The sequence below is a fragment of the Archocentrus centrarchus genome, unplaced genomic scaffold, assembly GCF_007364275.1.
Source record: "Archocentrus centrarchus isolate MPI-CPG fArcCen1 unplaced genomic scaffold, fArcCen1 scaffold_53_ctg1, whole genome shotgun sequence".
In the NCBI taxonomy this organism is placed as follows: Eukaryota; Metazoa; Chordata; class Actinopteri; order Cichliformes; family Cichlidae; genus Archocentrus; species Archocentrus centrarchus.
The window spans coordinates 839,473-900,106 of NW_022060275.1; the positions used below are offsets into that span (position 1 = coordinate 839,473).

General features: G+C 43.6%; 1 protein-coding gene, 2 long non-coding RNA genes and 1 pseudogene across 4 annotated transcripts; 1 reads left to right on the forward strand and 3 right to left on the reverse strand.

The window, feature by feature from the left end:
- Positions 1-3: 3 nt before the first annotated feature.
- LOC115777436 (Fc receptor-like protein 5) lies at positions 4-2,013 on the reverse strand (annotated as a pseudogene).
- A 10,058-nt stretch (positions 2,014-12,071) lies between these two features.
- On the reverse strand, positions 12,072-19,149 carry LOC115777455 (uncharacterized). 2 transcript variants are annotated; one of them, XR_004019628.1, is made up of 3 exons: positions 18,910-19,149; positions 12,725-13,060; positions 12,072-12,487 (listed from the first exon to the last, which is right to left on the reverse strand). It is a non-coding gene; the product is annotated as an uncharacterized LOC115777455 (long non-coding RNA). The 2 variants fall into 2 exon arrangements; XR_004019629.1 differs by lacking the exon at positions 18,910-19,149 and adding an exon at positions 15,589-15,811.
- Positions 19,150-22,059: 2,910 nt separating this feature from the next.
- Positions 22,060-27,984, reverse strand: LOC115777454 (uncharacterized). Its single transcript, XR_004019627.1, has 4 exons — positions 27,841-27,984; positions 27,615-27,683; positions 24,796-24,867; positions 22,060-22,171 (listed from the first exon to the last, which is right to left on the reverse strand). It is a non-coding gene; the product is annotated as an uncharacterized LOC115777454 (long non-coding RNA).
- An 11,807-nt stretch (positions 27,985-39,791) lies between these two features.
- On the forward strand, positions 39,792-42,547 carry LOC115777453 (hepatitis A virus cellular receptor 2-like). Its single transcript, XM_030725361.1, has 3 exons — positions 39,792-40,023; positions 40,758-41,111; positions 41,349-42,547. Exons 1-3 carry the CDS (start codon positions 39,963-39,965, stop codon positions 41,519-41,521), a joined length of 588 nt encoding a protein of 195 aa, XP_030581221.1. The 5' UTR covers positions 39,792-39,962; the 3' UTR covers positions 41,522-42,547.
- Positions 42,548-60,634: the final 18,087 nt, after the last annotated feature.

The following is a 60,634-nucleotide window of genomic DNA, read 5'->3' on the forward strand; positions in this document are numbered from 1 at the left end:
ACGTGATCTTAATCCATATTTCTGCACTCATCCTTTATTAGCGTCCATTCATGGACTACAAGTGTGGCTCCAAACTCATTGTGAGGTGATGCTCTTGCAGGACAATAAGAGACTCAAACACAACCTTGAATGTCTGCAAGACACTTTTTTTCCCCAGTTCTCTATAGAAATCTTTCAAACAAATGTGCGGAAAACAAAATGCATCAGTATAACCTTAGATATTTGACTGAAGAGTAGAAATCACCTAAATCACCAGAGACACCATTGCTGACAGAACAAACACATATAACAATTGAAAGTAGATTTCTTTCATAGGTCAGTCACCCTGACAGGACTCTGTGCGTCTCAGAAGTGATGCTCAGTGGTCACCGCTATAATGTTGGCAAAGTCTTCAGCCAATCTCTGCTCAGCTTGGGCGGGTGGGGATGCTGCCACAGAGAGGAGGTCAGATGATGTAATCAGACATTTGGAATGGAAACAAAAGTAACCAGTAAATAATAGAGAAGAGTGTTACCTGTGGCTCTGTGTCGATATAAAGACACCATGATGAGAGTGCAGATGAAGTACGGACAGAACACCACCAGGTGATACACAACTCTGAACACAAAGTGGAGCGAGGTGGGGTCAGGAGGTGAGGCTGAGGACGGGGGTGGGGTTGTGGTTACAGGTCTGCCTGCAGAGAGAATCCCACCTGTTCAGGTGAATTTGTAGATGAAGTAAGAGGTGAAATCAGAGTGAAGCTCCTCACCTGTGACAGTGATCCAGCTGGATGGAGACTCTCCATGACCGCTGATGTCACACTTGTAGAGGCCTTCATCAGACCTGGAAACATGCTGGATGGTCATGTGACCTGTAGGCTGCTTCCTGATGAGGGAGCCATCTTTATAGAAAGCAGCTGGGAGGTTGGAGGGAGTGGTCTCTGTTTGACAGAGCAGAGTGACGTCATCTCCCTCCATCACAGGGAGGACAGGACTCTGCAGGATCACTGATCCACCTCAACACAGAGACAAACTACAGCATTTCATCCATTTACACACAGCTTCATCAACACTAACTCCACACACTCAGCTTACCAGAGACTGTGAGGTTAACCATGTTACTGATGGCACCCTCTCTGGACTCACACCAGTAAACTCCACTGTCCCATTGGAGGACACTGTTGATGTTACAGGAAGAACCAGCTGCTCCTCCCCACTCCTCACACTCAGCTCTGGTTTCTGTGCTTGTGTTTCTCCTCAGAGTCCATCCAGCAGAGCTGTCGTCCTCCTCACAGCTCAGAGTCACAGAGTCTCCATCAAACAGCTGAGAGCTGCTGGGACTCACAGTCAGACGAGCTGTGAGGTGGAGCCATATTAAGTACATCTATATTAGACTTTCCTTTCATATTCTGCAAAACCAGACATCACAACCACTCAGGAGTGAAGCAACATCTCTGTTGATCTTCCTTATCTGTGTCAAAACAGTTTCTTTACGATGGTACTTTTTGGGATAAAACACTCGGGTCATATTTGTGAGGGTCGTTCAACCGAAACAAAAAGGTGAAATTAATTTCAGGTTGAAGCTGTGGCAGAAGAAGGTTACTGACCTCGGTTTGAAGTGCAGCTCAGCAGTGAAATCAGAACTAAAGAGAAATGACAGGTTAGTTTATAGATTTTACATTCACTGAGAGGAAACAAAACTGATCATTTCCACAGAAGTCGTTGGTTTTGTTGAGCTGCAAACGGATGCAGAATGAGCAGAGAACACAGGAAGTGGTTTTTCTTATTTGTCTTCTACACAAACTGGACATTTGACCCAGGAAACAACAGAAACAGCATCTTTAGGTCTTTTTGAAGACCCAAAATTTACTTTATGTACTTACAGACCATCCACAGAAGAAATGTTTTTTCCATTGTGCCTTTTGCTGTTATTAAACCAACTCTTCTTGTAGCAGTTCAGACACATCGAGTACGACCCTCCTCCTCCTTCCTCTGTTACAGGGTGTTTCTTCTGTGGTTTTCCCCCCGTCCTCATTGTGAGAAAGGTTTCTGTAGTCAGCAAACACAACTTTAAAATAAGGCAGAAAATCTAAAGATGAAGCGACATAAACAAAATGTAGAAATGAACACAAAAAAGCAAATAAAAAGCCTTTGAAGAAGCCCTATACTGCTAACGCTGAAACCAGACACTTACATACAACGAACATTAGCAGTAACGATGGTTTACGGCAACACTCAGGATGCTGGGCTAACACAGAATCACCAGTTAACCTAACCCCAGTAACGGCATCTCTTTGGACTGTGGGAGGAAACCCACACATAATGTATTTTAATATATAATAATTACAATAATACATGACACAGGTTTTAAAATCAAGGTATACCAAGATGTAGATGCCACTACAAACATATTATTTTACAGAATATGATGGATTACTGCAGATTGAACACAATATGACGTATTTAAAATGACCACCTTAACCATGTACAGCATAAAGTTTAAAGAGTCTCCCCAGAGTGGAGAGAGTGGTGACTGGAGCTGACTTCAATGGACATGTAGGTGAAGGGAACAGAGGTGATGAGGAGGTGTTGGTAGGTATGCCTTTAGAGGAGGACGGATGGTGGTGGGGTTTGCCAAAAATGATGGAAATGGCTGTGGTGAACATGTCCTTCAAAATGTAGGAGGAATGTGTGTGTGTGTGTGTGTGTGTTTGGGGGAGGGCTATAAGACTGGATAAAGGTGTACAGGTGGACTACATCCTATGCAGAAGGTGCAATCTGAAAAGCTGCAAGGTGGCATTAAGGAAGAATGTAGCTAGGCAGCATCAGATGGTAGTTTGTAGGATGACTCTGGACATCAAGAAGAGTCTCTGGAGCTTGAAAAAAAACACCTTCTGGTTTGAGAGGTTAAACATTTTAATGACTTAAAGAAGTTCAGTCACATTTTTTTCAAGCTCCAGAAACCACCATGACCTGGATAACAGACATACCGACATGAAGAAGAGGAACTGAGTGATGGCAGAGATCAGGATTAAATGGTGGAAGTTGAAGAAGGAAGCGTGCTGCACAGAGTTTAGGAAGGATTTCAGACAGGCTCTGGGTTGTAGGGGAGATGACTGGCAAGGTGCAGCTTTAGTGTTGAGAGGAACTCCCAAGATGATGTTTGGTGTATTGTTTGGACAGAGGAAAGGAGACGAGGAGACTTGGTGATGGAATGAAGAAGTGCAGGAAAAGGATTCAAAGGAAGAGGTTAGTAAATAAAAAGTTGGTTAGCCAGGGAGCTGTAGAAAACAGACAGAGGTACTGGGAGGCTAGGAGCAGAGCAAAGACAGAGGTTGCAAAGGAAAAGGTGTATGTGAGGCTGGTCACTAAGGAAGGAGAACTGTGCTTGTATCGATTGGCTAGGCAGAGATCCAGCTGGAAAGGATGTGCAGCAGGTTACGTGTTAAGAACAGAGCTGGAAATAAGTGAAGAGAGTGTATTGAGACTGACAGATGGAGACAAGCTGTTGAATCAGGATGTGCAGAGGATCAGTAAGGAGGAAGTGAGGGAAGCTATAACAAAGAGTGGAAAGGAAAATTGGTCCAGATGACATACCTGCTGAGGTTTGGAGGTGTCTATGAGAGAGGGCAGTGGACTGTTTATCCAGATTGTTTAGCACAATGTTGGAGAGCCTGAGGAATGGGGAGGAAATGCACTGGTACCAGTTTAGAAGAACAAGGGTGATGTGCAGAGCTTTAGTAACTACAGAGGGACAAAAGTGATGAAGCTAAAAGAAAGAAATGTGGAAGCCGGGTTAAGAAAGTGATGATCAGTGAGCAGCAGTATGGCTCCATGCCGAGAAAGATAGCACCACAAATGTAATGTTTGCTGTGAGAGTGTTGGTGGAGAAGTACAGAGAAGGTCAGAAGGACCTGCACTGTGTCTTTGTGCATCGAGAGAAAGTAGATGACAGGGTTTCCAAGAGAGGAACGGTGGTCCTGCGTGAGGAACCAGGACTGGAAGAGAAGTATGTGAGGGTGGTGCGAGTGGGTGGAAGTCAGTAGAAGCAAGACAGAATGCATGTGTGTATATAAGAGTGAGACAAGTGTGAGAGTGAAAGGGCAGGGGTAGTGAAGGCAGATGAGTTTAATTACCTGCGATCAACCATCCAAAGCAAGCAGCAGAATCAGCTGGAAGAGCAGATGTCCACCAGATGTGATCAGCACTATTTTATGCAGTCTGAAGTTGTGATTTAACCTGATGTATTGGGGTTAAGTCTTTATTTGCAAGTACATCATAATATTGCACCACACCACAACCAGAACTTCTTATCGAAGCACAATCAGGAGTCCTAACATTCATTAGCGTTTCTGCAGGAAAAAAGGATGTTTGCAGTAGCTTTTAGATTAGATAGATTAGATAGTGTTTATTTGTCACATGCACAGTTATACACAGTACAATGCACAGTGAAATGTATTTTGTACCTGCAACCATATATACACACACATATAAATAAGAAGAATAAAAATAAAAAAAAGTAATTCACACTATACACTATACTCTATATACTATACACTATACACACTTTTATAAATTATAATATTTACATTGTGCAATAATAGTCCAGTTAGGGCTCAGAGTTGAGCAGACGGATGGCTTGTGGGTAAAAACTCTTCTTCAACCTTTCAGTCTTAGTCCTCAGGCAGCGGTAACGCCGGCCTGATGGGAGCAGGGAGAAGAGAGAGTGTCCGGGTGGCTGGGCTGTTTTAGGATCTTCATGGCCCTCAGCCTGCACTGCTTGGTGTAAATGTCCTGCAGGTTGGGGAGGGTGGTTCTTTTTTTTTTTTTTTTTTTTTTAAGCCTGTCATGTCTGGTAGATCTTGCAAGCAGAACTGTGATCTGAATGCGTTGTTGTGCCAAACATATTTGCTATTTCAAGATGAGCTCTATAGGTTCTCAATAGGCTCTTCTTGTTGATGTTTTAACCCTTTATTTTATTTATCTGAGTTATTTTTCCACATACTATGTAACAGCCAGAGCTGACAGGCTGAAGAAAAGGAAAATAAAGAGAAGAAAAAGGGAGAGAGAAAGGGAGCAAAAAAAAAGGGGAAAGAGCACAAGTCTATTAATCAGATACTTCATCACTTTAACATATAAAAAAATACTATCAATACTTGCAAAAATAAATTTGTGTGTGAAAAACAAAACTAACAAAGCATGTTACGCACACCTACAATTTTGTTGAGTTGTGATTGAGTGGGCGTTTGTGTCTGTGTCATGTTTGTGTCTGTGTCATGGAACGTACTTACCAATGAGGGCAAAACGCTGCAGCTCCACCCATCAGAAGCCAGAGGCAGGTATGGAAAGCCCCCGGAAACCCAGGCCACCAGCAGCCCACCAAGAGCCAGGAAGACCCCCGGCCACTCAGTCCAAAGACAACCACACACCTACCCCAGCAGACGGGAGAGGGTGGCCTCAGACGGAGCCCCCCCAGTCGAGGAGCAAGGGCTCCAGGGAACCCAAGGCGATGAGAAGCCAGCCCCCCCCCAGCGGCCAGCCCCCTGCACTGGCCGGCGGCAGGGCCCCCGGGCCCACGGCACCCAAGGACCGCCCGACCCTCCACAGAGCCCCCCCCCACGCCGAAGAAGCCAATGCAGCCCCGCACCGCACCCCCAAGGGGGGCAGGCCAGCACCCACGCCAGAACATCCAGCCCCACCCAGGAACCCCGAGGCACCCCCATCCCAGGGGGGTAGGGGGGAGGAGGCAACCAGCAAGGAGCGGCCAGGAGGCAAGGCACAAGGCCCAGACCCAGGTCCAGCCATACATACAAACACACCCAGACACCCGTGTACACATTTATACACAGATACTCATACATGCCCATACATACTTACCCACACACAGATATGCCATACATACACATTCACTCACCCACCCATACTCACGGAGACGGTGACAAATACACAAAGACACACATTCATCCATAGCTACCCACCCTCTGAAGGCGGGGCAAGTGGAAACCACCCCAGGGCCAACAGCGACCCCAGGACGCCACCAGCCCGGTCCCCAAGGAACCACCCGACCCCTACCCCGGGCGAGACGCAAGAAATCGGGGTGTAAGATGACCCATCCCCCCCTCCTCCTCCCCAACTTGTAGGTCTATGTGTTAATGTTTGTGAGTGAATGAGGTGTATAGGGTGCAGTTAAAATTGAGGGGACAGTTATGCCACAAGCGCCAACTGTTGGTCGTCAGTGCTTGCCCACACTGCCCCCCCAAAACCCTCCATGTCTAAAGTGCAAATAAAATTTGGGGACAGACAGTGACGAGGATCCGAGTGGGGCCACCTCAGCGGCCCCACCTCATCAACCTCTGAGTAACATGCCTGCCCCAAAGGTCCTATGTGTATCAGGTTGTAAGTGTGTATGTGTTGTGAGTTATAATGACTAAAGTGCAATTAAAACGGAGAGGCAAGTGGTGGTGCAGCTCTCCACGTGGCCTCTCCATCCTACATCTGTGAGTGATGTGTATTGTGTGTGTGTGTGTGTGTGTGTTTGTGTATGGGGAGAGGGAAGGGGGGGGGGCAGATGACCAGGAAGAATCCTGGAAGAAGAGAGCCAGCTGTCCGCTGGCTCAATAGGCACCCCGACCTCCCACACCCCAGCACAGGGCAGGGGGAGGTGAGCCCGGGGCCGCGGTGACAGCATCCCGGAGCACTGCAGCACCCGAGGTTGGCGCCCTCGCCCCCACTGCAGAGGGCGGCCCGCTCCCCCTAGATGCCCATTCACAGGCGACAGGACATACTGGCCTGGGCATGGAAATGCAGTGCCCAGTCCCCCCCAACCACCCCACCGCGGCCCCATCCCCCACCCCACCCCCCTGCAATGCAGGCACCCCAGGGCCCCAAAAGCGTAGACCGGACATCCCGACGTCAGGCCAACCCACCCCACCCGGCGGAGCGGCCGGGACAGCAGAGGCCCCTCCGGCGCCAGGGGGGACCCACCGGGAGCCGGCGCGGCCCCAGTGTCGGGGCCCCAGACCCCAGCCCCCAAGCCATACAGGGAAGACCAGCCAACCGACCGAGGGCCGGCACCACCCCCCCAAGCACCCCGCCCACACCCCAGGACCGAAGGCAGCACCATCCAGGCCCCCACCACCATCAACCAGGACAGGCACACAGACATCACCAGAAGGTCGCCCCAGGACTCCAGTCTCAGGAGGCTACCAGCTACCTAGGCATCCGGAGTCCTCACCCCCCCCCCCCACAAAGCACATCAGGAGCAGAGCCCGCAGCCCACCACCCCCACTAAGTAATGGAGCTGAGCAGTGGGAACCAAAGAGAGTCAAATTCCTCCAATTTGTTTTTAGAAGAAGCAGACATTCTCTCTAAACTAACATGATCTACTAATAAATTTCTGTACTGAGTAATACATAGTTTATTTTTTGTCTTCCAGTTCATGAGGATCATCTTCTTAGCGATGCACAAGGCAGTAAGAACTATGTGTGATATATTTAACTCCATAATTAATTCACTGACATCACCTAAGATGCATAGTCTGGGGGAAGTTGGGATACGACAGCTAAACCATGTGGATAGATCTTCACAAATCCTCTGCCAAAATCTCTGAACTGGTACACAAGACCACAGAGCGTGTAGATGATTATCCTCTGAATTGCTTGTACAGTGGGTGCATATGTTTGAGTGTGTAAGGCCCATTTGGAACATCCTTTGTCCAGTGTAGTATGTTCTATGGAGAATCTTATATTGTACAAGTTGTATTTGGGGTCTTTTAGTCATTTTGAAGATATTTAAACATATTTCTGTCCATAAATTTTGATCCAGGTTGACAGAAAGATCACGCTCCCATTTTGCAATTGGGAGGGAAACTGAATCATCAGTTTTTATTAATAATTTATATAATTTTGATAACAATTTTGGGGTACAGAGGTTAAGAAATTCTGTTACCCAAGTAGGCATTTCTAGATTCAATTGATTAAGGTTAAATCTTCCCTGTAGGACGGACTTAACTTGTTGATATTCCAGAAATCTACCGTTGCCAATTCTATATTTTGATATAAGTTCTTGGAACGTGATAAAATTTCCATCTTGGATAATATGTTCTAAGTTATTTATACCGTCACGCCGCCATTAACGATACTGCCGAGATTCACAAAGTCTCGCGTGACTACAGCATAGTCACGCGAGGGTGGTTCTGATGGTCTGTTCAGCTGAACGAACCACCCTTTTTAGGGCCATGAAGTCCTGCTTGGTGCAGTTTCCCATCCAGGTGGTGATGCTCCCACGCATGATGCTCTCGATGGTGCAGGTGTAAAAGTTCCTGAGCACCTTGAGTGGGAGCTTGAAGTCTCTCAGCCGCCTGAGGAGGTAGAGACGCTGTCTGGCCTTCTTCACAGTGATGTTTATGTGATGAGTCCAGGACAGGTCCTGTGAGATGGTCACTCCCAGGTATTTGAAAGTGTCCACTCTTTCCACCTCAGCACCACTGATGACAAGTGGATGGTAGTCCCTCTGCTGCTTCCTGCTGAAGTCCACAATCAGTTCCTTCGTTTTGCTGACGTTGAGCAGGAGGTGGTTCTCCTGGCACCAGTTCTCCAGGCGGGAGACCTCTCTCCTGTAGGCTGTCTCCTCATTGTGAGAGATTAGTCCCACAACAGCAGTGTCGTCAGCAAACTTGATGATGACGTTGGACTCTGACGTGGCCTCGCAGTCATGGGTGTACAGTGAGTACAGCAGAGGGCTGAGCACACAGCCTTGGGGGGATCCAGTGTTGAGGGTGAGGGAGGATGAGGTGAGGTGACCCACTCGTACCACCTGTGGTCTGCTGGTCAGGAAGCTGTGAACCCACCTGCACAGGGATGGGCCCAGGCCCAGGTCCAGCAGCTTAGAGACCAGCCTGGAGGGAACTATGGTGTTGAATGCTGAGCTGTAATCTACAAACAGCACTCTCACATAGTTCCCCTTACCAGTGTCTATGTGTGAAAGGGTCTTGTGGAGGAGGAAGGATATGGCGTCATCTGTGGATCTGTCTGGCCGGTATGCAAACTGTAGTGGGTCGAGGGTGGTGGGCAGTGAGGAGGTGATGAATGTCTTGATGAGTCTCTCAAAACACTTCATCACCACAGAGGTGAGTGCTATGGGCCTGAAGTCATTGGGGCTGCTGGGGTGTGGTTTCTTTGGGACAGGGACTATGATGGACTTTTTAAAGCAGGTGGGAATCACACACAGTTTCAGTGAGAGGTTGAATATATAGGTAATGCTATATATGCTATATATAGCATTAGCTATATATAGCATATATAGCTAATGCTATATATGCTATAGCTAAAAGGTGTTTTAAATAATTCTTACTCAGCGTTTTACTTTAGAGACAGTGATAAATATGGGGGTTTCTTTCAAATTAGAACCTGTTCCTTTACTGCAACCTGCTTTTTTATTTAAGTGAAAGCACCGGCTGAGTTTCACTTGTTGTGCATTGTGTGTAACTTAAATCTGTTGAATCAATCTGACTTATAAAGTTAATAAAAAAAAAAAAAAAAAAGGGCACATATCATGCTTTTAAATCCTTCCTTTCCATATGTAAATCATTCACTTCTGGTCTATATAAAGTAGAACTGCAATGCTTTGGTCTGAATTCCTCCTTATTGTAGCTCAACAGGCCCCTCGTTTACCCCTGTTCTGAGGCGCGTCTTAAAGCAGCTCGTTTTCGTGCAGTGAATGAGACATTTCACGCCCCGCCTGCCTCCAGGTCGGCCATTTTTGTAGTTTGATAGCAGTGATACGATTATCTACTGGTAGAGAAACTTTTTTTATTCCCAAACTTATTCAAGATGTCAACAATGGAAGATTTGTTCGTCCAGCCTTACATGAGTCAGAGTCTGACCCAGAGCAGAAGAATGAAGACAGCAAACCTGCAGAACACGCCTTCAAAATGGCAGTTTCACGAAATCTGTAAGCCAGAAGTAAATACATATAAAAAAGAACAAAACAAAACATGAACTTATACAATAGGATTGCTTAATGAGATATAACTTTGTATTTCTTGCAGATCAACAGATTTATCAGTTTCTTATTGTGGTTTTTCAGATGTGACAGTGTTTTAAAATAACAAATGAGATCTGTTTGCTTAAATCCCAAATAAGAGGGTAATTTTTTTAAATTTAATTTTATGTATGTTAAATTTGGCTAAAATAATTTACAGGTTAACAACATATTGTGCGTTGCTGGAATAACGGGAAGTGGAGAAAAATTATATATTTAATCATGTTCTCTAAGTACAATTTCTTCACCAAGATTCGCTTTTAAATCTATGTAGAAATCCTCCCAAAACTGTCACATGCACACACTGAAAAAAATATGTATCTTGAGTTTCCACTATCTACAAAAAGAACATTTGTCTTTAATATCAGGGATGTACACTAAAAGTCACCTAAGTCGAAATCCCACAAATCGGATTGTCGCTCTAGTTGGATGGTTCCAATCTCATTGTACATCCTGTATAATGACAATAAAGGCATTCTATTCTATTCTATTTTATTATATTCTGCAGGTCCTGATTGTTTCTAACAATTCCAATATAATCATTGTAGTGTCTGATCGATCTGTGTGTTAAATTGTGTGTTAAACTGCATCTATGTATAGGTTTTCTCCTTTAGGATTAAGGCCTTGAGTTCAGGGCTGCTTTGATTAGTGAAAGGTATCAGAGAGTGTAACCTTTTGTTGCTTTCTCTCCAAAAAGGAATGACCTCACATACATGCAGGAAACAAGCTATACCTGGTTATTCAGAAAATGCTTTATGTAGTGTCTGTATTGTTCTGTTAAACTTTCTATGTGTATGCATATATGGTCTCTCCTTAAAGCCTTTATTGTTTGTGCAGAAGGGTAACCTGAGCTTTAAGGTCTGGCCTCAAGCCAGAAGGAATGCACAAAGAGGCCCCCTCTTCTACCTCTCTGGCTTGCCATATAAGGAATGACCATATGTTTAGCTGTAGGTTAGGAGGCTGAAGTCTGTTTTTATAACCATATATGGAAGTTAGGATGTGGGGGTTGCCAACACTACACTATATAACCTTTGTCTCTTCTTATGTTCTGGGAGCTAGGGCGATTAGAGACATACCCTCTCCCAGGTCGCAAAGGAAAGCGCCTGTTTTGACATTGTCTTTTTTGTAAATAAACTTTATGTTATACATTAAGACTGTCGGCGAAGGATTTCTTCAACCACATCATGAAACTACAATTTTGCCCTCCATAAACTACATCATCTCATAAGTCGGATCATAAAAGTTGGATTTTCACCTTCCTCAGATGAAAAATCTGGTCCCATTGTAATTCATTTCTAATTAAATGTGATCACATAAGTTGATTGAGTTTAGCACTAAAGCCCTCCTCAGCTCCTGCCACGCAAACGTCCAGTATGCACGATTTATGCAAACTCCATGCATCTGTTCATTCACGCACAACTATACACACTAACAACGCCTGGAGATCACGTGAGTGGCTATACAGTCACTTGATTTCTGGATTGGCTGCACTGGGCGAATCAGTTCATTTCACCGGAGTCAATTATGGCAAACGCAGGAGGTAAGTGTAAGCTAAACTTGCACTTACCAGTAGAAATATGAGATTCTAAAATTTGCTGAAGCAAATCCAGCAATGAAGCAGAAAGACACTGCATACAGTTGCAAATAACATAATTCAGCAGGTAAAATTCATGTATAATTCTGAATAACAGTTCAGGCAACACGTACTTATAAGGAAGGGTAAAAACAGAGTTTCATGTTTTGTGATGAACAGTTTGTCCAGCCCATTCATGAATCACAAAAACGTCTGTGTTGGATAGTGTGCAGCCATTTCTCTCATGTCTCATCTAGTGACATCATTGCTTGTCCAAAAGTTTAATTAAATAAATGTTTTTTGTACTCAGAGGCTGACGACAGACTCCAGAGGAATCTTGACAGAGTGACCATTTGTGTTGGTTTTGCATGCAAAGGATGTCACTGGTGGATTCATTTAAACACTCACTGAAATCACACTGACAAGTTTTTTTTATTTATTTATTTTTTTTATTTTGCATTTTTGGCCACAGCGGCTTTTACTGGCAGTGGAGGGAGACAGGAAATGGGGGAAAGATACAGGGGAAGACATGCGGGCAAGTTGGTGACAGGCCGGGACTCGAACCCGTGCCGCCTGCACCGCAATGCGGCATATGGATGTGGTTTTGTTGACACTGATTTATTACCATTACCCACACGTTAATCTAAAACATATTATGAATGAATTACCCTGAAAACTGAATGACTACACTGAGGGCTTAGAAGACCTGGAGTCTCAAAGTTCACCTGTAAAAAAGCTCTGAGACACTTCAAACATTCCTAGTTCTGCTTTTTTATTTTCTATAGATTAAAAAAAGCAAAAACAGCACCAACAAGAAGCACAGCAGAAACTGGCTGACCAACTCCAACAGATCCAGTCTTGTTCCTTCCATCCTCTGTGAGTCCTCGTCTTTGACCTGCAGGTAGAAACAGGTGTGAGGTGTCAGCTGTCAGGTAGGTGATGAGTGAAGAACAGAACAGAATCCATTTCCTCTTCAAACTGCTGTCAGACATTATCTACTGCACTCTGTAGAAAGCAGCTGGTCTGAGTGATGTGATCAAAGTCTCATCAACAACATCTTTAGAAACAAACATCAACAACCAGGAAGCAGCTTCACCTCTGATCACAGACACACTGAACTCTGCTCACTCACCTGGAGGAGCAACTCTCAGGTAGATGATGCTGATGAGCTCCAACAAGCTTGTTTCTTCCATGAGGACACGACACTTGTAGGTTCCAGTGTCATCAGTGGTCACGTTCCTCAGAATCACAGACACGTCTCCATCCTTCATCTGTCTGTCCTGCAGATCCACCCGGTTCTTAAAGGATGGATGCTGGTTGTCTGGGTCAAACTGCTCATTCCGATACACAAACACATGTTCTGGTTCCAGATCAGCTCTGCTCCACTCTACAACTATGATGTTGTTGTTTGGAGCTCGACATGTTAGAGTGACGTTCTGTCCAGACTCAGCTGTGATGTTTTTCTGCTCTGAAAGAGGAAACGACACAGAGCAGAGAGGTTAAAGAGATCAAAGTACGCAGTGCATTGATGGATTAGTGTAACTTGATGGTAGCAGCGTATGCTCCATGTTGCTTTTTCTCTCCATAATGTTGAAAACCATGTCTTCCTGTCTGAATGTTTCTTTCCTGTGGTTCCAGTCTGCTGCTTGTCTTCTGCACCTGTTGCTGCCTACAGATGAAGATGCACTGATACTGCAGCAGGTGCACTGGCCACACATTGTTCTGTGTAAGGATGAGAAGTGAGGTCTGTACTGTCCTGCAATCAGCACTGGTGGAAAAAGGAGCAGCTTGTGTACGTCACCAAGACTTACTCACACTCTCTACTGACAAACTGTTTCAGATTTTCAAGTCTCTGGGTCACACGCCATGATCAGTGCAGTTACTGTGATTACAGCTGCAGCTTCACGTGTAATAACCCCTCACTCAGGTTTTGAGGAGCTAAGAAAGTAAAGCAGCGCACGCCCACATCTGCTTCTTAACCCACATCATAGGCACAGATACAGCGGTGGAGTGATTTCAGTTCCTGAAGCAACATGGATGCATGTGCAGTAAACAAATATGATTTTTTTTTTTTTTTAATTTAGAACAAGTGGCATGAAAATAGAAAAAATGTTAGAAAATAGTAAATGCACAGCGGTGTCCATAACGTGAAAGGAACGAGTCACGTCTCCCTGTCTGATTGTTTCTTTCCTATCTACAGAACATTCATATACAGTTTATACAGTTATATAAACCAGGCTAATATGTTTCTTTTGTATCTTAGAGAAAATACTTCAAACAGCCGAATCTCACCTGCAGATGAAAACACAACGATGCTGACAAACAAATTCAAGAACAACACCCGTGTTTCAGCAGCCATTTCCGTCTTATCTACTTCTGATCTCGAGCATCTTGCTATTTTCCGTAAACAACAGAACCTGGCTTCACAATCAATTTCATGCTATTACATTTAACGTTTAAATCGAGGTCGTCACAGACAAAAATGGCGACGTGGACACTCTAGTGTTAGAGTGCTAAGGTCAGAGCTGACACAAGCTGTTGCGTCATGTTAGAGCGACGTTTGGTGGGTTGGACGGTGCATGCGCCATGAAAGAGGCGCCAAAGTTTAACAGGTTCTCTTCTTGAACGTTCTCTACAGAACACAAACATAAGCCATCTCATCCATCAATCATCAGCTATATGCTGAAGACCATCATCAGCAAAGTATGTATAAAAATGTATATTATACCATGGAGGAGGCGGTGCAGGAATCTGCTTACAGTGAGGCACAAACACACACACGTAGAGACGAGCAGCAGACTGTGTGTGATTCATGTAAATCACATGACTGCAGTCAGATTTGAGGAGAGTGACTGACTACATTTGCTCATTGATTTTGGTTATTTTCTTCATTATATTGTGTCAGATGAAGTCTGACAGCTTTTGGTTCACATTACTTTAATTTAACACCATCTCCACTGATGATGAGAATTTCTGTCAATTTATACAAATTGCTTCTCCACCATTGACAAGATGTTCCAGCAACCTGTGTTTTCACTGTTATAGGGAGCACTGTTCCTTATCTGGTGACATAGTGCAACACCTCTATGTTGGAAAAGAAGCAAAGAAGAAGAAGCACTGTGAGCTGAGAGGAGAAGGAGTGAGCTTTTATGCACAGCAGAGCTCATAAACACACACACACTTCAAAGCAGAGAAAATGTTGGTGTCTATATGGAATTGATGAAAGACTCAAATTCTGATATTCATGCTTTAATCCATCGTCTGAACCAGAGTTGGATGAAAACACAGACGAGTCCATATCAGTGATGAACAGAACAGAGGTGAAGATGACACAAAGTTAGCATCCATCACGGTGCCAAACAGACTGTGAGGAAAAGAAGAGCGAGGAACGGCATCCAGTCTGCAGCCTGTGGACTGTTCAGCTTCAGACTTTCACTCCACTCTGACCCGAGACTCGGGTCTTATTCTCTGACAGAAATTAACTTTTCTTTTTGTTCAAAAGGACCAATTTTTAAGTGTGTAAGTACACAGCAATATGAAAACTATCATTCAGGCAAAACTCTCACTCTTCTACAGGCTGGGGGGAAAATTTAGACTCTTACTCTACAGAATATTATTGCTATTTATATATTTTTGCAGAGCAGCAGTGGTTAGCACTGTTGCCTCACAGCAAGAAGGTCCTAAAAAATAAAAATTAAAAAAATGAATGAATGAAGATAATTTATTTTTATCATCAAAAATGCTGGCAGTGGTGGGCAACTTGAACATATGTTTCTCATTATGATGTGTTTTTACACATCAAACTAGATTAAACAGGCCAACAGTAAATATAATACTTTACACAAACTCCACATGACATTCATCTGTAACCAGTAAAGTGAAGCTTTAATCCCAGTTTGGCTGTTTTAACATTAACAATCTGTTAATCCACTGAAGCTCACAGGCTTCAGTCAACCTGTCAGATTAGGCTAAAACACATAATTTTAAAACACTTACTTTCATTCTGAAGGATCTCTGAAACCCTCAAACTCTTCTGATTTGCTGGGAAAAATATCCACTGAGCGATAAAGCGTAAGGCTGGTTTTCCCTTTTCCTTCTTGCTTTTTTACAGACAAGCAAAAAGTTAAATTAAAGTAAATAGAAAAAAATCCAAATCAAATACCAAGTCCACATCAGGAATCGCCCACATGTCCTGCACTACAAATACTTTAGTGGTGCAACAAAGTATTCTAAAGTAAATGGCTAGATTAACAGGAAAAGTGCTCCCTTCCCTTCCTCCCTGGCAGGAAACTACCATTACCACTTTCCTGATATGCAAACAAAAGCCTGGATAAATGGGAGAGTTACATCAGAAAGTGCTTTGTGTAAGAAAGTTTCCCAAATCAAACATACAGATCCTTCTCTTGTAGCAACACCTTCAGGGAAAACAAAGCAGAAAAAACTGTAACAGCAGCATCCAATTATGCTGCAAACAGAACATGAAGTCAAGTGATGTAATTTAGGCTTAGCTTAAGTCTCATTTACACTATACTAATTTAGCTGGATTGACAATAACAAAGTGTTACTCTATGAAGCTCACAGGCATCAGTCAGATTAGCTAAAAGGTGCCATTTTAAACACTGTTGTTCTGAAGGAGCTCTGAGATCCTCAAGCACTCTGCTGACCATCAGGATGGAGAAATATTCTCTGAAAGGTAAGGGTGATGTTGGTATCTAAACACCTGAATTAAATCATGTGTTACAGCAATTTTCTTTTTTCAGTCCCGCCATTTCCTGCATCTGATTGTGTTGTATAATACATCCTGAGCCAACCCCGTCCCAGTTTTCCCTACAGAGTGCAACAACAGGAAAAAACATGCAACATGAGAATGATCTCAATTGTTCAGTCATGTCTCCCATGATATTAACAGTGATCATGGATGGTCTGAATGAGGCAGAGAGGATTTTATGCAGAACTGTGTTTCCCCCTCTAGATATAATCCCTAAAACCTTAAGAGCCCTACACTGATCAATACTTCTTATTAAGGATGATGGGTTCTGTCACACTATCCCTGCTCAGGCTCCTCAAACACTGATATGTCTGGCTTTCCTCCCCCTCATCCTGCCCTTTAGGTTGAAAATGTGATGCAATGAGTCGTGCTGTCCAAAAAAGTTTTGTTTTGAAAGGGTAAAATTACTCTACATTTCTGAAATTCTATTAATCAAAGTTAAGACTCTCAAATTAAAGAAATAATTCAAGTTCTAACAATAGAATCACAATATCTGTAAAAATGAATCACTTAACAGTTTCAGGTGAAACCACTACATCAGTGGTTTCACCTGAAACTCAGCATAAGGAATCAGGATTTTATGGGAAGAACATTTTGGAGCTGAGGTCTTCTGTGACATCCAGAGATGTAAAGTGAGACTGGAGTCTGGATGATGGTGATCATTTTCTTCTGTATTTACAGTTAAAAACAATCCAGCAGGAAGTGTTTTAAATCAAGTAAGAGGTGGAGATCATCAGCCTCCATCTTTAATCAAGTATCAGAGCACACAGAGATGTTCAGGAACATTTACATAATTTTCTCCCTCATTAATTGATCATTTCTGACCACATCAAAAGGAGCCAGCTGAGGTGGCTCGGGCATCTGACTAGGATCCCTCCTGGGCGCCTCTCAGGTGAGGTGTTCCAGGCATCTCCTATTGGGAGGAAGCCCCGGCGCAGACATGCTGGAGAGATTATATCTCTTGGCTGGCCTGGGAATGCCCTAGAGTCCCTCCGGATGAGCTGGCAGAGGTGGTTGTGGAGAGGGAGCTCTGGGCTTCTCTGCTTAGGCAGCTCCCCCTGGCGACCCGGCCTCGGACAAGCAGAAGAAAAGGGATGGATGGACGTTAAATGTTGGTGGTAACCAGCAGTTCTCTAAGAACTGAGAACATCAGGGGGCGCTGTCGCCTGTTGAGACATTTCATCCTTCAGCTGCAGAAGGCTCGTCTCATTCTGACTGCGTTTGTCTTTATGCTTTTTGTAGATCAAAAAATAACCAAAAAAATGTAAAAACAAAAACACTAAAAGCTGAAAGACTCGCTATCAGTCCAACGTGCCCTCTTCTCACTTCATCCTCCTGGAAAAGTTAAAAACAGACCGATGTGTCTTCATCGTTAAACCAAATGGAGACGTCGTTTGGTTTCTAACAGCTGAATCTCACTTGCAGAGGCAAACGTGAAGAGGCAGAGGAACAGCAATGTGGACAGCAATGGTTTCCATGCTTTCAAGTTCTGCTAGTCTGACAGTGACTGAGGAGGTTGGTATTTAAAACCTGACTGCACGAGATAAAATCTGGGTTTTAAATAAAGCTGTTAGCTCACTCTGATCCACTGTTTTAGACCCTTCAGGAAGTACTTTGGATGAAATAGCTGCATAATGGCAAAAGACATAATGTGTAAAACAGGTCAAAGTTAAAAGGTTGTGTCCTTAAATCAGTGTTTCCCAACCACTGTGCCGTGGCACACTTCAGGTGGAAGATCATCCAGGTGAAAAAAGAGACTCAGAAGTGTTGAGGAAGATCTTTGTGTGTGTCTTTCTTCAATTCTTGCAAGAATATCAGCTTTGTGTTCAACTAGACAGGCCCAGATTTCACACTAAGTAAATTGAGACTAGATTTTCATTATATTTTGATAAATGTACTTTTTGTGACATTTTTGTTTAGTGGTGTGCCTTGTGATTTTTCTAATGTGAAAATATGTGCTGTGACTTAAAAAGGTTGGGAAACGGTGCCTTAAATGATCATTAAGAAAATTTAAAGTAACGTATGTGCCGGTGTGGACGTTTGTTGTTGCAGATCACTGAAACTGATCAGACATCAGCAGGATTCAGCTGCACACGACTCATAACTCGCCTAGTCCCCCCTTCCTGTCCCCCTGCTGCTGCATGCTTTAACGTTGAGGTTAGCACACGTATGTCTACTAAATTAGCGAGTAGGCTAAACAAAGAATGGTTCGTTATTTTCTGTATCCTTTTACAACTTACCCAAACACCACCACTTTATAACTCTAATTATCTGACCAGCATGCAGGCCAACACCCAGCTAATCCATTTGATCCTGTTGGACGTTCAACTGGAAGGTGCAAAAACCTGAATATTAAAGTTCATGTTGTGTTTTTCACTGTATTTTATTTCAAGTTCAGCCACGGTAAGTCTTTAATCCTGCTTCAGCTGAATTAACACTGACAATCTATTAATCCATGATGACTTCACTCCAACCTGTCAGATTATTTAGATACATTAAAGAGTGAAAATATATTTAGAGAAACCGCAAAGGCACTTTGAAGTACTTACAGTTATGAAGAATCTTCTTAAAACCCCCAAAACTCTTCTAAATGTCACAATGGAAAATAAATCCATTTCCAAAGTTCCAAAGTTTTAGACCATTTTGTCCATTTTGTCCATCTTGTTTCTGCACTTCAATTAAAGAAGACAAAAAAGAAAAGAGAAGCAGCTCCTTTGAGCACCACTCTACATGATGTTGTTTTATAGGTCTGAGACTGCAGTCAGTGACCAAACCAAGACGTGAGCCTACTTAGGTGCTGTGGCCTATTCTGAGTCATCTGTCAGGTGGCTGGAAATCCTCCTGCACATAGATCAGCTTTAATGAGTAAAACCTGCTCACTGACTTTTCCTCACAGTAACGCTGTAAACACAACAAGAGACAAAGGCTTGTGTTTTTGGTGCGAGCAACTAAGATTAGAAAAGAGAATGAGAGAGAGATCAGTTTATGCTGTGACTCCTCTTCCTGCAGGTTGTGGGAACAAGAAGTGGTTTAACACAAAGACCTGAGTCCATCTTCTCTAACTGAAGGTTTCAGACAGGAACTTAGAAGATAGCAGAAAGCTGGTCTGTGGGTATATTTCTGTGCATGAAGACGTTTTTCTGTTAAAGTACAAATGGACTTAAAGCCATTATTTTTTTTTTTAAGCTTGTCATGTCTTCATGTCTGGCAGATCTTGCAAACAGAAGTGTGATCTGAGAGCAGTGTTGTGCCGAACATATTTGCTCTTTCAAGATGAGCTCTACAGGTTCTCTGTAGGCTCCTCTTGTTAGTGTGTGACTCTTTATTTTCTTTGAATTATTTTTAACATACAGGCTTAGGAAAAAAGAGAAAAGAAAGAAAAGAAAAAGGGAGAGAAAAAGAAAAAAAAAGTAGGAGAAAGGAGAAAGAGCACAAGTGAATAAACCAAAGAGTTCATTACTTGTTAAACATAAAACACGTCAGAACATCCAGCTGCACTCAGGAACCCCCAAGGCATCCACACCCCAGGGGGGTGGGGGCAACCAGCGAGGAGCAGCGGGAGGCAGGGCACAAGGCCCAGACCCAGGTCCAGCCATACTGTACATACAAACACGCATGCACACCCACATACACATTTATGCACAGACACACATACACGCACATACTTAAAGCTGCTTCTGTCTCATTGGCTGTTTTGTCAATAATGAACAAATCTTTGCGGCACATCCTGCAGAGCCCCTCCGTGCATGTGCGTGTTGTGTAAACAAAGTTGTGGCCTGGCAATGGGAACCACATTTCATCATTACATCATTGTTTCAAGCGTCTTCATGTAGACGCGGTTTGTTTCTGAAACGTATCTGTGGAAACGGGAGGCTGAAACGCAGCAAAATGACATCGTTTCCAGTGGAAACGGGGCCTTAAAAGCACAACTCAAAACTCACCTGTTTAGGATGGCCTACTCTAGTTCCCGGGTCATTCTATTTGTTTTATGTGATTTTTTTTAATCTGTAAAGTGTCCTTGGGAGTTTGAAAGGCACTTACAAATAAAATGTATTATTATTATTATTATTATTATTATTATTATTATTATTATTATTATTATTATTATTATTATTATTATTATTAACAGCCTCACTGGATCTTTACAAATATAGAACAAAAGAAAAAAATATCAAAAAATGAATTTAGTTGAAGTTGACATTAAAGCAGATGAACACACTGGCCCAGAGTAGCTGTGGCTTTGTGGGAGCAGCAGCTAAATGTTACTGTTACCACACTACAATATGACGTGTGTTTTTTATTGTTGATAAGTTTTTGATGTTGCTTGTCAGAGGTTATGATGTCACACAGAACCTGCTTGCTTTTGATTTCCCCTCATATCAACCTTTAACCTTTACTCAACCTCCGCTTCTCCATCAGACAGTGAACAGTTATGTTCTCTGTATAATCACAGAGCACCTGCAGTTAATCTATAATAAGGGTTATAGATTAACTGCAGGTGCTCCGTTGTCTGTATCCTATGAGGGATCAGTAGAGCTACAGAAGGTAGAAATGTCTGCTGAAACATCTTTAACGCTATGCATGATTTTGACATCCCCATGTTTGCCTCTGCGTGTGAGTTTTAAACCAAGCAGCATTTTCAGGAAGCACCTGCACCTCCCTGAGAAATGTCTGTGTGATGATCTAATATTTGTGTGTGTGTTAAGACAACAAGCATCTCATAAACTCAGTCGCTTCAGCTCTCAGCCAAGAAGGAAGGAAGGAGGAATTCAGTGTCACTGAAAATATGTGAACCATGCCACCCTGAGGACCTTCTGATCTCAGATCAGCATTCTGGGCCTCTTTAGCACTTAGATGAGAAACACTGAACTCATTTTGTGATGCTCGTATGTGTTAGTGTTAAGTTTCCTCCACAGAGGATGCATAACAGCTGCTGCACCTTCACAGGGTGGGCTTAATAAACTGGTGCAGACACTGTGTTGGAGGGCTTGTTGGAGCACTTCAGTGTCAGTAGATGGCAGCACCACACCATAATTTAATCTCAGGACAGCCATCAGAAGCTGGTGAGTTTACCGGCTCATAAATCCCAGATTTCCTGGTAAATCTGAATCTCAGAAACAGATGAGACACTTCAAAATTCCTACCTAAACTATCCTCTGCTTTCAGCTCATTTCACTTCTGTTACCACCTGTCATACTGTAATATTCCACGTACCAGTGGCCACCTTTGGGACTGCAACACAGAAAATCCCTGCAGCACTGACTGCTCACAAAACACTTCCAAATATAAAACAAATATTCAATGAACTTGGTATCATGCACTTTATTCTATGGAGAGTTTACATTTGTAAAAGTGACTCTTATGATGTAAAGTTTGTGGGTCAGCGAGCAGAAAGCCTAATGAGCATGTGCAGGAAGCTGGACGCTATGGAAACAAGTACAGCCTGTGGCAGCCATGAAGTCGGCATATCAAGCTACCGTCCACCAGAGGGCACTGTTTTGCTCACAATTGTGTAAAATGTATAAGCAAGAATTCAAAAACTTTTCCTCTCACAGCCTGAAATGAGTACATTAAAAGAGATAAAAATGACTCTTGTAACTGAGCATTTGTTATCTTAACAAAAGGAATTGAACAAAATTTGCTGATAATAGAAAAAAGCTGTTTGGCGGTTTGAATCCGATGGCCCATCGAAGCTGAAGGGAATCCCAGTAGAGATTGATTTGGTGGGAACCTAGACGCTGCTGGTGGTGGAGACTAAGCTGGAGGCTTGGCAGGAGCTCTTGGGTGGGGAATGGGTGGAGGTGGGTGAATCTGGAAGAATGACAGAGAAGCAGTGACAATGTAAAGCAGAGTGTGACAGCGTGGGAAAGTGGAGGGGATGACAAAAGAGACAGAGGCCAAACACCTGGGAAAGAATGCAGAGCACTGATTTCAGATCAGCTTCATCCAACAGACCCTAAACTACAGACACACACTAACATGCAGCTGCACAAGCTGAAAAAATCTGTGAAAAATACGTCTGCGTGTGTGTCACTGTGAGTCTGCATTTGAATTTGAACTGTGTGTCCCTGTGTGAGTTGCCTAACCTTCATCAACTGAGACCAGCTTTAAACCACGTGCATGCTGAAGAGAAATCCACCAATCAATTTAAAGTGTGATGTACCAATCAGAATGCTCCTCTACATTTAAACCCACCAACTGAAAACAGCTGCCCAAAGCTGTCAGCTGGACTACATTAACTGCTGACTTACAGCCGCTCTGTGGCAAATCCCTGTTTAATCTGCCTCGGTGCACCTGTGTGTCTCCCTCCCCTCAGCTCCAGCCAGTCTAGGCAGATAGCTGCCCCTATCTTCTCTATCAGTTTCTTTTCACTTCTTTTATGCTTCTTTTCTTTCCTTTACGCTTTACTCTCTTTTCAGTTCCCCTATCACCCCCGTCCTGTTTCTTCATCCTTGAGAACACAGCCTAAGGAGATAAGAAACACTCAGTGCATCAGGGGAATCCCCCAGCAGCCTAGACCCATTGCAGCATAACTAAGGGAGGGTTCAGGGTCACCTGATCCAGCCCTAACTGTAAGCTTTATCATAAAGGAAAGTTTTAAGCCTAATCTTAAAAATAGAGAGGGTGTCTGTCTCCTGAATCCAAGCTGGGAGCTGGTTCCACAGAAGAGGCCTGAAAGCTGAAGGCTCTGCCTCCCTTTCTACTGCTTCCTGTAGCACTTATTAGTCACAGGAGACACAGCACTCTGAACCATATCAAATTACCATCAGTGAAACAGTCCCTACAAAAGTTTCACATTAAAAGTCCCGGAGCCACTTTATCATAAATGTGCTTTGTGTGAGTGTTAATGTGTGAGTCTCAGTGTTGTGATTCTGTATCATGTCACATGGTATTTTTAACTGTGATAAAGCCATTGAAATAAACTGTGTGCAAAACACAGACAAATCTCTCCTCCCCCACAGAGCTTACAGGAGAAAAGGACAGGAAATGGCTGTTGCTGTGGTTTTACTCTGTCACCTCCGTCATATGCTGCTTCAACAATTCTGCTTTTTGTATTCTTAAAATATCAGGTTTCTTGCTGTTAATGATTGCCTGCAGGTGGTCCTCTGTTACTGTGGGGTCTTTACCTTAGAATATAATGTACCTTGAGGCAACAGTTGTGATTTGGTGCTTTGTAAATAAAGTTGAATTGAATTAAGAATAAAAAAGCTTGAGAGGTTGAAAAGGACACACACACACACACACACACTGTAGTATTTGAAAAAGATGAGAGCCTTATCCAGCACAAGAAATGATAGTCGTTATGATGTTAGCAAGCACTTTAAAACATGTCCATGTGGGGAAAAACAGAGAAAAATTATTCTATTTAAAAGAAAGTGGTTACTAGATGTAACTCTGGTTCTGTGACTGCTCATGCAGACTCCCAAAGAGTTGGTGAAGGCTCACTTCAGACCTCAGTTCTTTGATTGGTACGGTGTTTGTGACTGAGGATGCTGAAAGTTTGGTACTTTTTCCCCAGCACTGGTTATACTTCACACTCATGCTGCTGAAGCATTTCCTGCTCACTTTAAAAGCAAACACTGCCTCTGGTCTTCTTTTATCTGCAGCTGGACTACACGCTGCACAGTGAAATACATACAAAGGCCATCACTGCAGACACTACAGCTTATAAAAATGCTGCTAGTGGACAAGCTGTGTTTTAAGAGAATAATATTGTTTTCCCATGTAACGCTATAAAAAGATTTCTTAGTAACTGGCAGCAGACTTCAGCTGTGATCATCTTTCATGGTTTGGTTAGTTATATTTAGTCATTAGAAGAAAAGTACACATTTTACCACAAGGTACAAAAGAGACACACACGACACACACTATTATCAGCACTGTAGTTAGAGATCCCTCTTTAGCATCATATGTCACTTCGGTGGAATAAAACAAGATGAAGCAGCAGTTTGTGGTTTCTTGAAGTTAAAATACTACTGTAGGACACTTCACACACACTCCATTTATGCTTCTACAAGTTACCTTCATGCAAAGTCCCAATGTTTTCTTACCTTTTATTTAATATAAGCAGAATAAAGAGTTCTATTTATGCAGTCACCACCATGTGTTGACTGATTTCAGCTGTGGAGCTTGATGAAAGACTCTGTAGTTATGATGCATGTTTATTATTTAAGTTTAAAAATGCAGGTTTTCATCCCAAAAAGCTCCTCCAGTGTAGATGGTAACTGTTCTATATTTTAATGTTTAAACTGAATTTCAGAGCCTGCTGCTGCTTTTTGTGGCACTCTGCTGTAAAAACTGAATGTTAAATGTACACAATTATGAAAGTTACTGTTCTTTTGCCGTCTGATTGGACCTTTGATGCAGAAACATCAGCCTGCTGGACTCCTGTTCACATTCTGAACCATGATGGAGACAAAGCAGAACAGCTGTACCTTCAGTTTGATGTGATGTTTTTGTCTTTGCCTTTTTTCTCACAGTTGCGTAGAGGGAAGCTGGAACACTGTCTGCTGAATAAAACAGATGTCACTGTAGACTCTACAGTCCTGCTGATTCTACTGCTTATTTTCATTATCATACAAACATTCTTTACATTAGTTATATTCATTTTTCTGCAGTATTCACATAGGACATAATGGGGAAACAAATCATTACAGTAGCATGGATCAGGTTATCATTGCAGACAAAAATATGCCCAACTGATTGGCTGGAACAATTTAACAAAAATACATATTTTATAATTTAATATAGCATAAATGCCTAATAAGTCATGTTATTTATGTATTTTATTTGTTTTGTGACATGTCACTCAAAAACATTTTCCCTCCCTATAATGCTCATGTTCACTGTCAACAGCGACCATGAGCAGATTTCAGAGAAAAGTAAATACACGAGGTAACAGATAAACGTCATCGAAGGACTGAACCTGGGAGGACAGGTGATGGGCCTGCAGCTATGGCCAAGAACACAATTAATTACATAAAACAATTGATTTTGGCTGCTTACTTTAGGGGTCACTACTGCAGCTCATCTGGTCTAATTCATGCATTTATTACTTCTAGGGTGGACTATTGTAATTCATTATTATCAGGCTGTCCTAAAAGCTCCCTGAAAAGCCTTCAGCTGATCCAAAATGCTGCAGCTAGAGTACTGACAGGGACTAGAAAGAGAGAGCAGATTTCTCCCATATTGGCTTTGTAACGTCTGGGTTGTGTTCGGTGGTGAAGAGGAGGCGGCGGGCAGCCAAAAAAACGCACAAGCACACTGGCACTGAGAATTTCAGTATTGCCCTTTTAATAAATGTAATCTTCACAACCTTATGAAGCCCGGTTGAACGGCTGCTACATAAACACACATGAAAACGAGCAGTGTTCATACAACCTGTAACGGTACAAAAAATAAGGAAAAAGGAAAAGGTCCGCCTCAATCCAAAATGTCCGTCTGCAAAACACATCTCCCGCGCTCTCTACTGAGGAGCGGTGGGTGCACACTGGTGACATCATCAACACAAAAAGACCAGACTGTCGTAAAGAGACATCACAATTACGACTGTTACAGCTTCTCTTCATTGGCTCCCTGTTAAATCTAGAATAGAATTTAAAATTCTTCTCCTCACATACAAGGTCTTGAATAATCAGGCACCATCTTATCTCAAAGACCTCATAGTACCATATCACCCCAACAGAGCACTTCTCTCTCAGACTGCTGGCTTACTTGTGGTTCCTCGGATACTTAAGAGTAGAATGGGAGGCAGAGCCTTCAGCTTTCAGGCCCCTCTTCTGTGGAACCAGCTCCCAGCTTGGATTCAGGAGAAGAATTAAAAAAAACTGGTCTAATCTTTGCCAGCTGCCTAAGATGATAAAAGCAGGACTTAACCTGGCGATATAATTTAAGATTACTATCAATTATAAAACCCAAATTTGAGATGGTCTGCTTTAAGTAAGATGCCAAGGGCCCCAAATCAACAGGGGATGTTGCACAAGAGCTGCGAGGACAAAACACCATTACCTCTGTTTTCTTATCATTAAAATTTTAAAAATTTAAAGCCATCCATGCCTTAATGTCTTCAAGTCACAACAGTAGGGGCTTGATCGAAAGAGCGCCTTTTTTCAGAGGCATGTATATCTGACTGTTGTTTGCATAAAAATGAAAGGAGAGCCCATTTTTTCTAAGTATTGAGCCCAAAGGAAGCAAATAAAGTGAGAAAAGCAGGGGACCAAGGACTGAGCCCTGCTGAACCCCATAGAGCAAGGGAGCAGATGAGGATTCAAAATCAGCTAGTCTTACAGACATGGTTCTGCCCGACAAGTAAGACCTAAACCATTTTAATACGGTGCCAATTGAGCCGAGTTGGTTCTGTAGGCGAGCTAATAAAATACTGTGGTCCATCGTGTCGAACACTAGTTAGGTCAAGGAGAACAAGAACAACATATTCCCCAGAATCATTTGGCCTGAATATATCATTAAAGACTCTCACTAAAGCAGACTCCGTGCTGTGCTGGGTTTTAAAACCTGACTGAAAAACCTCCTTAATTTTGTGTTCATCTAAATAGGGCTTGACTTGAGAAAAAACAACTTTCTCTAAAACCTTTGAAATAAAAGGCAATTTAGAAATAGGCCTAAAATTTGCTAAAACAATTTGGTCAAGGCCGGGTTTCTTAAGAAAAGGATGCACCACAGCGTGCTTAAAACTAACAGGAACAATACCTGACAGCAAGCTACTGTTTACAATAGCAAGGATAATCTCTCCTATGCTGGAAAAAGCCTCCTTAAAGAACTGAGGAGGAGCAGGATCACAAGGAGAACCAGATGGCTTAATATGTTCAACAATTTTATGTTGAGGAAAATTATTTTTAAAGTGTTCCACGATAGGTAGACGCAGATTGGCGATGCTTTGCCCATATGTACATCTGAGAAACTGCCTAGATACCCAATGACATTAACCGACCTGATGCCATTTAACTTGATTAGTTGCAAAATTCTCCTTCAGCTGTTTCTTTTTCATCCAACTTACTTTCCCAGCCTAATTTCTAACAAAGACAGACAAGGCTGAGGGATGGCTACGATCAAGCAGACACAGATATGTGTGTTATTTTTAAATCCTCAGAAGGTTAAAGACTTTGTGAGTATGATAAAAATGTTTGGAGGGTACTCACTGTTTCAAAGCTGCTGTTTTCTCAAAGGTTTGGAATGACACAGAAAAGTTTTGCAGCAATAATGAAGTAAATCAGCAAAAAAAGAATATAAACAATACCTCTGCTCCGTCTGCTGCCACATGTGACAGCAGGGAGGATGTCACCTTGTGCAGCTTCTTCTTGATCAGCTGTAGTAAACCAAAATGAACAGCATTATAATACAGTGTACAATCTGGTGTCTCATCTTTGTTGATGACATGTTTAAATTCAGAGATCATTTAAGATCAAGTTCTACATTATTCTGAAAAACAAAACCTGAGACAAGTCCAGAAGTCTGAGTCTCACCTTCTGGTTTTTTAAGAACACAATGTTTCACCAGCAGAACCAGCAACACCAGAACTGCACCAGCACAGACCGTTCCAAAAAATGACAACGCAGAGAGAACAGGAGGCGAGAGTGATGGAAGAAGAGTGATGCAATGAGGAGAGGTGGGTGTAGGTGGAGGTGTGGTGGTGGGTCTCTCTAAAATAAAGCAAACACAGTCATTAAGTTCTGGTCACATTGTGAATGTTGAAACCTGCAGAAACACAGACAGGTGAGTGTGTCACCTGTGACAGTGATCCAGCTGGATGGAGACTCTCCATGACCGCTGATGTCACACTTGTAGAGGCCTTCATCAGACCTGGAAACATGCTGGATGGTCATGTGACCTGTAGACTGCTTCCCGATGAAGACGCCGTCTTTATAGAAAGCAGCTGGGAGGTTGGAGGGAGTGGTCTTTGTCTGACAGAGCAGAGTGACGTCATCTCCCTCCATCACAGGGAGGACAGGACTCTGCAGGATCACTGATCCATCTCAACACAGAGACAAACTACAGCATTTCATCCATTTACACACAGCTTCATCAACACTAACTCCACACACTCAGCTTACCAGAGACTGTGAGCTTAACCATGTTACTGATGGCACCCTCTCTGGACTCACACCAGTAAACTCCACTCTCCCATGTAAAGATTTCACTGATGTTACAGGAAGAACCAGCTGATCTTCCCCAGTCATTGCCGCACTGAGTCCTATTTTCTTTGGTTATATTTCTCCTCAGAGTCCATCCAGCAGAGCTGTCGTCCACCTCACAGCTCAGAGTCACAGAGTCTGTATTAAAGAACTGAGAGCTGCTGGGACTCACAGTCAGACGAGCTGTGAGGGTTACAATGAAATTCTGTTAAACTACTTCATTGTTTTGAGTTGAAATCATAAAAGTTAAATCAAGTGCAGCTGCCAAATACATTGCTCAAAAAATTAAAAGAATACCCCCCCTGAGGAGAAATGGACTGGGTAATGTGTAAGGAATGAAAGGATTCCACATCATTCTGGTTGCGTTCTATAACCAAGACTAAAGAAACATATTATTACTCTGGAATCCGCGGTTTGACTAGGGTCCTTCAGCTGAGGAGTGTGATCCCCATTAGGGGAAATATCTTTTCTGTCTGGCAATCCAGTGGCACCAGATCTCCACACGATGTTGCAGCCAGAGCCTTCAGGAGTCCCGTTGTTTAACCACCTCACTCGGCTTCCACTACAGAAGGTGTGTCAGTGAGGAGTTCCTTAAAGTATTCCTTCCACCACCCAACTAAATTCCTCAGTTGAAGTCAGCAGCACCCCACCCACACTATAGACCATAGAGTAGAGTACCATTTTCTCATTTCCTGATAGTTTTCAAGGATTGCTTTGAGGAAAGTCTTTTCCATGGCCTCACCAAACTCCTCCCACACCCAAGTTTTTGCTTTGGCCACTGCCCGAGCCGTCTTCCGCTTGTCCTGCGGAGTCCCACAGGTCAACCAAGCCTGATAGGACTCCTTCTTCAGCTTTATGGCTCCCTTCAATTCACCATCTGGTTCGGGGATCACCACCACGACAGGCACCAACCACCTTGCAGCTGCAGCTCTCAGCAGCAGCCTCAACAATGGAGGTGTGGAACGTTGTCTATTTGAACTCAGAGTCCTAAGCCTCCCTCCGAATAATGTCAAAGTTCTGCCGGCGGAGGGAATTGAAGATCTTGTGGACTGGGGCTTCTGCCAGGTGTTCCCAGCACACCCTCACAATACATTTAGGTGTGCTGAATCTGTCCAGCATTCTCCCCCACTAACTGAGCCAATTCACCACCACAGCTCAGCTCCTCTATTCAGATTATACAGCCGCAGATCTGGTGATCTCCCTGTATACCAACTGCTGCACCTCTGACCACCAGTCTGTCAAGCTTATTAAGTTTGCAGACGACATGACTCTCATCGGACTCATCTCAGACGGGGACGAGTCGGCCTACAGGATGGAGGTCAAATGTCTGGCGTCCTGGTGCAGCCACAATAACCTGGTACTGAACGCCCAGAAGACAGTGGAGATTATAGTGGACTTTAGGAAGCACACAGCCCCTCTACCCTCCATCATCCTGACTGACACCCCCATCACCACAGTGGACTCTTTTCGCTTCCTGGGAACTACCATCACCCAGGACCTCAAGTGGGAGCCCACCATCACCTCTGTCATCAAAAAGGCCCAGCAGAGGATGTACTTCCTGCGGCGGTTGAAGAAATTCAACTTGCCAGCAAGGACCATGGTGCAGTTCTATACTGCCATCATTGAGTCCATCCTCACCTCCTCCATCACTGTGTGGTACGCTGGAGCCACCACTAGGGACAAACAGAGACTACAGCGCGTTGTGCACTCTGCTGAGAAGGTGATTGGCTGTAACCTCCCATCTCTCCAGGACCTGTACACCTCCAGGACACTGGGGCGTGCAGGTCGGATCACAGCCGACCACTCTCACCCTGGGCACAGACTTTTTGACCCTCTCCCCTCAGGCAGGAGGCTACGGTCCATACGGACCAGAACCTCCCGCCATAAGAACAGTTTCTTCCCCTCTGCTGTTGGACTCATGAACAATAACCCTAAGACTGTTACCACCACCCTCCACAAACGCTGATGACCCTATGTCTATGCACCTGTCTGACTGCACTGATGTACATATTAGTGGAATATAGTCTACATTCTTTTATCTTTTAATTAGTCTCTGCACTGTATATTTTGTAATTTTGTAATATTGTGTTATAGTTATAGCTCTAATATCTCTGTATATTTGCAATTTGTATACTTGTATATTGTCTTATAGTTTTTATACTTATTTGTTTTTTTCTGTACGCACGAAGTACCGCAGCAATTTCCTAATGCTGTGAACCTGTTCACCCATATGGCAATAAAAACCTTCTGATTCTGATTCTGATTCTGATTCTGATATGATTACAAAATCGATCATCAACCTGTGTTCTAGGGTGTCCTTGTGCCACATGCACTTATGGACATCCTTATGTTCAAACATAGTTTTCATTATGGACAAACTGTGGTTTGCACAGATGTCCAACAACAAAACACCATTCGGGTTCAGATCGAGCAGGTTGAGCCTCCATGTGGCATGCCCCCGAACAACATAGCTCCTGGGATCACTGGGACACACAGACCCCTCTACCATGACAAGGAGGTGATTCACGGTGTACGGCTATCCCAGAAGTTTAATTCATTTGATCCTATACTCTGAATGAAAAGTGCTCTTTTAAGTTTTTGAGCAGCATATATTCAGAAATTATGTTTTAAAATCCTTAATAGTGTGTTTCATTTTGCTTTACAGAGTTCCTGTAAAGTAACAATGTCAATAATTTAAGAGATTTAAAAATCTTCAACGACTAACCTCCGTTTGTTGTGCAGCTCGGCAGTGAGATCAGAACTGCAGACAAATGAAACTTGGGTTTATTTACATAGAAAACATGATGAAAATGCTAAAGTCACAAGTGCAGTTGAATACACACACACACATATATGTATGCTATTTTTACAACAGTTCTGCTCATGTTATATTAATCAGCTTATTACTTGGAGGTTTCTGATCTAGTGATGCTGGTATGTGTAACCTTTTCTTGTCTGGTGACACCCACTTGCTTAGTGCTCTTATTTCTAGCATACTTGATTACGATAATGTCTTGTTCTGAGCAATCCCTGACTCTACCTAACTCAGAGCATTACAAGTTTCTACAGGTTCCTGCTGAAGATGGTGAGAGCTCCTCTGTAGACCTGCAGTTTGTCTCATAAGGTTTTTTTAGGCTGATGTAAATGTTTCATGCCTTCTGTCAAGAGGTGGTGATTAAAATAGAGAAATTCAAACAAACAGTGAGAATCTACTTACAGAACAGACACAGCAGAGATGTTCGCCTCATTGTTCCTCTCAGTAATCTGCCTTCTCTCATCTATTGCTACTGACACTAAATAAAGCCCACCCTCTTCCTCTGTGTGTTTTTTTCTTCTAAATATGAACGTTTGTGTCATGGTTCCTGTTGGGTTATTTAAGGACCGCCTGGTGCTCACAGTCCTTATCAGATCATTGCCACCTAATCAGCCCCCCCATTTACCTTACGAAGAGTCAGTGTCTTATTTGCTTCCCAGTGAAGAAATTCAATTCAATTTTATTTATATAGCGCCAAATCACAACAAACAGTCACCTCAAGGCGCTTTGTATTGTGGGTAAAGACCCTACAATAATACAGAGAAAACCCAACAGTCAAAACGACCCCCTATGAGCAGCACTTGGTGACAGTGGGAAGGAAAAACTCCCTTTAACAGGAAGAAACCTCCAGCAGAACCAGGCTCAGGGAGGGGGGGTCATCTGCTGAGACCGGTTGGGACTGAGGGGAGAGAAAGACATGCTGTGGAAGAGAGCCAGAGATTAATAACAATTAATGATTAAATGCAGAGTGGAGTATAAACAAACTAAATAAGGTGAATGAAAAGAAACAGTCTATTGTGGGAACTCCCCCAGCAGCCTAGGCCTATAGCAGCATAACTAAGGGATGGTTCAGGGTCACCTGATCCAGTCTTAACTATAAGCTTGATCATAAAGGAAAGTTTTAAGCCTAATCTTAAAAATAGAGAGGGTGTCTGTCTCCTGAATCCAAGCTGGGAGCTGGTTCCACAGAAGAGGCGCCTGAAAACTGAAGGCTCTGCCTCCCATTCTACTCTTAAGTATCCTAGGAACCACAAGTAAGCCAGCAGTCTGAGAGCGAAGTGCTCTGTTGGGGTGATATGGGACTATGAGGTCTTTGAGATAAGATGGGGTCTGATTATTCAAGACCTTGTATGTGAGGAGAAGAATTTTAAATTCTATTCTAGATTTAACAGGGAGCCAATGAAGAGAAGCCAATATGGGAGAAATCTGCTCTCTCTTTCTAGTCCCTGTCAGTACTCTAGCTGCAGCATTTTGGATCAGCTGAAGGCTTTTCAGGGAGCTTTTAGGACAGCCTGATAATAATGAATTACAATAGTCCACCCTAGAAGTAATAAATGCATGAATGAGCTTTTCAGCATCACTCTGAGAAAGGATGTTTCTAATTTTAGAAATATTGCGCAAATGCAAAAAAGCGGTCCTACATATTTGTTTAATATGTGCATTGAAGGACATATCCTGGTCAAAAATGACTCCAAGATTTCTCACAGTGTTACTGGAGGCCAAAGTAATGCCATCCAGAGTAAGTATCTGGTTAGACACCATGTGGGGCCGAGTACAAGAACTTCAGTTTGATCTGAATTTAGAAGCAGGAAAGAAAGACTGCTGAAGTCAGATGGATCCACCGGTGATCTCTCTGCTGCACTTACCTGCCAAACTTTTTTTGTTCCAACCTCTGGAGACTACCATGACCTCAAAATCAGATTAACGGCTCATTCTTACCCGGACTCCCATTTCCCCTTTCAACATCCATACCCAGTCCTGTTGAGCAGAAGTTACTCTTTCACAATTTCCTGCAAATGTAACTTTTTAAAGACACTGGTTTTTTGTACATCTGCATCATCTTCATGTATTTTTGTGCCTTTCTCAGTCTGCTCTCAGGACAGGGAATGGTTGCTCTGCTGCAACACTAAATGTGCGGCCTGAGGACTGTCTACAACAGGCCCCAGCATGCTTTTGTTAGATATTTTACCCACAGTGAGAGTTAAATGGGTATCATGAATGAGAAGTCATGATAGTTGCTTTGTGGCTTGTTGTTTACATGACTGAGATACATCTAGGAAATGTGGAGCATTTCCGTGTGAGGTTGCGGAGGATGGGAGTGCTGCAGTCGGTTCAGGGGCGATGTCAGAAGTGGTTGGCTGACACAACTGGCAAGCATGCAATAATTATGTCTTTCCCCGTGAATGTAGTGCAGTGGTACAGGGGCAGAGACGAGGAGGACACTGAAGCTGGCCGGCCTACAAAGAGACAAAAACCCCTGTAAAGTAATTTAGTGTTAAGAGCGCCGTATCAATGTGTGTGGGCTTTAAACGCTTTGCTCAGTAAGACTGGAAAAGAGCTGCTATGTTAAAGGTCAGAATATTTGAAAGCAGGAGGGAAATACAGGAGAATCTGATGGGTTATATTCAAACACCATTAAATTAATGTTTACATTTTATTACTACAGTTTTACAGTGTTTAATGGGCAGAGCCCATGAAGGACTTGTTTACCTGTGACTGATATGAAGTCCACAAGTACAAACAGGTGTCCTGATTTATAGATTAATACTTATGGAACGAGAAAGAGTTAAAATTTCATCTAAAACTACTCTTCAGGGAAACAGAAACATCAGACGCTACTAAAAAAAAAAATCTCTGTGGAAAAGTGAAAATCTCTGACTTACCTTTCATTAGCGTCAGTATTAAACATCATAGCGGTTTTAAAAGTCTTAACATAAACACCTCTCTGACAGCCTGGTGGGAATTCTTAAAGATAACAAAGTCTTCACTTATCCCATGTGAACTGACACCCATTTGGAACAATCCAGATATATGTCAGAAAAAAACAGTACTGAACTTCTCAACATGGCAAGAGAAAGGAATAAAGAACTTAGAACATGTTATTCACGATGGGACCTTTATTTCATTTGAAGAACTTATTTCCAAATATGAAATTAGCAATAGCAAATTTCTCGAATACCAGCAGTTGAGGTCTATCATACAGGCAAGGTTTAATTTAAATAATTTAAAATTAGAAACCCCTGTACTGGTAACAGAATTTCTAAATCTTTATACCCCTAAATTACTATCAAAAATATATAAGTTATTATTAAAAATTAATGATTCAATATCCCTCCCAACTACAAAATGGGAGCGAGATCTTTCCATTAACCCAGAGGAAAACTTCTGGACACAGATATGTTTAAACACTTTCAAAATGACTAAAAGTCCGAATTTACAACTTATACAATACAAAACTCTCCATAGAATACATTATACAGGACACAGGATGTTCCAAATGGGCCTCAGAGACACAAATATATGCACCCACTGTTCAGGCAACCATACTGAAAACTACATGCATGCAGTTTGGTCTTGTACACCTGTTCAGAGGTTCTGGCAGAGGATATGTGAGGAATTATCCACATGTTTTAATTGCGATATCCCAACATCACCAAAACTGTGCATTCTAGGCGATTTAAGTGAATTAAACATGGAAACAAATATATCACACATAGTTCTTACTACCTTATGCATCGCTAAGAAAACTATCCTCATGAATTGGAAATCAAAAAATGATTTATGCGTTACTCACTATAAGAATCTACTTTTAGACCACATTAGTCTGGAAAGAATGTCTGCCACCTCTAAAAATCAACTGGCAAAATTTGAATCTCTCTGGTCCCCACTGATCAGCTCCATCGCATGATGGGGGTGACGAGCTGTGGTCTGGTTTCATGGCGCACCCGGTAGGTGGCTGGGGGTGGGCCGGGGGGGCCTGGGTGTCTGATGGCTCTGGCCTGGAGGCGGTGGCTACCGTTTTGTGGTTTCTGTGTCCGGGCCCTGGTTGTTGGTGGTGGGGACTTGGATGGTGCTCTTATGGTCGTGGGGTGTGGGGCTCGGGGTCCCGTGGTGGCGGTGCTGGCCCCGTCCGGGTGGCCGGCTTCCTCTGTGGGGGCCGGGGTGCGGGGGTCGGGGCCCTGGTGCCCGGGGTTGCCCGTTTCGTGGCTGGGCCCCTCCCTGCGCTGGAGGGGTCTGTGCCCCCTTGGGCGCGCCGCCGTGTGGGGTGGGTTGGCTGTGTCGGGGTGTCTGGCTGGCATTCCGGGATTCTGGGTGCCCTCCCCCATGGGGTGGTGGGGCGCTCAGGTGAGGGAGCAGCAGTTGCCCCACACGGGGCCGGTTGGTTCTGACTCAGGACCACTGTGTGCGTGTGTGTGTATGTGTGAGTATGTATGTGGGGGTGTGTGTCTGTGTGTGTGTGCGTGTGTGTGCGTGCATGTGTATGTGTGCGTACGTGCGTGTGTGTGTGTGTGCGATATTTGTTGTCCTTTGTATGCATGTGGGTTGTGTGTTGTGTCCTGTTTGCAGTGGGGGCAGTGGGTGCCGGCCTGGAGTACGGTGGCGTCCTGGGGGTGCGGTCACTTCAGGCCCTGGACCTGCCTTCCCTGGGCTGCGGGGGGGTGTAGGGAACTGGGGTGCCTAGTGAGCCAGTAGCTAGCTGGCTCTCTTCCTCCGGGGGGTAGTCCTCTGCCTCCCGGTCATATTTATCCTGGCCCCTCCCCTCCTCCCACTCAGTTTAACATCACATTATGCACACATAGGTTCTCGGGGGTGGGGGGCTCGTGCTGCAGTGAGTAGGGCCATCACCTCGGCTCTGCTCGCTGTGCTGCGTGATGTCCCACTCCTCCTTTTTTAATTGCATTATACAGCTCACAACACATCATAGTACATATAGGGCCTTGGGGGGCAGGTGTGTCACACAGTGGTTAGTGGGTGGCACTGCTGAGGTGGCCCCACTTGTCTGTTCACTGCTGCCTGCACCTCAATTTTATTTACATTTTAGACATTGAGGGTCTTGGGGGGACAGTGTGGATGGGCGCTGTTATTCAGTGCTCATATTACATCTGTCCCTCCAATTTTAAAAGCACTGTAGTTTTCACACAGCCATACACATTCTTCTCAGTACATACATTCACATCACCCCCCCAACACGCTGGGTGGGAGGAGGGGGCGGGCGGGCCTTCTCACACCCCAGTTCCATGCACCCCGCCTGGGATGGGGACTGGCTCATTGTTCGGGGCTGGGTTGGCTGCTTCCCTGGGTTGCCGCTGGCTTGGTGCTGGTACCCGCTCTCCCACATTAGGTGTCCATGTATGTTACATGTGCGTATGCATGAGTGTGTGACTGGTGCATGCGAATGTGCGTGCGTGTGTATGTGCGTGTGTGTACATGAGGGAATGACTGGTACGTGTGTGTGTGTGTGTACGTGCGTGCTTGTGAGAGTGTGTGTGTGTGGACAGCTGGGCCTGGGTTGGTGGCTTGCCAAGCCTTGGCACCGGTGGGACACGGAGGGTGGGAGTTACCCCTCCCTACCGCTCCACGCTGCTCCCCACTGGTCGTCACTGCCGCCCCTGGGGTGTGGGTGCCCGTGGGTCCCGGGATGTGTGGCCGGATGTCTCGGCATGGTTTTTGGCCTGCTCCCTTGGCGGCCGTGGCCTGGGGGTGGCTTGGGCCTCTTTGGCGCGGGGGGGGGCTCTGCCGGGTGTCGGGCTGCTCTCGGGCGCTTGGGGCCTCGGGGGCCGCATGCCTGGCTCGTGCTGGGGGTGCCGGCCTGCCGGGGGGGGTGGGCTGCCCGTCGTCTCTGGCTCTCTGGACTCTAGCCCCTGGATTGTGGGGGTTCCGTCTGTAGCCTCCCTCCTTCCTCTTCTGGGGAGTGTACGCGGTTGCCATCGGGATGTGTGGCCCCGAGTCTTCTGAGCTCCTGTGCTGTGGATGGCCTGGGTCCCCTGGGTCCTTCCCTATCTGCCTCTGGATCGCGGGGGGCATGGTTGCAGTTTCTCGCCCTCATTATCGAATACATTGCATGACAAAGGCGCATACACACACATTACTACAAACAATAAACTTGTGTGTGTGTGTGTTTGTGTGTGTGTGTATATGTAGGTGCATATGGGTGTGTGTATGGATGTGTGTGTGTGTGTGTGTGTGTGTGTGTGTGTGAGTATATCAACCCCTTTTATTTTTTTTATTTTTTTTTTTTATTTTTTTTCTATCTCCTTTCTTCCTTTTCTCTCCCCCCCCCCCCCCCCCCCCCCTTTTCTCCCCCCCACCTCTTGTTCTTGCCCCTTCCTTGTTGCCTGTCAGACTTGGCATGAATAACTAAATAAAAAGATAAATAAATAAAAATAAAATTGCAAACATTAACAAGAAGAGCCTATAGGAAACATATAGAGCTGTTCTTGTCAAAGCAAATATGTTTGGTACATCAGTGCATTCGGATCATCATTCCGATTGTGAAAGATGCCAGACATGACAGGCTAAAAAAAAAAAAAAAAAAAAAAAAAAAAAAAAAAAAAATCTACTTTTACTCTCCATCACCACAGAGGTCTGACCCAGAGCCTCCAGGAGGAGTGACACTATTGTCTGGAGCAGGGTTATTATAGTTAACGAAAACGAACGAAATAACGAAAACTGAAATCGCAAAAACATTGTCGTTAACTGAAATAAATAAAAACTACAATTAAAAGGAAAAAACGATAACTAACTAAAACTGTATTGTGAGATTAAAAAAAACTAACTAAAACTAACTGAAATTATTGTGGATTGATCATTTTTGCGCTCTCCGAGTTTAAGCTGGGAGCGCCGTCGGGCAGCTGTTTGCTTGCGTGTGCACGAGAAAGCGGCAGAGTCGGTTCAGAGCGGGTCCACGCTGCCGCAACGCTGTGATGAACCTGTTCAGTCCTTGTGCGTTTCCGTCTAATTTATCAGTGAGAGAATAACAATCAGGAATAATAATCAAAGCATCAGTATAAGGACTCACAAATGTCAGCAAATTCCTGGAGGGAGACTGCTGTCGGAATAGACGTGAGGAAATGAAGGAAGTGGAAAAACAGGGACAAATATGTTTGCGGCTAAAAAACTGAGCACAAAGAACGAGGACCAAAAAAAGTCCCAGCTGGCACCGCAGCACACGACCACAAGGTAATTAACACATACAACACACACAGCTACACAAGCATAAATGTGGACATGAGGTCGGACACTTCCGTAGGTTGTGTACAGAGGCTGCAAAGACCCTGTAAGTTTAATCAGCAAGCATCTAACCAAACTAGCTCCAAAACAGAAGCAGCTTCAGGTGGTGAGAACATCAGGATGCAGCTGGATTTGACCTTTGACTCCTTCAAAGAGTTTGTTTTTGTCAAACTCCACATGTAGCTGTTGTTAATCTACTGCACTGACACTGGAGTTTATTGGGAGTTTATTGAAGAATTTATTGAGTTTGGGAGTTCATGTTTTTCTTTGTTTCTCCCTGTTGATGTTCATGTGTGTCCTAATTATTACACATTTAGCATGTAGTGCTTCTGTCTGTGAACTGTTGGTTGTTGAATATATTTCTTTATGGTATCTTTTGTTGAGTTTTTATTACACAGTAGTCACTTTTGCGCATTGAATCTTGTACCTAACAAAGTGCGAAAATACTAAAACTAATACTGAAACTAACGAAACGAAACTAAAACTAAGCATTAAACCTAAAATAAAAACTAATAAAAACGAGCAAAACCACTCTGAAAACTAATTAAAACTAACTGAATTAGAGAAACAAAAGTAAAAACGAACTGAAACTAAACGATAATGTAAAATCCAAAACTATTATAACCCTGGTCTGGAGAAAGAATCGGTCAGTTGGAGCTGATCTCATACCTGTTGATCCTTTTGGGATTTTTCTGAGAGTCACTTACCCACCCTGTAACCATGTGATCAGCCAAACTTCACAAAGTTACCAAGGTTACTCCCACCACCCACTGGAACACAGGATCCTACACCCATCTGAGGATGTTCCCACTGATGTAAAAGGGAAAGAATGGGAATACACACACACACACACACACACACACACACACACACACACACACACACACACACACACACACACACACACACACACACACACACACACACACACACACACTTGGCAGAAGCAGCATCTGCAGCTTGTAACTGATAAAAAGCGAGTGGGCTGCAGCAGGATCCTGGCTCTGTTTTTGTTTTTAAAGAATAAATTGAATCCCGGCTCAGCAGCAGGATCAGGACAGGAAGTCATTCCCTCCGTCTCCCAGCAACACTCCACTGAACAGCCCTGACAAAAACAGCTGTGGGTGATGAGTGAGTATCATATAAAACCCTGTTAAAGGAACTTTATAGACTAAGTGCTGCAGCTCTGTTTTCTTTTTTCTTGCCTTTGAAAGCAGCCTATAGGCTGTGATTCAGACACCCATTTCATCATCCCAGCTATGAGCTCCTCCCTCAGTGACATTTAAATAAGAGCTGTTCTCAGAGTCAGACACTGTAGCTTTCACAGCTTTGTAGTATTTATTCATTTAAACACTGAAAATTCAGAGGCACCAAGATTAAACATCTAGACTTTAATCTTTAATCGGGAATGGCTGCGTGGCTGATCTGGAGTCTGCTGTCTGCCTGCCTGCTGGTTTCTGCCTCTCCAGGTGAGTTCATCTGCTGCTGGGGAAGTTACAGGCTGTGGTGGACGGAAAAGAAAAAACTCCCATCGTCTTGTAGCTTTATCTAAGTGAGGAGAAAGTGTGGATATTGAAAGGGGATTTATGGTGTGGATTTTTAACCTTTGTGAGGTGCTCATGTTTAATTCTACTCCTGCAGCCAACTCATTTTAAAAGGCACGACTTTTACTGTGAATGTGAAATATTCTTATTTCCAGTTTGCATGGTGATGGCTCAAATTCCATTACTTGGATAATGGGACAAACACATGAGTCAGAGCCCTGAATGGAATTCAGCTTTAACAGCACAGGAAAAGCTTCTGCATCATTTAGAACGAAAAGAGGCCAGAATAGAAGTAAATCTATTTGAGGGGAAATGATCAGTTTTTTGTTTATAATGCCACTGAAACAGGAATGTGGATACACGTCAACACCTTTTCTAAGTCTGGAAGATGTGAGTGTTTCCTCTCCACCATTTTATCTTCTCTTTAAGAAACTACTCAGCCTCAGTGGGTAGACCTAAGGACCAATTACCTTTGATATTATGGGGAAAATCTTGGGGAAAAATGTCTCAATTCTAAGGTTGTTCTCAGGATTCTGTCATGATTATTATTTGAAAGCTTTTGTAACTAACCTGAGAAACAGGTGAAACACCTTCAGTCATTAAAGTCTTCATCGTTCTCATTAAAGTGACCCCTTTAACCTCACTGCTCTGTGCTTCAGAGCAGGAAAACATCACAGCTGAGTCTGGACAGAGCGTCACTCTGCCGTGTCGAGCTTCAATCAACAACATCAAAACCTTCGAGTGGAGCAGAACTGACCTGGGGAAAGAATATGTGTTTCTGATCCGGGATGAGGTCCTTACTGCAACAAACCAGCATCCATTGTTTAAAAATCGGGTGGAGCTGCAGGACAGACAGATGAAGGATGGAGACGTGTCTGTGATTCTGAAGAATGTGACGGTTAACGACAAGGGAATATATGAGTGTCGTGTTACGCTACGAAATTCACGCAGGAGAAGATCTAATCTGAAGAATGACCCCATCTGCATCATCAACCTGAGTGTTGCTCCTCCAGGTGAGTGAGCAGAGTTCAGTGTGTCTGTGATCAGAGGTGAAGCTGCTTCCTGGTTGTTGATGTTTGTTTCTAAAGATGTTGTTGATGAGACTTTGTAGAAAGCAGCTGGTCTGAGTGATGTGATCAGAGTGCAGTAGATAATGTCTGACAGCAGTTTGAAGAGGAAATGGATTCTGTTCTGTTCTTCACTCATCACCTACCTGACAGCTGACACCTCACACCTGTTTCTACCTGCAGGTCAGACACAAGGACCCACAGAGGATGGAGGATTTTTTGGACTGATCGTTGGTCTCTCAGTTGCTGCTGTGCTTCTTGCTGTTGCTGCTGTTGCTTTTGTTTGCTACAGAAAACATAAAGACAAAAAGAGTCGGGCTTCATGCTCGCCTCCTGATGACCAGCAGCTGCACTGAGAGCCTCCTACTGCTGTTAATGTCTCTGTGAAGGACATAAAGTAGTTTTTTTTATGGTGTAAAGGAGTTCAACTGTTTATCTAGTGTGTGACACCAAAGAAAAATCCAAAAGTGAAATGGCTGTGATGTCAGTTAAAATACACAGAAACAGGTAAATCTGTTTTCAAAGTTACTGTTCGACTTTTGCTAGATCCAGATTAGGCTACGTTCACACTGCAGCCTGACGTGACCTAATTTCAATTTTTTTGCCCTCTTGGGTCCTGTATCCGATCTTTTCAAATGCGACCTGTGTCTGTACGGCCAGGTCGTATTTAACCGACATACACGTCATTGATACTCGACAAACGTCGCTATTCTGCGTCCCGTTACGTGGCGGCGGGAAGGATAACAAACTTACGTCCGTAAACATTGAGCGACTGAGCAAAAAAAAATTGGATTTCACAAAAAATCGTACTTGGGTCACTTCAGGCTGCAGTGTGAATGTAGCCTTAAAATCGATAACTCTGATCATAGATCAGTTTGAATGATCTTTACCTTGTGACGATATTTTGCTGTGTGTGTTTGCTCCTGCGCGCAATGTTCAAACATTCTGCTTTGTTTTAATTGGAACCTGTGAGTCTGCACATTGTGAATATTATTTTAAATGCTGTTCTTTATAAGAGAACAAAAACAACTCTCGGTACTTTTGTTGATTCCTAACGTGAGCCGACGGCCCCACGGCCCGATAACGGAGATGTGAAGTCCAGTTCATTTTATTGACTCAAATAGTCACTGCTGGTGAATGTTTCGCAGTGTTAATGTGATTATAGCCAAGTTTAAATAACCATTATACATTTTCTGCATCACCAGATGAATACATGCATATTTCTGTGAAAATGTGACTCACAGTTTGCACTGCAGTAAGTAGCTGGACTTCATTTGCACATATTAAATGGATTCCTGTCAGCAGAGACTCTATGAAGCACCTAAAACATGCTGTAAATAAAATCATCCTTCACCATGAGTCACCATGGTGATTTAATCATGCAGGAAACTCTGGCTGTAATCTTAACATGACTCACTAACCCAGTGCTTCTCAAACAGTGGGGCGCACTGCGAGGGGGGGTTACGTCTTTTTTTTTTTTTTTGCCTACTCTCAGCGTAGAGCGGGTTCCAGAGCGTAGAGCGTAGAGTTGGGGGTGGGGGCGCAAAAGGTTTTCTTCTTCCTGGAAGGGGGCATAACAGAAAATAACCGAGAAGCACTGCCCAATAATTTCACTTTGTAGTACCTCAGGCAACATACTAGTGGATAATAGTAAATCAAGTGGGTAGCCCCTTAACTGGCAAGGGCCTGGTGACGGGCCGTTTGTAGTCCCTTTTATATGGCAGGCTAGACCCTCCCATTTTTATTGACACGTCATTCGGCCAATCATGTAACTGGCTGCACCAAATCACCTGACAAAGCTACGTGACGCCCTCTGAGTATTATTGGCTCTGGGAAACCCATTTCTTAACATGATTGGCCGAATGAGGTGTCAGTCAAAATGGGCGGGTCTAGCCTGCCATATAAATGCACTTCATTCGGCCCGCGGACCAGACGCAGCCGATTAATAGGCTATGAAATGGGTTGTTCAGAGCCAATAATAACCAGAGGGTGTTATGTAGTTGTTTCAGGTGATTTTATTTGCTGCCAGTTAAGGGGTTAAACAAAGAGTGGACTGACTCAAGGAACCACTGAAGGAACCTCAGAGTAAAAGAAAAAAAAGATAAAACGTGGTTTGGCAGTGCCTGCATGCATTGAATTTATAAATGAAACCATGAGCCGCAGAAGTTCAGCCTGACTGTTTAAAACATCAGGATTTATGGAGGAGGTCTGTGAACAGCTGCTGCAGGCTGAACCTTTAGGTCGCCTCTGTCAGTAATGCCTGCATGAAAAACTCAACAATAAAACTATCAGTTATCTGCTGAACAAAAGCCTCAAGTGTTTTCTTTCCTTCTTCTCAGAGTGCGTTTGTCTCAGACCGAAGTGATGTCCTCACCTTGCTCCCTCTGATGAACAGCTCCTAGTTTTTTGCTTTTAACTTCAAAATAAATTATGTTGAAGTGGGGAGGAAATAAAAAAATCCGCAGTAGAGATGGCTCATCAGGGTTGGAGGACATTAAAGTTTATGTTTTGTAAAGGGGACAGAAATTTGGAATACAGCCGATACAGCCACAGCTCCACAACATTTGTTTCCACTTTTACAATGGCATTTGGCCCAGACTGCTCTCGCTGGATCCATGTGAGGATTTTTCAGGCAAGAAACCAAGCTGCAGAAGTGGTGCCCTTTAGACTCACAGTTGTCTGCTGTCTGGGAATTTTCTAAATGAACCATTTGTGAAACAGAAACTTTGCTGGAAAGTCCAAAAACTGCAGATAAAAAAATTACACGACGAGCTGGGGGGGTTGAGTTTTCCACACAGAACAGGGAGCATGTTTTATATTAAGCTGTTTCCCAGTTCCCCTGTTTTCAGGGTTCACACAGACCCTAAATCTCCAGCACTACACTCACTATGATTCAAATATCTTAAAAGCTTCTTTAAAAGACAAATGTCTCAGTTCATCAGACTGCCTAAAACAACAAGTGTCAGACATGTGAGGTGATTAATGTGCGTGTACTCTAATTGCTCCCTGACTTGTTACGTCCGCCTCGTCACATCTGTGGGAACACTCAGATAAACAATTGTCTCTGGGTGATTCACACGGAAAATACTTGTCTTTCATGTGTTCCTGTAGGATTCGGGTTTCGCTCTGGGCTCAGAATCCAGAAACGTGTCTCCTGGCCGCTCCTTGCTGGTTGCCTCCTCCCCCCTACCCCCCTGGGATGGGGGTGCCTCGGGGTTCCTGGGTGGGGCTGGGTGTTCTGGCGTGGGTGCTGGCCTGCCCCCCTTGGGGGTGCGGTGCGGGGCTGCGTTGGCTTCTTCGGCGTGGGGGGGGGCTCTGTGGAGGGTCGGGCGGTCCTTGGGTGCCGTGGGCCCGGGAGCCCTGCCGCCGGCCAGTGCAGGGGGCTGGCCGCTGGGGGGGGGGCTGGCTTCTCATCGCCTTGGGTTCCCTGGAGCCCTCGCTCCTCGACTGGGGGGGCTCCGTCTGAGACCACCCTCTCCCGTCTGCTGGGGTAGGTGTGCGGTTGTCTTTGGACTGAGTGGCCGGGGGTCTTCCTGGCCCTTGGTGGGCTGCTGGTGGCCTGGGGTTCCGGGGGCTTTCCATACCTGCCTCTGGCTTCTGATGGGTGGAGCTGCAGCGTTTTGCCCTCATTGGTAAGTACGTTCCATGACACAGACACAAACATGACACAGACACAAACGCCCACTCAATCACAACTCAACAAAATTGTTGGTGTGCGTAACATGCTTTGTTAGTTTTGTTTTTCACACACAAATTTATTTTTGCAAGTATTGATAGTATTTTTTTATATGTTAAAGTGATGAAGTATCTGATTAATAGACTTGTGCTCTTTCCCCTTTTTTTTTTTTTGCTTCCTTTCTCTCTCCCTTTTTCTTCTCTTTATTTTCCTCTTCTTCAGCCTGTCAGCTCTGGCTGTTACATAGTATGTGGAAAAATAACTCAGATAAATAAAATAAAGGGTTAAAACATCAACAAGAAGAGCCTATTGAGAACCTATAGAGCTCATCTTGAAATAGCAAATATGTTTGGCACAACAACGCATTCAGATCACAGTTCTGCTTGCAAGATCTACCAGACATGACAGGCTTAAAAGAAAAAAAAAAAAAAAAAAAAGAAACGTGTCAGCGGTAAGAAGGAATGCCACATGTATTAACATGAAACATAGAGAGTACTGAGGTTTCTGTAATAGAAGCACAGAATGCTGCCCTCATAGTTTGACTAGTGTTTAATCAGGTCTTATAAACATGCATCCTCATGAACTTGGAATTAGTCCATTAAAATTACATAATTGGATTTTATGTGCCCACCTGCTCCTCCTCCTCCTCCCCTCAAGCCTCATATCCTGAAGTGAAATCAGGGCTCTAACACACAAAAACATGCTTATTCATTCCCAACATTCCCAATTACTTATTGTCAGTTTATTAGACCTGCGACCCTCCCGTCTCCAGATATCTGAAATCAGCTAAATAACAATAACAGCCGGCTATAAGCTAACACTGCACCACTGTATGAGGGTTTATTTGGTAAGCGTCAGAGTCCAACGATGTTAGATCCTCTTCAAAGAAAGTTTCACTAATGCCCGCTAACATCGGCAGTCCAGGACATCCTCATCCTCACCATCGCTGTCATCGGACAGAAGTGAGCGTCACTGTCTCATCAACTCGTATCAGACTCCTCTCACAAGCTTTTATAGCCTCCTCCAGCTAAACACTGAGTAACTATCATACTGACAGCTGAGGGAAAAAAGCAAACTGGCAGTCTACACTCAGATGAATAGTGGCCACACTTCTGAAGTGACTTGGGGGTAACAACATAAAATATTGCAAAATATTTAATTATCACACTTATTTTGAATCCTGATTGATTGATAAGTGCTGATATTAAATATAATGAAATATAGTGTGTACAAAAATGTGCTTATACTCAAACAGTAGAAGAAAGAAGCTGTGGGGTACAGTCTAACTGTAATGTTTCTGATATATGCATTTGAACTGGCAGGCATAAGAAAACAGAATCAGGTCTGCAATCTGGAATCTACTGACATCTAGTGGTGAGATTGTATCCTTTAAGAGCCGTGTTATATACCTGAATATGAGAAAGAGTTAACCCCATGGGTTCATGTGGTCAGTGTGAAACCACATTTTATCTATCCTGCCTCGTGTCAATGGCTGATGTTGTTGGTGGTGTAATGGTATTGGAGATATTTTCCTTGCACACTTTGGGCCCCTCAGTACAACATGAGCATCATTTAAACACCACAGTCTAACCTGAGTGTTACTGCTGACCACACCCACCTCTTTATAACCACAGCACCCCCGTATCACACGGCTCTACTCATCTCAAACCTGTCCTGAACATGACAATTCAATTCAATTTTGCAAAAATCTCATCAAACTGTTGCCTCAAGATGCTTTATATTGTAAGGTAAAGACCCTACAACAATACAGAGAAAATCCAACAGTCAAAACGACCCCCTATGAGCAGCACTTGGTGACAGTGGGAAGGAAAAACTCCCTTTTAACAGGAAGAAACCTCCAGCAAAACCAGGCTCAGGGAGGGGGGGTCATCTGCTGAGACTGACTGGAGCTGAGGGGAGAGAGACAGGACGAAGGACACACTGTGGAAGAGAGATTAATAATAATTAAATGCAGAGTGCAGTATAAACAGACTAAAAAGAGGTGAATGAAAAGAAAGAGTGCATTATAGGAACCCCTCAGCAGCCTAAGCCAGGGGTCGGCAACCCGCGGCTCTTTCAGGCTTAAGCTGCAGCTCTGCGCGGCTTGTGGAAGTAAATTATAAGTATCCAATTGAAGTACATTATATTTTTGTCAGTTTGGTTTTTGTTGTAGTTCTAAATTGGAACATTATTGTGATCTTGAAATTTTATTTATTTGTCTATTTATTTATGTATGTATGTATTTTTGTTTCTCAATATATGCGTCACTCGCAGTAGCCGCTGCCGGCTTCCACTAGCATTTGCGGCTCTCAGTGTTTTTTCCGTGGAAACCGGGTTCAAATGGCTCTTCCCGTATTAAAGGTTGCCGACCCCTGGCCTAGGCCTATTGTTAAGTGATGACGTAAATTCCATTTCCGGATCCAAACAGTCACGTGATCAATATGCCGCAATGCTCTTTCCCTGGTTATTTTAACCCATCCAACTCGAAAAAAACACACTCAGCTGTCATTTTAGCGATGAGAATGAGAAGCGGAAATGGCTGCAGTTGATAAGGTATGTTACAATCATCTTTAATAGTGCACAGTAATTGGTTATGCCACTGCTGTTTATTTAGGAGCATTTGGACCCGGAAATCACGTCAGACTTGATAGACCGGATAGCAGCATAACTAAGGGATGGTTCAGGGTCACCTGATCCAGCCCTAACTATAAGCTTGATCAAAAAGGAAAGTTTTAAGCCTAATCTTAAAAATAGAGAGGGTGTCTGTCTCCTGAATCCAAGCTGAAAGCTGGTTCCACAGAAGAGGGGCCTGAAAGCTGAAGGCTCTGCCTCCCATTCTACTCTTAAGTATCCTAGTGCAACAGGTGTGTTTATAAAGATAAGATTTATTTGTATTTCACCAAAAATCCATCATCTGTTGTTTGGTTTTGTTATTATTTTTCATATATATGTATTTGTTTTCTGTATGTTTATTCTGGGAGCTTTTATTTTTTTGTGTGACCTTTTGACTTCCTGTACGTGTCACTTCCTGTGGTTTGGCTGGAGGCGCTGCTGATGAGAGGTGGGGGGCTAAATACAGTAAAAGTGTTAAAAAACAGTTCAAAGCTTGCTTGTTATACTCACAGACCACGTTGTGGATGTTCTTAATGTGAACCGTTGCTTTTTTCTGTACAGCACTTTATTATGACGTGCTAATGTGCCGATCTTCAGCTAGGCATGCAGGCCGTTTCTCATGCAGTTTGCTGTAGTGATGAGAAAATGAAGCTTTTGGGAAGCACTGAACCACTTGAGCCAAATGGTTCGAAAATAGGTTCATTACTCGAAGCTTCAATTATAGCGCCCTCTCCTGGAAAAGTGCAATGCTTTCAATTACACACACTCACACACCTCAATGATCTGAAGCGTCTTTGCATTGTTTGAGGCGCACACGTTATGACCAAATATCATGATATCAGGTTCTGTTTACAAATAAAGATGGATGAATGTGTGTGTTGTGTTATTGAGCAGAGTGCTGGGATAACATGGCATTAACTGGCTGTGCTTGTGTAACTACCGCTTTTGCGTTAATCTTGACACGACAGCGTCCGTCATCACGTTGAAAGGACGAGCCAGCAAAGGTTGTCTTTAATTCATAACTCAGCAGTAACTGTTATAACAACGCTAAAACTGTGTGAGTATGAACCTGCTGACTGTCTCGCTCCTTCACTCGTAACCAGTGAATCACCTGAACCAGTCAGCTGATTCATTCCGAGAACGAAGCAGTTGCTGCTTCGGACGTCATATGTCACGTGATTTTTTCCGTCCTGAAGCTTCAAGCAGTGGTTCTCTGGAATTGTAAGCCCAGGGTTCAAAGCACATGTCGAAGCTTCGGTTTCCCACGCTCATCACTAGTTTGCTGGTCCTCTCTCTCTTAAAGGTGTGCATGAGGAGGCCTGATGTCAACCAGCTGCTGTGCTGTTTTTTTTTTCTTCTTTATTCAAACAGACAGACAGACAGCTTTGGGAGAATAAACCTGTACCAGCTGGCTAAGAGACAGTCGACTCCTTCAGTTCTGTTTACACAGCACAACGCAGAGAGGTCACCGCCGCCTAAAGTGGAGAGGCAGAGCGGGACCGGTTACACTAGGAACCACAAGTAAGCCAGCAGTCTGAGAGTGAAGTGCTCTGTTGGGGTGATATGGGACTATGGGTGACTGGACCTTATAGGTGCGGAGAAGGATTTTAAATTCTATTCTAGATTTAACAGGGAGCCAATGAAGAGAAGTTAATATGGGAGAAATCTGCTCTCTCTTTCTAGTCCCTGTCAGTACTCTAGCTGCAGCATTTTGGATCAGCTGAAGGCTTTTCAGGGAGCTTTTAGGACAGCCAATGAGCCAACAATGAGTTCAGTGCTGTGATGACAACTGTAGCTGAACAGTACTGTCCACAATTACGCTTTTACTTCTTTGTTAGCATGCAGCAGGATTATTAACATTCAACATTCAGTTCATTCTCATGCATACTGCAGGGAATTTCCTGTATTTGATGCATGTAGACTCACAGAAACAGCTAAAGACAGGTGAGGAGAAGATCTTAAACGTGGCAGAAGAGAGGAGAGCCAGGCAGAAGGTGAGTGGACACTCCCTCACATCAAACTACATCTGCACTGGAATCAGTAGAGACTGCCACTCCTGCATTGGTCTTTCCAGCCACCAACAAGACTTAAAAACCTAAAACTCAACCTCCAAGTAATTTTAGTCTGCAGTTTACGTCCACATGGTCCAAGTGTATGATTTGATGTTAAACCCTTCAGAAAGGCAAGTCTCGTTTACTCAATCCAAAAAATAAATGTTCTTACCAGATAATAATGGATAACTATTATGAATTTTTACAAATCCATGCTGCTCTCTTGTGTTCTGCTTTGTTGTTTAGTTTGGTCTGGACACACTTTGATTAAATTACACAATTTACTGAACTGCTGTATCTCTGACTGTCTTTGCTGCCTTTATCCATCTACACACTGTGCATACACTCACTGGTCACTAGTACCCAGTACTGAAAACATTCCTCAGATTTTGATCCATGTTGACATGGACAGTTGCTGTAGATTTGCCGGTTGCTCATCCATGATGTGAATCTCCCGTTCCTCCACATTCCAAAGGTGCTCTACTGGATTGTTCAACAAACCAGTCTGAGATGATGTGAGCTCTTTGACATGGTGTGCTGTCCTGCTGGAACCAGCCATCAGAAGATGAGTGCACTGTGGTGATAAAGGGGTGGACATGATGACCAGTACCAGGTAGGCTGTGGACCAGTGGGCACCAATAAAATGTACACCACACCATTACACCACCACCAGCAACCTCAACCACTGATACAAGGCAGGATGGACCCATTATTTTATATTGTTTACACCAAATTCTGAGCCAGCAGTTCAAATGCTGCAGTAGAAATACAGACTCATCAAAGCAGGCGACAGTTTTCCAATCTTCTGTTGTCCAATCTTGGTGAGTCTGTGTGACCTGTAGCTTCAGATTCCTGTTCGTTGTTTCCTGGCGGGGTCTTCTGCTGCCGTAGCCCATATGCTTCAAGGTTTGACGTGTTGTGTCTGCAGAGATCATCAAATTGCTTTTTTAACCATTAACCATGCCATGTTTGTTGCACATCTGTACCTAATAAGGTGGCAATCAGTTATGTCAGAAGTTTTATATTCACTCTGAATTATAGTGTATTTGTGTATATAAGTATCATGCAAGGATATGATATTAAGTTATACTGGAAACAGTTCAAAACCCAATGTTTTAACAACCCATCTTTGGACAGTATTTGATCACTACGACCACTAGAGGCCGCTGTAACACAGACAGACATGGCTCAGATACAGTTTCTGTCACTTCTCACGGGGAGACCACTTTAAAGGAGACGCATCATGCAAAATCAATTTTTTTAGCCCTTAAAATTTTGTTGTGTACTTTCAGTGTGTAGCAGTGCAGGAAATTCAAATGCATTCTTTCCCAGTGCTGTGTAGATATCTTTATATTCTTTTTGGGTGCCTGGTTAAATTTTATATTTCTATAAAATGTACTGAAGAAACCTGTCACCAGTTTATTCCTCCAGGTTTCGGCGTGTTCGTTTATCGGAAAAGGAATTACACCCACACAGAGATAAGGAGATAGTTATTGAATTTAATCAGCCACTTCACACACAGGTTACAGATCGATCTGGATCAGACTGCAAAATATGACTAAACTAATACATAAGAAGAATCAGGGCACGCAGTCTGATTCCTATCTAAATCTGTCCAGATCTCATATACTCAGAGCTTTTCAGCTCTGTTACATCATATACAAAGCAAGAAATGTGCAAGAAAACGGATTTCAGCAGCTGGTTCCGCGGACGGCCTCGAAGTCTCGTCTTATCTCCCAGTTTAGTCTCCTTCTCGGCTGCTCAGGCCGCCATTCCGACGGACCATTGCCGAAACCTCGAACATCTGTGATTGATACACACATACCACCAAAACACACTTTGCCTGCCTAACCTAAACATAATACTTTTGTTTTATTAAGCATCTAACTTTATTTATGTTATATTCTAAGGCAAAGTTTTCTCAACTAAATAAAATGTGAGAATAAAAAGCAGATGCACGACAATTATAATGTAAGAAATAAGAACAAATGCATAACATGATTATATTTTGTAGCTCCCTAAAACTCACTCCTCTTCAGTACCTGCATCAGTGGGGAAAATCCTCCGTGTTTGCACTAAGCACTTCAAGGACGAGTGCTTCAGCAGCCTCCGCCAGTCTAAAGAGGGATTTACAGAAAAACTTCATCTGATTGAGGGGTCAGTTTCTTCTCCTACAGAAACCACGGCACAGCAAAGCAGTAAGCTTCAAATAACGCTAAAATGGCAACAAACTTTATGTTGTTGATATGATGTCCTGGCCATTGTTTTGATAGTAGTAGCATTGTGCCTTCTGTTGTCAGTGCTGTGTGCTAGCTTTTAGCTCCTTGAGGATAAAACCGTACTGCATGTTTTTAAACACATTATTTGGCTTTGTGTTTGCCGTTTTTGGCTTGGATTCAGTGACGTTCTTGATGCTGGCGTTAGCTAACTCCTATGTCAAGGCTTTGTTTACTTCATATTGTGAATAAATAGATTATCTGCTGGTAGCTAATCGCGTCGCTGCTATCAAACTACAAAAATGGCCGAACAGAGTGGAGTGGAACGCTCTGCGACCTGGAGGGGGGCGGGGCGTGAAATGTCTCATTCACATTTAAAGAGACCAAAACGAGCTGCTCTAAGACGGGTGTCAGAAAAGGGGTCAAAGAGGGGTCTGTGGAGCTGCAATAACGAGGAATTCAGACCAAAGCATTGCGGTTCTATTTATATAGACCACTAGTGAATGATCTACATATGAAAAGGAAGGATTTAAAAGCATGATACATATCTTTTAATATGAGAAAAGTCATCATGCTGTACATATAGTCCAGGCGTGGGCAACTCCAGGCCTTGAGGGCCGGTGTCCTGCAGGTTTTAGATGTGTTCCTGATCAACACACCTGAGTCAATTATAGAAGTCATTAGCCGGACTCTGAAGAACTTGTATACTGCATACCGAGGAGGTAATTCAGCCATTCGATTCAGGTATGTTATATGGTTTTATATGTGCTACAGCAGGTCAACATGTCTCTCAAGGAGGGAAAGCGTTATCAAAAGGACGAGAATCTAGACTTAACAATATTGTACCCATACTGTACCACAACATAGTATTTTTGCAGGACATACGATACTGAGGCAATTAACTAATTTCAGGGCTGCTCAGAAAATGTATTTTTCAACAATTTCATGTACCTCGAGTTCAAGAGAGACTGCAGAAGCAAACAGGAGGAAAACAAACAAGGTAAGATGTGTTCTCATGCTCTGGGTGAACATGCTCTTCCTGTGCAGTACCTGTTACATTTACAAACAATTAAGTTATTAATGTTGATTATTTATTAATAGTGTTAAAAAATAATGCTCGTGTATTAGAATGTGATGAGCAAATTTTTCAGTCAAACTTAAGACCTTAGAGTTATTTTGGTCCAATGATGCAGGAACCGTATGAAGAGCGAAACATGTCAAATTCATAATTTACTGGATTTTGATGATGAACCATAAATTTTCCTGATCTGAAACAGTTAACTAGTGAGAAAAAACCAGTGAAGAGTCAGAGACACGGGCATCATATAAGAAAAATGCAACAACAGGAAACAAACAAACAAAAAGAAAACAATAGGCCTCCTTCTAGTCCAGCATGTCCGCTACTGACTCCATCCTCCTTCCCTCCACCCTCTCTGAGTCCTCCTGATGGACCTGCAGGTAGAAACAGGTGTGAGGTGTCAGCTGTCAGGTAGGTGATGAGTGAAGAACAGAACAGAATCCATTTCCTCTTCAAACTGCTGTCAGACATTATCTACTGCACTCTGATCACATCACTCAGACCAGCTGCTTTCTACAAAGTCTCATCAACAACATCTTTAGAAACAAACATCAACAACCAGGAAGCAGCTTCACCTCTGATCACAGACACACTGAACTCTGCTCACTCACCTGGAGGAGCAACAACTCTCAGGTAGATGATGCTGATGAGCTCCACACTGTCATCCTCTCTCTGGACACAACACTCGTATGTTCCAGCATCAGCAGTCGTCACATTCTTCAGAATCACAGACACGTCTCCATCCTTCATCTGTCTGTCCTGCAGATCCACCCGGTTCTTAAAATACTGATGCTGCTCTTCTGGAAGAACCTGACCATCCCACCATACAAACACATGCTGTGACTTCAGGTCAGCTCTGCTCCACTCTACAACGATGATGTTGTGATTTGGAGCTCGACATGTCAGAGTGACGTTCTGTCCAGACTCAGCTGTCATGTTTTTCTGATCTGAAAGAGAAAACAACACAGAGCAGAGAGGTTAAAGGTCAAAGTACATAGTGCACTGATCAATTGATAAATGGCAGTATAAGAAAATGTTTTGACATGACAATGTAACGTATGCCTTTTCAGCAAAGAAAAAAAAATCCCTGTCTAAAGGTTTCTTTGCTGTTTTCAGGAAGCTGACTTAACTGTCAGGTGGTGGCTTGCTATTGGATCATCGTGTTATAGTATCGCTTTCTATTTTAGTTTCTATGCATAGTTTCTGTGCACCGTAGTAGTTTCCTGTGTTGCTGATTTAAGCACTTTAGATAAACACTTATTTGATAGTTTATCTCCACATGTGCTTTATCCAAAGCCCGCTTTCTGCTGAATCACCTCATTTTGTCTTTATGGATTTGCTAGCTTATTTAGCTATTAGCTTAGCTCTGAAGATGAAGAAGCTGACTGTTTAGCAGCATGGCTTCTTCATCTCTCCCTTTCACGCCTTCCCACTCAGTGTGTCAGATGTTTACTTCTCAGACTCCATTAGTAATGCTGATACTTGTAGTAAATGTAGCTTATTTGTAGATTTGGAGACTAGGAAAAGCTCCCTTTTAACAGGAAGAAACTTCTAGCAGAACCAGGCTCAGGGAGGGGCAGTCATCATCATGAGGGGAGAGACAGGACAAGCACGTGCTGTGGAAGAGATTCATTAATAATAACTAATTATTAGATGCAGAGTGGTGCATAAGCAAGAGTGAAAAGTGGTGAATGAAAAGTACCCCCAGCAGCCAAGCTGGGAGCTGGTTCCACAGAAGAGGGTCCTGAAAGCTGAAGGCTCTGCCTCCCATTCTACTCTTAAGTATCCTAGGAACCACAAGTAAGCCAGCAGTCTGAGAGCAGTGTGCTCTGTATTATAATATCCTGCTGAGTCCAGCTTTAACTCCTCATTATTTACATTTGTTTGTTTAGATGTGGAGGCAGAGTCGTACTCTACAATGTAGGCAACAAAAAATATCTGTATATTTTTAATTTGTTCACTACTTTTGTCCCACATAACTGAGTACATTCATTAGTGTGCTGTCCTCACAGCACGTGAGCCTGCATATGCTGCTAGACAGCCAGCAAATAAAATAAAGAGAGGTCTGGATGTGAACCTGAGCTACCTGCTTTTTGCCTCGGTGTATACATGGTCGCCTGCTCTACCACTGAGCCAACCCGCCACCTACTGGAGTATCTGTACTTGCCTCATGCCCTATGACAGGTGGGATAGGGTCCAGCCCCCCTGCAACCCCTGAATAGGATAAGAGGAAGAAGATGGATGGATGGATGAAAGTATCTGTACTAATACGTAAGTCAAGAATGTTTGTACTTTTTCCACCTTGGCATACAAGGTCTTGAAGAGCTTTGTGCCCCTCATGGGGAGGACATCGACAGCATCACGGTTTGCATCACTGATTACATCAATTTCTGCGTGGAAAACACTGTGCCCACCAGGAGGGTATGGTGTTTTTCAAACAACAAACCCTGGATCAACTCTGAAATAAAGGCTCTCCTGAAGGAGAAGAAGAGAGCCTTTAGATCAGGAAATAAGGAGGAGCTGAGAGCCGTGCAGAAGGATCTGAGAAGGAAAATCAGGGATGGAAAAAACATCTACAGGAAGAAGATGGAGGACCAGCTACAGCAGAGCAACATCAGTGGGGTTTGGAGGAGTTTGAACTCAATTTCAGGCCACAAACCAAGCCCTAGGGTTGTGGGAGACTTAGAGTGGGTGAACAACCTGAACCAGTTCTTTAACAGGTTTGACCAGCCACCCACCCCTCCCCCAGCCCAGTCCCCCCTGCTGTCAGCCCCACCATCTTTAATGACTGCCAACCTTTCTTCTTCTTGGGACCTCACACCTCTCAGCTCTCAGCCATCACCCACCCCCTTCACTTCTGAGGACTCCATCTCACAACCCCCATCCCCCACCTCCATCTTGTCCCTCTCAACTCATCATGTGAGGAAGGAGCTACGTAAGATCAAGGTGCGAAAGGCTGCTGGTCCAGACGGCATCAGCCCCAGGCTCCTGAGGTGCTGCGCAGATCAGCTGTGTGGCATCATGGGATACATGTTCAACCTGAGCTTGAAGCTGGGGAAAGTACCACAACTGTGGAAGACCTCCTGTGTGGTACCGGTACCAAAGACCAAACATCCAAAGGATCTTAGCAGCTACAGGCCGGTAGCCCTGACATCGCATCTAATGAAGACCCTCGAGAGGCTGGTCCTCAACCATCTACGCCTCATGGTGTCGTCTTCGTTGGACCCGCTGCAGTTCGCCTACCGGCCTGGCATCGGGGTGGATGACGCCATCATCTACCTCCTGCACCGAGCTCTGACCCACCTGGAGAAGCCTGGAAGCACTGTGAGGATCATGTTCTTTGATTTCTCCAGTGCTTTTAACACCATCCAGCCAGGACTTCTGAGAGACAAGCTGGAACTGTCAGGAGTGGACCACCACATCTCCGAGTGGATACTGGACTACCTCACTGACCGCCCACAGTACGTGAGGACACAGGGCTGTGTCTCTGACAGGCTGGTCTGCAGTACGGGGGCCCCACAGGGAACTGTGCTGGCACCGTTCCTCTTCACCCTCTACACTGCAGACTTCTCCATCAACTCCCCACGCTGCCATCTGCAGAAGTTCTCTGACGACTCTGCCATAGTTGGCCTCATCACAGGTGAGGATGACTCAGAGTACAGACAGTGGACTCAGGACTTTGTGGACTGGTGCCAGCGGAACCACCTCCTGATCAACGCCGCTAAAACCAAGGAGCTGGTGGTGGATTTCCGCAGGCGCAGACCCACCACACGGACACCGGTGAACATCCAGGGAGTGGACATTTAGATAGTGGACTCTTATAAGTACCTGGGTGTTCACCTAAACAATAAACTGGACTGGACTCATAACACTGATGCGCTCTACAGGAACGGTCAGAGCAGACTCTACCTGCTGAGAAGGCTGAGGTCTTTTGGAGTGCAGGGGACACTCCTGAAGACCTTCTATGACTCTGTGGTGGCATCAGCCATCTTCTATGCAGCAGTATGTTGGAGCAGCAGCTTGTCTACAGCTGAGAGGAAGAGGATAGACAAGCTCATCAGGAAAGCCAGCTCTGTCCTAGGATGTCCTCTCGACTCAGTGCAGGTGGTGGGAGACAGAAGGACTCTGACCAAAATAACATCACTGATGGACAAGGTCTCCCATCCCATGCATGAAACTGTTGCTGAGCTGGAGAGCTCTTTCAGTGACAGACTGCTGCATCCTAAATGCACAAAGGAGCGTTACCGCAGATCCTTCCTCCCAGCAGCTGTAAGACTTTATAACCATCACTGCTCCCAACAAAAACCACAATAACCTACACAATGTAGGATAATATATAATATACTGTAAATAGTCCGGCCTGTTAAGGTTCAACACACAGGCACATCATGTACATTGTATATAGTGTTATTATTAGTAGTATTAAGGTTAATCTTGTTTGTTGATTTTATATATATTCTTTTCTTAATAGTGTAAATTATTATATCTTTATTTATATTTATAATAACTGCTGTTACACCCAAATTTCCCCTCTGTGGGACAATAAAGGCTGTTTCTTCTTCTTCTTCTTCTTCTTAACAATCAGACCCCATCTTATCTTAAAGACTTCATAGTACAGTATCACCTCAATAGAGCACTGACTTCCGCTGTTCAGCCAGCCCACCTGTGTGTCACTAATCTCACCAGCCATAATGGGTCCAGCTCCTGCATCCACTCTCAACGAGATTGTCTGCCTCCCAACTGTGGTAATCACGCTCACCATTGGCTCCTTGTTGCAGCTTTGATTCTCTGTGTTAATTTCTGTTTCCTGTGTCCTCACTGAGAACTCGCTGTCTGAAGAGCTCTCGGCCACTTTCGCTAATCTCCTGTTCCATAAGTTGGATCTTTATCTCAAGACCCTCGCTGGAAACCTTTGCTCACCTGCTGCTTGCCTGCTCATCCTCCAGCGGTAAACCTCTCATGGACACAATCTGTGTCTTGGTAATTCTCTTCGAATACCTTTTCATGGAACACAAGTAAGCCATCCTGCATACCACATACGCTGTGAAATAAAAGAATCTGGACCACCGGATTAACTTCTGTCTCCTCCTTCTCAGTGGACTCCTGCTCACCGGGCTCGGAAAGAACCTCCCCGTTCCTCCCATTCCCCATGGTTACCCCCTGAACCTTTGGAGTAAATAAAACTTCACTTTCATCGAGTGCTTGCCCATAGGGGGTGCCTGAGTGTTGCTGTTCTCTCTATTATTACAAGGTCTTTACCTTACAGTATAAAGTGCCTTGAGGGATCTGTTATTGTGGTTTGGTGATATATGAATAAAATTGAATTGAGTTAATTGGTTACCCAGCAGTTCCAGTATGCTGAGTCTAATGATAGGAAGTAAGGACAGAACTGCAGAAATTACGCAAGATATGAGGAACTAAGAAGGTAACACAACATATTTCTACCTCTGCTTTTTAACCCACACCTAAGAGGCAGACGCAATCACACAGCAACACTCACAAAAACGAAACATGACAAGTATTTTTTGTGCCAGTTATTGCAGAGTGATTTGATATAAGATTTGAAATGAATGTGAATATAAATGTAGCAAAGAAATAAATGTTTGGTTCGTAACAGCTAAAGCTCACCTGCAGAGATTAACAAGGTCAGGTAGAGGAACAGACTTGCAGCCATTTCTGCATTAACGATTCTGCGGATCTTGGGCATGTTGTTATATTCCGTGAATAACAGAAGCATATAATTTTCTTTTGGTTCTGAATGACGCGAGTCACGACCTTGAGTTTGTGTCGCTTTATAGTGACGCTTCATGGGTTGGAGTGCACATGCTAAAAAAAAAAAGGCGCCATTGAAAGCAGGTTTGAAAATGAATCATGTTCTGTTCTGTAAAGATTCCCGCAGCAAAACACCAACATAACCTATCTCATCCATCAGTCATCATCTCCATACTAAAGAGCATCATGAGCCAAAGGGCTTCAAAATGATTTCCTTGTATAAAAATGTAGATTGTACTATGGAGGAGGCAGCATTTAGCTGTAGCCTCCATCAAACCACAGCTATTCTGGAGAACTATGTCCTCCTTTGGTTCTCTTTAAGTTGTGTTGGAGCCACAGAGAGCAGATCATTGTTCTTCAGCGAGGCTGTTTGGACTTTCCTCTGAAACATCAGTGCAGGAGTCTCTCAGTACTCATTAAGTTTTCTTTTTATGATAATGGTGGAACTTTTATTCTTAAATGGCATCCAAAAGAGGTCAATATCAGATATTAACCATATAAATGTGAGTATTGCTTAGAATTAGGATAAAGTAAATATCTTTTTAATATTAAGATGTCATTTTAAAACACTTACTGTAGTTCTGGAGGGTTCTATGAAATGCTCCAACACAGAGAGAAAAATTATTCCACTGGGGTGAAAAAACTGCGTGTGGTCTTCTTCAGTAGCTCAGAAGGAAACCAGCCAGTGTCATTTCAGACAAGCAGAAAGTTAAATAAAAGCAAATAGTTTAAAAAAAATATAAAAACAAAATATAAAAAGTCAAAAATCTTTGGGAATAGTGACCACTGCACCAAAATATCCATTGATCTATGTGACCAGTATTTCCCCATGACTGCTCGCTTTGTGTAACACAACCTGCTCGAGCAAAATCAAAATGCACAGCAGCATTTATGTCAGCGTATATCCTGCTTTGACTGCTCTGCTCTAAATGCAAGAACAGGAAATCCAGGCCACAATTGCAGCATCGTGCAGCAACTCTTTCTGGGAAGGAAAACGGTGAAGAAAAGAAGCATGTGGTTTGCTGACTTCGCCTGACAGTGGAGGTGCGTAAGATCAGCCTAACCCAACCATCATTCACAAGTTCGAACGTGTGGTTCATGAGCCTGTAGAACATGTTACAGAGCTGAGTCATTTTCACATATTTATTAACTCTCAAACAGGAAACTCCAGTGATCTGAGTAAATGTCACAGGCACCATCATGTTCTCCACAGCTTCTCCAGACCCTTTCACATCTGTCACATGTGCTCAGGGTGAACCTGCTCTCATCTGTGAAAAGCACAGGGTGCCAGTGGTGGAGCTGCCAGTTCTGGTATTATACGGCAAATGCTTTTTGACTCCACTGGAAGATGTCGGACTCTCGGGCCCCGTTTCTGCTTGTTGGTCAGACACTTTCCCACCTGTGGCCTACTGGAGGTCATTTTGTAGCCGTGGCAGCACTCATCCTGTTCCTCCTTCCACAAACCAACTCTGGTTAGTTCATGTTCACTGAAATAGTAGCAATTTTAGTCTGAAGTTAACTGCTACATGGTGCAAGTGTCAGGTCTGATGATTTGACATTAAGTTCTCTAAAAAGGCAAGTCTAGTTTACTCAGCCAAAAAAAAAAATCTTCTTGTATTTGTTAATAACATCACAAAAATCAGTTTACTCACATTCATCAGTTTAACTAGTTATTCAGTAAATGCGAATGTAACTTCCATTTATGGTCATTTACTGAGTCGGCTCCTTCATATGAAGTTTGTTGATATTAGCTGTTAAAAGTGAAAGTGAAACAGAATGACGGTGCTGACAGAAACCATGGAGTCAGCTGTACAGGCTTATAAAACTGATCCAGGAGCAGCGAGCTGCCAATGTGAAGCTGTGATGCTAAGTGGCTCAGTATATAACTGTTAGACTTGAAACATGCGGCTCACACTCAGATTGAGGTCAGAGGTCAGGGGTTTTATTTTGGCTCCTTAGAGAACTCAACAGACCCTGAACCATCAAATTACAGCCTGACTAAGATTCATGTGTGCAGCTTGTTGAGTTCACTGCCGTCTTAGTTTACACAGCATCTAAAGTTA

What these genes read in the sequence shown, in the direction of transcription:
- LOC115777453 (XM_030725361.1), top strand. Translation starts at nt 39,963, where the DNA reads ATGGCTGCGTGGCTGATCTGGAGTCTGCTGTCTGCCTGCCTGCTGGTT. An exon ending in GCTGGTTTCTGCCTCTCCAG is followed by an intron (nt 40,024 to 40,757) that starts GTGAGTTCATCT and finishes TCTGTGCTTCAG; the next exon opens with AGCAGGAAAACATCACAGCT. An exon ending in CCTGAGTGTTGCTCCTCCAG is followed by an intron (nt 41,112 to 41,348) that starts GTGAGTGAGCAG and finishes TTCTACCTGCAG; the next exon opens with GTCAGACACAAGGACCCACA.